At 35.0% G+C, this 68,522-nt stretch overlaps 11 protein-coding genes, 1 non-coding gene and 2 pseudogenes across 12 annotated transcripts; 7 read left to right on the top strand and 7 right to left on the bottom strand.

Annotated features, from left to right (window-relative positions):
* Positions 1-227: 227 nt before the first annotated feature.
* Positions 228-2,717, top strand: LOC18014349 (AT-hook motif nuclear-localized protein 1). The gene is made up of 5 exons (XM_006396735.2): positions 228-1,166; positions 1,677-1,744; positions 1,845-1,976; positions 2,063-2,224; positions 2,314-2,717. The coding sequence occupies exons 1-5, from the start codon at positions 701-703 to the stop codon at positions 2,545-2,547; spliced, it is 1,062 nt and encodes a 353-aa protein (XP_006396798.1). The 5' UTR covers positions 228-700; the 3' UTR covers positions 2,548-2,717.
* An 831-nt stretch (positions 2,718-3,548) lies between these two features.
* Positions 3,549-4,786, bottom strand: LOC18014348 (protein cornichon homolog 5). Its single transcript, XM_006396734.2, has 4 exons — positions 4,532-4,786; positions 4,135-4,316; positions 3,909-4,031; positions 3,549-3,805 (listed from the first exon to the last, which is right to left on the bottom strand). The coding sequence occupies exons 1-4, from the start codon at positions 4,601-4,603 to the stop codon at positions 3,775-3,777; spliced, it is 408 nt and encodes a 135-aa protein (XP_006396797.1). The 5' UTR covers positions 4,604-4,786; the 3' UTR covers positions 3,549-3,774.
* Positions 4,787-5,656: 870 nt separating this feature from the next.
* LOC18014352 (uncharacterized protein At4g22758) lies at positions 5,657-7,308 on the bottom strand. The gene is made up of 3 exons (XM_006396733.2): positions 6,888-7,308; positions 6,357-6,561; positions 5,657-6,224 (listed from the first exon to the last, which is right to left on the bottom strand). The coding sequence occupies exons 1-3, from the start codon at positions 7,236-7,238 to the stop codon at positions 6,031-6,033; spliced, it is 750 nt and encodes a 249-aa protein (XP_006396796.1). The 5' UTR covers positions 7,239-7,308; the 3' UTR covers positions 5,657-6,030.
* A 6,980-nt stretch (positions 7,309-14,288) lies between these two features.
* LOC18014439 (methylsterol monooxygenase 1-1) lies at positions 14,289-16,354 on the top strand. Its single transcript, XM_006396732.2, has 5 exons — positions 14,289-14,752; positions 14,840-15,162; positions 15,666-15,813; positions 15,906-15,938; positions 16,043-16,354. Exons 1-5 carry the CDS (start codon positions 14,417-14,419, stop codon positions 16,097-16,099), a joined length of 897 nt encoding a protein of 298 aa, XP_006396795.1. The 5' UTR covers positions 14,289-14,416; the 3' UTR covers positions 16,100-16,354.
* Positions 16,355-16,506: 152 nt separating this feature from the next.
* TRNAK-CUU lies at positions 16,507-16,579 on the top strand. Its single transcript has one exon. It is a non-coding gene; the product is annotated as a tRNA-Lys (tRNA).
* A 997-nt stretch (positions 16,580-17,576) lies between these two features.
* On the bottom strand, positions 17,577-22,380 carry LOC18014438 (protein transport Sec1b). The gene is made up of 21 exons (XM_006396731.2): positions 22,038-22,380; positions 21,657-21,715; positions 21,475-21,556; positions 21,287-21,365; positions 21,144-21,194; positions 20,952-21,048; positions 20,822-20,854; positions 20,429-20,554; positions 20,147-20,338; positions 19,979-20,062; positions 19,785-19,883; positions 19,620-19,696; positions 19,441-19,537; positions 19,180-19,305; positions 19,003-19,098; positions 18,755-18,877; positions 18,588-18,665; positions 18,299-18,477; positions 18,060-18,150; positions 17,882-17,971; positions 17,577-17,790 (listed from the first exon to the last, which is right to left on the bottom strand). The coding sequence occupies exons 1-21, from the start codon at positions 22,108-22,110 to the stop codon at positions 17,734-17,736; spliced, it is 1,989 nt and encodes a 662-aa protein (XP_006396794.1). The 5' UTR covers positions 22,111-22,380; the 3' UTR covers positions 17,577-17,733.
* A 1,097-nt stretch (positions 22,381-23,477) lies between these two features.
* Positions 23,478-25,114, bottom strand: LOC18014437 (annotated as a pseudogene).
* A 1,147-nt stretch (positions 25,115-26,261) lies between these two features.
* On the top strand, positions 26,262-28,175 carry LOC18014451 (putative transferase At4g12130, mitochondrial). Its single transcript, XM_006396729.2, has 5 exons — positions 26,262-26,746; positions 26,967-27,193; positions 27,298-27,396; positions 27,480-27,638; positions 27,721-28,175. The coding sequence occupies exons 1-5, from the start codon at positions 26,295-26,297 to the stop codon at positions 27,963-27,965; spliced, it is 1,182 nt and encodes a 393-aa protein (XP_006396792.1). The 5' UTR covers positions 26,262-26,294; the 3' UTR covers positions 27,966-28,175.
* A 2,106-nt stretch (positions 28,176-30,281) lies between these two features.
* LOC18014450 (E3 ubiquitin-protein ligase Praja-1) lies at positions 30,282-30,854 on the bottom strand. The gene has a single exon (XM_006396728.1). The coding sequence runs from the start codon at positions 30,852-30,854 to the stop codon at positions 30,282-30,284; it is 573 nt and encodes a 190-aa protein (XP_006396791.1).
* Positions 30,855-31,403: 549 nt separating this feature from the next.
* On the top strand, positions 31,404-39,667 carry LOC112085249 (formin-like protein 14). Its single transcript, XM_024154442.1, has 6 exons — positions 31,404-31,421; positions 31,541-31,609; positions 37,940-38,160; positions 38,253-38,379; positions 38,480-38,563; positions 39,359-39,667. The coding sequence occupies exons 1-6, from the start codon at positions 31,404-31,406 to the stop codon at positions 39,665-39,667; spliced, it is 828 nt and encodes a 275-aa protein (XP_024010210.1).
* Positions 39,668-40,334: 667 nt separating this feature from the next.
* On the bottom strand, positions 40,335-40,694 carry LOC18014449 (putative RING-H2 finger protein ATL37). The gene has a single exon (XM_006396727.1). It carries the CDS (start codon positions 40,692-40,694, stop codon positions 40,335-40,337), a length of 360 nt encoding a protein of 119 aa, XP_006396790.1.
* An 11,263-nt stretch (positions 40,695-51,957) lies between these two features.
* On the bottom strand, positions 51,958-54,084 carry LOC18014408. Its single transcript, XM_006396725.2, has 2 exons — positions 53,734-54,084; positions 51,958-52,530 (listed from the first exon to the last, which is right to left on the bottom strand). The coding sequence occupies exons 1-2, from the start codon at positions 54,082-54,084 to the stop codon at positions 51,958-51,960; spliced, it is 924 nt and encodes a 307-aa protein (XP_006396788.2).
* A 2,786-nt stretch (positions 54,085-56,870) lies between these two features.
* Positions 56,871-60,150, top strand: LOC112085248 (annotated as a pseudogene).
* A 5,815-nt stretch (positions 60,151-65,965) lies between these two features.
* Positions 65,966-68,362, top strand: LOC18014407 (maspardin). Its single transcript, XM_006396724.2, has 8 exons — positions 65,966-66,194; positions 66,504-66,629; positions 66,814-66,912; positions 67,006-67,148; positions 67,248-67,356; positions 67,476-67,583; positions 67,664-67,804; positions 67,945-68,362. The coding sequence occupies exons 1-8, from the start codon at positions 66,123-66,125 to the stop codon at positions 68,323-68,325; spliced, it is 1,179 nt and encodes a 392-aa protein (XP_006396787.1). The 5' UTR covers positions 65,966-66,122; the 3' UTR covers positions 68,326-68,362.
* Positions 68,363-68,522: the final 160 nt, after the last annotated feature.

Raw genomic sequence — 68,522 nt, 5'->3', positions numbered from 1 at the left:
AAAAAAAATTTAAGATAAAACGATATATAATTGTCTTCTTTTTAAACAAATGAATTTTGTATACCCACTTTAGTTTTTGTCAGCTATACTATTTATTATTTTATTACCTTTTTATTATATTAATCCCCTCCATCGGATTCCAGCTAAAAACACGAATATCTATATATTCCAAAAACATTTAATATATAACTCCATTTTGAGTTACTCCTTTTCACCATTATTTTATTATATTCAGTATTTAAATAAAATGGACAAACATGGAAAAAGTTACGTTGGAAATTAGCTGAACGCATGAAATCTTACAATATAAATAAACTCACTATAAAAAAAAATAGAGATACCATTATTTAATGCCAATATTTCCAAAATCAAAAACCTGATTTCGATTTAAAAAAAAAATCTCATAAAAAAAATCAAAATCACATAGCATTAATAAATCTAATTTCCCTCACTTTCTTATCCAACATTTTCCTAAAATTCCAAGCTTTGTTCATAGCAATATATTTTATTTTCTTCTTAAAACAACTCCTTTGTCCTTATATTTTCAGTTTGATTATCTTGTTCTAGATCTTAATAAAATTTCTTTGGTAGTATTTTTTTTTCCAGTTTTTTCCAAAATCTCGCCTTTGTTTATCTTTAATTAAAAGTTAAAACCCAAAATCTGCATGGGTTATTGAAAAATAGTAGGAAAACAAAGCTAATGGTTTTAGATATGGAGTCTACCGGGGAAGTTGTTAAGTCAACCACCGGGAACGGCGGCGGTATCACGGTGGTTGGATCCGACGCGCCGTCAGATTTCCACATAGCTCCGAGATCAGAAAGCTCAAATCCATCTCATAACGCCGTCGCTCCTCCTCCACCACAGTCTCATCACATAAATCAGCTCGGCGAAGTAGCTCCGCCGCCGAAAATTTCAACGGCGACAACGACGGAAGCTATATCCGGCGGAACGATGAAGAAGAAGCGTGGCCGGCCTAGGAAGTACGGACCAGACGGAACAGTTGTGGCGTTATCTCCGAAGCCGATTTCATCAGCGCCGGCGCCGCCGCATCATCCGCCGGCGAGTTCACACGTCATCGATTTCTCCGCCTCTGAAAAACGCGGCAAAGTGAAACCAACGAACTCTTTTAACAGAACAAAATATCATCACCAAGTCGAGAATTTGGGTAAATCTTTCTTTGCTCTGGTTTTTTTTTTTTTTTTTTTGGTTAATTGCTCTGTTTCGAACTTTCGATAAAATTTTAGTATAAAACTGAAAATATATTTTTACAATTTTCGTTGGAATCTAGTTTCGTAGACCAATCTAACTCTCGTGACTAATAATTGTTTATTTTTGGAGGCATTCTGGGTTAATTTTGGGGATTTTATGCATGCTTTTATTTAAGTGGGGTCTCTTAACATATAAACACAACTCCTAGTTTTTGTATCTATGTTTAATTTGTCTATGTGACTACAAATATCTACACTTGTTTAAGGTAAAATAAAGCTTAATTTAGTAACAATTTTAGACATTTGAAATTAGAGATTTCTAATTTCTACTGCGAATATACAACTCGGTTACTAGCAAATGCCATGATTAATTTAGGCTCGGTTACAAAAAAAATGAAAATGAAAAAAGAGAAATAAACACTTACAAAGTTTTGGCTCTTGTTTGTTGTGTTTTGTGTTTTTTGTAGGTGAATGGGTTCCTTGCTCCGTCGGTGGTAACTTCACGCCTCATGTAATCACGGTCAACGCCGGCGAGGTAACCTGATCGGAACTATTTTGTGGTTTCCTTCTTGTTTTTGGTAATAATAATCTTAAACCGAGTTTTGAGTGATATAATATGATTCTGGTTCGATTAGGATGTAACAATGAAGATAATCTCGTTTTCGCAACAAGGACCTCGTGCCATTTGCGTTTTATCAGCAAACGGTGTCATTTCAAGCGTAACGCTTCGTCAGCCCGATTCCTCTGGTGGCACATTGACATACGAAGTATGTAATAATATTTCGCTCTCATCGATCACATTTCTGTTGATGATTTAAGACAAGTCTCTTGATGATTTATAGTGTTTTTTCAGGGTCGGTTTGAGATATTATCATTGACCGGGTCATTCATGCCTAACGATATAGGCGGAACTCGGAGTAGAACCGGAGGAATGAGCGTATCGCTAGCAAGTCCGGATGGACGTGTAGTAGGTGGTGGGGTTGCTGGTTTACTAGTAGCCGCGAGTCCGGTTCAGGTTTAACCATTTTTTAACTAACCAATTTTCTGAATTTCGGGTTCCAAAAGAAACCTAAACCAGAGAGTTACGTGTGTTTGAATCAACAGGTGGTTGTAGGAAGTTTTTTGGCCGGGACTGACCAGCAGGATCAGATACCGAAAAAGAACAAACACGATTTTGTGTTGTCGAGTCCAACCGCTGCGATTCCGATCTCTAGTTCAGCTGATCACCGGACAATCAATTCGGCATTGCCTCTTCCGATCAGTAGTAGTACGTGGCAGACTTCTTTAGCTTCTGATCCAAGAAACAATTCTTCCGATATTAACGTTAATTTAACTTGAAAAAAGCCACTCTTCCTCTGTATTTTCGGTCATTGAGTTTGTTTTGGTTGATCCACATTAGGGTTCTACTATAAACTGGTAGCTTATTATTTAGGGTTTCTAGGGTCTTATGTTGGTTCCCTTGTTGTCGCATGTAGGATTATGTCTAATATCATCTTGTTTATTCGAATTGAATCATCTTGTTTCCTTATAATTTTGTTGAAACCGGTCATCGTTCCGGTTTTATTGGTTAATATTGTAACATACACGTATCGGTTCTCCATTCGGTCTGTAGTTCAACCGGTTTAAATCTCTCTCTAAACCAGAAAAGAAAAACAAGACTACCTAAATCTTAGTGAAAAAACACTATAATTTGTATTTGATAATCCATTTGGATTCGATGTTCGGTTATATATAACTTGTCCCATGAACCAAAACCTGTGTCACTAAACTGAGAACGTAACCGGTACAAAAACATATTGACTTTCATAGCCGAGTTGGCTTGGACAACAGTTTCATGGTAAACAAAAAACATCACTCGATTTTACTTGGAAGAAGGTTCTTGATCTGGCTTCGCTTGTTTCAAGCGACACAAGGTCATAAACTTAGCGTAGGTAGAAGTTTAAGAACCCTAAAATCTAAGGCTCAAGAGTGGCCAAAAATACTTCCCACTTTACCACGAGTCTAGCTTCAATGCGAACAAGAAGATAATGTCGTTTTAGCAACAAGGACCTCGTGCCATTTGCGTATTACTAGCAAACGGTGTCACCTCACGCGTAACGCATTATAATCACACAAGCCATCTTAATCAATCCCAATTTTAATCGTTCAATTCGGGGAAATCTATGATCTTGCACAAAGAAACCAAACGATTTCAAACGACACACTAAACAATACTGAATAAGCTACACATGAATTCAACAACTGGGGCTTAACCTAAATTCTCACACCAAAATTCAAAAAGATTCTTTCATAATCTAGGGCCCCAAAAAAAGCAATGCAATTTCTAACATAAGTTACTGAAGTTAATTTTATTAGATTCAAAAAACTTAAATTATTTATCATCGCCGTTACGATTTGTGTAACGAACTAAAAAGAAATGCCACAACGTAGAAAAAACAACAAAAATCATAAAAATGTAAAACTAGATTACAGATTTGTCGCGTGGTCAACAAAATCCATTACAAATCCGTTCTTAAAATGTATAAAGTTCTTTTTTTGGTGAAGTCCGATATGAATTCTCCAACCTTAGATATCTCCCAGTGCCGAGTGTATCAACCTTAAAACAGAAAGTGTTAGAAATGATAATTAAGATTGAGCTTGGTAAACAAAACATATGAAGATATGAAAATTACTTAGTGATTTAAGATAAAGAGATGTACCAATAAGATGTGATAAAAATGCAGAGAGAGATATGACCAATCTTGTAAAATCGTTTCTTTTGTTCCCATTTATTTGTATTGTGCATCTCTGTCACGTCCGCCAAATGTTCCCTTTTCATGTATCTTTAACCGGAAATAACAGAGAGAAAATATAGATTTAAACCGGTTTCGTTGAAGTTAAATTCGAAAGTCGACCAATATGATGATGAGTGAATATTTTACTTACAGTCTAATGTTGTATAAAAGGTGAGGAAGAGACAAAACCGCCATGAACCAATGTCTAGTTAAGACGTAGTATAAGCAAAGAAGTGCTTGCAAACCAAATTCCGGTAGAACCACCCGGTTTATTTTGGTAGATGAATCATAAGGGTTTATGTGATCAGCCTCTAGATCCGCCAAACATGTCAGCTGCATTAAAAAAAAAAACCATTACTTTGTTTACAAATTTTATATTTCCCTGAGTAAAAAAAGAGAAGTATTAAATGATCCAAACTTCAAACCCAGAAAAACTAAGCAAAAATCCAATAACATTACGAAGAACAAAATATATTACTTGTTTTGTTTAATTTACGAATGAGTTTTAATTATTTTATAAAACCAAACAAAATTATTAGGAGAAGAACCTGATAAATAACGATGATGAGAAGGGTAACGAGGAATAAGAAAGAGAGAATCCAATCGAGTAAATCGCCCATCCTCCGCCGTTTTCCGCCACGCCGTGACGTTCAATTTCCGTCGTCGCCGCCGCCTTGCTCTGTCTCTCTATCGTCGAAACACGGACGACGTTTTGGTCAAAGCTTTGGGAATTGCACGTATAATTCTGATATTAACCACGGAATATATAAGAAATTGTTTTTTATAAAAACTATTAAAATCCCACTGGATCTGGTTGGATAAAGCTACTTATATATGCTTCTGATGCAAATTGATAAATATGATATTTCACATTTAAAGCATATTTTGGATGTTTGACATTAGCCTCAACTCCCAATCCCAATTGATATGGGTTGACTTTAATAATTTTATTTTGTTTACATTCTTTACGATTAAATCGATTTGTAAGCAGGTAACCAGTAACCAATGATCGTGCTGATTACGTGCTTGAGATGCATATTATTAGTCCAAGAACGTTACTACTTCTTTAATTTTTTTCATCCACAAACTAATTTTTCATTTTTTCTATATCATTGGAGTCCATTGCCGTAAAATCGCATATATTAATGTAAATTTGGTAGTTCAAGTTTTTTAAAGAACAATAATAAAGTCATGTGAATGCTACTCAAATTCAAATAACTGCGAGTTTTTTTTTTTTTTTTTGTTACTCTTCCAATGGCTTGATTTCATATAAAATGCATATATTTGTTAGCTTAAATTTATTTTATTTTGGGCGGTGGTCCTACATGAACTGAGTCAACCGACAAAGCTTGGCTTCTTTGAATAGAAGTATCATAAGAATATCCTTTATTAAAAAGGATATCCTTTTCTTAAAATAATGGGATTTTCTTAAAAATCCTTAAAATAATACTGTGCTTATACGTTATAGGTTGGAAAAAAAATGTATATAAGCATAGGGAATTTATTTATTTTATAAGAAGAAGTGAATATGATAGATTGCAGTTAGCCAGTTAGGTAAGATTGGAAATTACCCCAATACCAAACTGAACCGGACCATCAATTAGAATCGAATTATGTCCGTTTTACTTCAGCAGGTTCTTTTAAAATGGCAAAATTCTTAAGTACAATAGAACAAACCAGAGTAATAAACCCAACTAAAAAGATGATCACCATTACACATACAAGTAAATACCCAACCAAAGTTGGGTGGGTCTCCCAAACTAAAGTAACCCAAAACCTAAACTTACATGTTTTTCTGTCAGAAGTCTACTAATGAAACAATATTCTGTTTACAGTTCGAATTTCATATAAAAACGAAGAAACTCGACTCAGAATTGAGCACACTGACAAATATACCTATACTATAGCGTATAGGTATTGTTTGTGATGTAAGTTATTAAGTAAACAAATCTAAACAAAGTAAGTGTATAACTAAATATTCTATCAAATTCGAGCTAGCACAAGTAAATATTATGTGCCGCTCAATGTGTATACCAGTTTTTTATTTTCATTGTACACATACCAAGATGTTCCATATCTTCTTTGTCCTCCTCACGATTCTCCCAATCTTCTGCGCGATAAACGATTCGATCATATTCGACGACTGAATGCTCCTTACCGAAATCCGGTTTTCCGGTTCCCTCTTTCTCATGTAGAAGCTTCTACTGCCTATTTCACCAATTACTTCGGTTTTCTCCAAACCTGTAGATTGGTAAAATCCAAAACCCAAGAGTTAAACTCTGTGCACATAGCCACATTTAACATATATAAGAGACAAATGCCTTGTCTGTTTCTTAACCATTTAACCAGACCAAATTGAGTTGTGGAGCTTACATTGGATGCTGAAGTGAGACTGATGCAGCTCAAAGGCAAGATCTTTATCGAGTTTCGGTGTTCGTCCTTCTTTACGATACTTGTCCACAACCATCTTCATCGTTTCTTCGACATTACAACTCAGTCTAACCAAAGTCTTTACTGGTCCTGGACTTCCTTCTACTGATACACTGATCACAACTTTTGCTGCTTCTCTCTTGTAAACCTGATTTTCAAAATACAAGAAACAAAACCATGGAAATTCAGAATCTTTTTCATCAGATTGCGTGGGTACAAGTTCCAAGACAATGGTCGAAATTCAATGGAATAAATTTAGAAAATAGTGAAACACATGGGTTAATTTGTAAATTTTTAATTTTTTGGGTCGAATACTATACACTTTGAGACCTAAAGGACAGAATAAGTAATTAATCATAATCTCTAAAATAGTGAAATTGATGGGTTAAATTGTAACATTTTAAATATTTGGATCTTATAGTATAAACTTTGGGACAATAAGGACGAAATAAAGTAACATCATTTAATGATTACCTGTTTGTAAATCGGAGAAGACGACGACGACGGCGAAGAGAATCCAGTTAACGACGGAGCTGAAGCAAAAACCTCCAAATGGATCTTGGAGAGGTAGATGATCGGCTCGGGTTCCTCCGCCGGGAGATCAATCACCGGCGTAGAGCAACGTCGATCATCATCATCTTCACAAGCGATGCTTTGGTGGAGATTCGGCTCCGAGAAACTTCGATTGAGTATCTTAGTAGATTTTGAACGAATCTTAGTGAAGATACGACGAGAGACTTGGTGCTTCGCCGTGCGTCTGGTCCTGGAGCTCCGGCCTCGGCTTAAGTCCGATGCCGTGATTCTTCTCCGGTGAAAATCTGACATTTTTTGCAGAGAGAAGAAGAAGAAGTTAAGGATTTAGGGATTCTCTATGCTTTTCCGTTTCTCTATTCTTTTCTTTGCCTTCTTAAATTTTTTTTTTTGCTAATTGCTTTCAAATTATTTTGCAAGAGAAATAAAAAAGTTTTCACAAGCCTGGCTCAATAGTTAGAGCCATAAAAAAACCAACAGTCCATTAACGAAAAAAAGCCCAATTAGAAACCCCAATGTTAAGATTTTACTTCAAAGTTGAAAAAACCCCCAATATTAAAGTTAAAGTCAATTTCATAGCATTTAATTTCAGACCGACCAGAAAAAGAGAGTCATATTTTTTCCCTCTTCTTACGAGAATCAATCTTGAGAAAGGGTTAATATCTACTCCTTAGTTAGTTTTATATTATTTTATTGTAGTGTATTAAAAATATTTGTTTACTATTGTTGTCGTGTTATAAGATTTGTATCATAAATTAACACTGTATGATATAGCTTTTGTCCAGGGTTCACCAAGTTTTAGAAAACAATGTTGATGGCTTACTTGTTGAGAAGTCGCTGGAGAAACTGAGTCTAGAGCAAGTAGTAGCCAAACAACTAAAGATGTGAACTAAGACCATCTTTAACGCGGTCTCTGGGCCGTCTCTTAAGCATTATTTTGAATTAAAAATATTGGTTTGAACCCAAATGAAGTAGAGACGTTTTTTCATTAGAGACGAGAGAAAACGTCTTTTATTCCACGTGTGAAAGTGTGATTGGTCATAAAAATTTGGAGAGAAAATCCATTTGTTTTGTGTTTTATTTTTTTTGGTCGATATTTTTGTTTCTCGAGTCTTCGTCGTTTGATCCGTCAAAGGTGATGTGCTGTTTGTCCGACGCCGTTTCACCGTGATTTGGGGTTCCACCGGCGGCTTCTGAATCCTCTGGCATCGGAGTATCAGAAATCAGTAACGGCGACGAAAAATAGTAATTTCTTCTCTCTCTGCTTCTTCTTCTTCCTCACGAACTCCGCTTGACTCCATTTGTGATGTCTGCATTGAGTTTCTGCATTGCACCATCCAAATTGTATAAGTCTCATAAGTAAGTTTCTAACCCAATTATAATATTAAAATACTAAATAAGAGACCTATGAGGGTTTTTGGGTTGCTGATGCTCTAAGAACACCTCCATCTGAGTTTGGAGTTGTTAATTTTATTTTATTAATATTTTTGTAATTTTAGAACAGTAATAAATATTTATTTTATTAAAAAAAATTTCTGCGGCCAATCAGATGCGAACACATCTCCTATAAACCCCTCAACTCAGGTTGTTAACTAAGAGCATGTACATCAATGAACTCCTAAGAGAGGGGTTCACCAGAATATAATAATATTTTTTTTTGTTTTAGTTTTTCTGTTTTATTTAATTCGAAAATTATAATTTTCGATCAATCAGAATGCTCCATTTCGGGATAATACCGTCTGTTCAGGTTCGTCGGGATGATACTGTTTCTTCAAGATTAAGCTCTTTTGTCTAAAAAACTGTACCATGAACCCCTCTTGATCCCTTAATGTACATGCTCTAAAAAACTGGATGCTAATATTTGGATATTTTTTATTTATTTTTAAATCAAGATACATATGTTTTTGTGCCAATATCTTTCAATAGAGCTCACCAAACCAGTAAAGCGTAAGGTCTCTAGTTTACGCATGTTTAAGTATATATGAGTATGGATGTTGATGTGGCAAATTTTCTGTCGAATAAATAACTAATAATAAATAAATAAAACATGAAAACCAATAAACTAAGAGTCCCATCACACTTGATGCACTCTCATTTCGCGTGCTTTCATATTTCATTGTTTTCTTTTTTTTTTTTTTCTTTTTATGTAACGGTTTTAGATTTTTTTTTTTGTTGAGAAATGACGGTTTTAGATTCTTTACGTGGTAGCATTTTCTTTTGGTTTTTTTTAACTGTAAAATAACAAGAAAATTAATTTTTTACCAGGGGATTATTTTAACGGTTTTAGATTCTTGAACCGTTACAATAATCTCCGCTTAATAAATTACTAATTCTCAAATAAAAAACCAATTTTATTGTTATTAAAATCGTTTATCGCGAAAAGAAAATCATACTCTTTCTGATTCAAAATAGATAATGATTAAGTTTTTTTACAAACATATTAAAAAATTATTGATATTTTTCTCTAAACTAAAACATTATTTATTTTCTGCATAAACATATCTAATTTAAAACAATTTTTTTCTTAAGATCTAAGTTTTTATTGAATAGAAATACCAATTTTTGGCTTTGTTAATTTCTCTTACACTTACTAAACATGTAATTGAAAATACCGGTATAAGGCTTAATGTTACTTATATATTTGATATATATATAAGTATTTAGTATAAAGTTTAAGTGACAAAAATATTAGTATTTAGTAGCCATTATTATTATTATGTTTATGAATTTTCTATAAATTTTATAAAATGACTATCAATATAAAATTATATATACATTTATAATCCGGTCAGAATAGTTTTCTTCCTTTTTATTTAAAATAAAAACTATGCAAACTTAAGACTTTTTTTCTATTTATAATGTCAATCTTTACTTTAACTTTATCTTTGGTTTTTAATCATATATAGTTGAGTGAATTGGGATAAAGGAGTGGTGAAATGGAATAGTGACACGCCAATGATTTGAAAGCGTCGAATCATATCGAGTTCATAGGTCTACCAATATTTGATCTCTGTCAAATCCAAATCATTATATAATAGGTATGTCATATTTGCGGATTTTAACTTGGCTCGCTTTATCTCGAGCACCAACTAGTATTTTTAGCATATATATATTGGGGCATATAAAATATAAGATTTTATAAATGGGAGCACTAACACTAATCTTTAATAAATTACACTAATTTTTTTAAATTTATTGGGGGCAAATGACCCCGACTTAATATATGTGGCTCCGCCACTATATATATTAATATATAGTTATATATATAATATATAAATTCAAAATGGTTTATCTTTATTAATAAAACAAAAAAATAGACGAAAAACGGTTTGGATTGAATAAACATCAAAGTTCAAATTAGTTAACCATCTGTATCAATTTTCAAGAGTGCATATTCTAGCTTCTTATATATATAATTTAAGTTTTGCATTATTAATCAACATGCATTAGTATCATATAACAAAAAATCTATAAATTAGTAATATGATTTTGAACTGAGCCCGGTTTAACATATAACATAACTCGATGAGACATTAATAATTATAATGAAATTTATATAATATATATATATTTTGTTTATACTGTATAGTTCTAACATTATTAATTCTAATAATTCTAATCTATATTTTTTCCTTAAATGGATTTTTTTCTCCATTTCGTTAATATTTAAATAATAAAAAAATTTACTTTGTTTAGCGGAAAGCTATAACAAACTAGAATTTCTTTTTAAATTTTTTTTTCTGGTCTCTAGAAAATTCTTTTAATCAAGAAGGAACTAATAAAACTTTTTTCGTCTACAAGAAATCCTTAAAACCAAAATTATATAACAATGAGTAATCCAAATATTAACATTGGTTTAATTCTTTTCGATAAATAATATTGTCGATTAGCTAAATAAGATTTGATTAAATAATTTTACGTTTGCGGATAATCATTTCCTAGCCGAAACCAATATGGTATCTCCTTCACAAATGAAAAGGACACTATCATTTATTTTTTGTTTAAATCATTTGAAATATAATCAATTACAAATTATGAGAACAAATATATTAACGTTTTTACGAGGAATAATTCTATTGATCGATAAAAATCTATGATGAACGGTCTATCTGCACTATGTTTGTGAAGGAACAATCTATCCTTGACACGCTGGACTACTACGAGTTACTATGCTTGTAGTTGTAATGCACCTTAGAGTGAGAGAGACATATATTAAGTTGAAGTCATTTGCCCCAATGAATTTTTAAAAAATTGGTATAACTTATTAAAATCCATTATTAATGCCTCTACTCATAAAGTCATGAGATAATTACACTTAAAGTCACTTTTATAACTCATATAATAAAAAAAGTAACTTTCAGCTATTGGGTAATTTATTTTACAGTTTACACCTATATAACCTGAAATTGGCCCTTATGGATACGATAAGGTGGATTGGATTTGAAGAAATAGATAACAGATTAAACACAGATTTTAAAAATAATAATTTTTTTTTCTCATTTATTTTATTTTTTGTATTTTTCTGTATTGTAAAAGACATAAAACAATTTTTTCTTTTGTTAGAATGAGTTATAATTTTATTTTCTCATTGTTTTAAGACCCATTATACTATAGTTTATTTATTAAACAATAAAATTTTCAAAAACACATGTATAATTTTTTAACAAAAATCAGAAGTATAGGTAGATATCCACTCAGATAGTATGATGTGGGTGATGTATAATAGATATACAACATTGACATGATTGCGTGGATATGTTTTCGTTGATATATTCGACATGGATATATATTTACATTGTCCATAAGGTGGACGTGGATCATATGGATAGGTTATGAACAATGTAAAATGTATATCTATGTCGAATATATCAATGAAAACATATCCACGCAATCATGTCCATGTTATATATCCACTATGCATCATACATATCATATTTTCTGATTGGATATCTCAATGAAAACATATCCACTCAATCAAATCCATGTTATATGTTCATTATGCATCATCCACATCATATTTTTTGAATGGATATCTGTCTAGACTTCTAATTTTAAAACAAAAATTTATACATGTGTTTTTGAAAAGTTTCTTATTTGATAAATAAACTATAATATAATAGGTCTTAAAACAATGAGAAAATGAAATTATAACTCATTGTAACAAAAAAATTTATTTTATGTTTTTCACAATACAAAAAAATATAAAACAAAAATAAATGGCCAAAAAAATTATTATTTTGGAAATCTGAGTTTAATTTGTTATCCAGTAGTTCACATCCACCTTATCGTATTCACGAGGTATAATTTCGGATTAACAAAAAAATAAGTTATCCAATAGTTATAAATGATTCTTTTGTAAGAATAAAACTAGTAAATGTTTTTCAACGTAAATAACTCTAAAATCATATATATATATATGTCCTTATTCATTTATTTATATTCTCAATGAAAAAAATTCTAACTCCACCATTGGCACTTTAGAAACATTAGTGAACATTTAATCAATCACTAAATGGACTAGACCGAGGAGACTTTCATAAACACCACCGTTTAGTTTAATTTTCAAAAATTTTACAGTAAATAATTGACAATTTGACAGTCGAAGTGGCCTCATTTGACTATTTTTAATTATGAGTAGAGTAAAATTGTAGTTTTGCATGCGTAATAGAGAATCTTTTTAGCCGCAAAGATAAATATGGATTATTACGTTAATCAACACCTTTAGTCCGACTAATGATTTGCTTGGTTGGGTTGAACACTTGAAATTATAAAATTAGCGTGACGAAACAAATAATCATTAAAAGGGAATTTTCATCGAACTTAATAATTAGTTATCTCAATATAACAACAAAGAACAACAAAAAACTTAAGACTTATTAAGTTATTATCATGGATACAATTACAGGCCTGCATGGCTGTTCAAATCTTGTTTTTTAGAATTTGTTTAATTTTGTTTATATCAAGCCACTTTTTTCCCTAAAAAAGAATTACGGATGTTAAAATAGGTGACAAAACTATAATAATTGAAAATACGCCCAACCCTTTTTTCTGTTGGGTTTAATACGTTCAATTATTAAAATCATTTTTGGTATTACTAAAAATATAAATTTCTTTTCTGTAAAATGTATCTGTTAATATATAATTTAAAATAGCCAATTATGAAAAATAATTGGTCAACTGTATCCAACCAAAAATAAAAACCTAAAACACCTCATATTATGGAACAAAGAAGTTTTTTTTTTGTTTTTTTCAAATTTATGTTAAAACCACAAGAGAAATTTAGAACTCTTATAATTTTGTCCAAAAAAGTTAGAACTCTTTCTACAGCTAAAATAGAATATTTAAAAAGATCTCCTCACTTTGTGCCTCTTTGCAAAATGTTATGAAAATAATTTCTTAAATGATTAAAAAACAATGGATAAAAAACTGAACTTATGAACATGTAAATGTTGTTTACCTTGAAAGTCTGTCACTATACGTATACAGTACACTTATATACATAAAAATAAAAATAGATACAATCATACAGATATTGAATCCTGGATGTTTTATTTTTATTCAATAGAAACTTTTTGTTATTGAAGAAATTATATATGTTTTAACTAATACCATCGATATCAATTCTAATATATATCTAAACTCCTCCTCTCTTGTCTCCATATTAATGTAGATTACGCAAGTCCGAATCAGAAACATTGTCAATAATTCTCTTGACTGGCTACAGCTTTAATAATGACTGATATGTATAAACATAGTCAATTATTCTAATGAATGGAGGAAATAGCTGTGTTGAGCTAAAATAACGTAATAACATTTAAAAGTCTCAAATTTATTATATACAGTCGAGGCAAATGAACGACCACTGTTTTAAGTAAAACTGGTTTAATTTTTTTTCGTAATTCTAATTTTGTTTCTTAATATATATAAACTCGCTTTCATTTCGTTTTGTCCTTTTCTTGAGGTACACCTGTTAGGACTCTATACCATCTCCTGATTCCTATGATACATTTAGTAACCTTTTGTACTTTTATGTTCTATCTCAAATCGGTGGCAAATAATTCTTACTTATAAATCTAATAAAGACGGTTATCTACAATTTTTTTTTTTCTTCAATGACAGATATTATTTTGGTTACCTTTTGTTATTATCTACCTCAATAAATATGTTTTATTAGAGAATAACCATATATTTTCATGAGCAAGTATATATTACGGAATTATTAATCTCCCAATGAAATTACAACATGTGGCACAAACAAAAATATTTTAATTTAATTTAATTCTAATCAATTTATATAAATACTGATCACTGGAGCCACGTCTTCAGTCCAAAAACATTCGCCAACAAAAAACAAACACTCTCTTCTCTTCTTCTTCTCTCTCGATCTCTTCTCCTCCCAAATCTTCAGATCTCCGCGTCAGCAAATTCGCCGGAGAAAACGAAGAAAAACCAAAAAAACCACCGTGAAAAACATGATTCCTTACGCCACTGTCGAGGAAGCTTCACTAGCGCTTGGACGAAACCTCACGCGGCTCGAGACCCTGTGGTTCGATTACTCCGCCACAAAGTCCGATTACTATCTCTACTGCCACAACATTCTCTTCCTCTTCCTCGTCTTCTCACTCGCTCCTCTCCCTCTCGTTCTCGTCGAATTGGCTCGATCCGCCTCGGGATGGTTCGATCGGTATAAGATCCAGCCTAAGGCTAATTACTCCTTGTCTGACATGTTCGGGTGCTACAGAGACGTCATGAAGATGTTCATCCTCGTCGTTGGTCCATTACAGCTCGTCTCTTACCCTTCGATTCAGGTAATTTCCCGATTCGGTTCGGTTTGGGTTTTGATTTTGATGATTTTAAGTTAGGAATTGAGGAGAGATCTCTGGAATGTTCCACAGATGATTGGGATTCGATCTGGGTTACCATTACCAACGATTTCAGAGATTCTGCCACAATTGTTAGTCTACTTTTTGATAGAAGACTACACAAACTATTGGGTACACAGATTCTTCCACAGTAAATGGGGATATGAAAAGATTCATCGTGTTCATCACGAGTACACAGCTCCGATTGGGTATGCTGCACCTTACGCACATTGGGCTGAAGTGTTGCTTCTTGGGATCCCAACGTTTTTGGGACCAGCGATAGCTCCTGGTCACATGATAACTTTTTGGTTGTGGATAGCTTTAAGGCAAATTGAGGCTATTGAGACTCACAGTGGGTAAGGGCGTGAGAATCAAATTATAACAAAATCTCTTCCTTTTGTTTTGCCTTTACAGTATTATAACCTTTTTCTTTATTATATGGCTCTGTGACTGAATCATATTGATTTTTGGATTGCTTTTCAAATCTTTCCTTAGTTAGTGTATTTGTATATCATTATATAAAGAGGTCACGCTGTGTGGATTCAATAGTGGCTCACCTTTATACAACTGGGGCTAAGTTAGGTATTAGGTTTTTCTGATAGGTTTTTTTAGGCTTTTTCTAAGCTATTAGAGATTGTTTTGGAACTGGTTAGATTTGATATCTTTATGATAATAAACAGGTAGGCTTCGTTTTTTTATATGATTTTTTTTTTTTTTTGGGTAACACAAAACATCTAAAGCATGAAACAAGTGGGCTAAAGGCTATCCTTAGTCTCTTTGTTTATTTACATTCCTCTGAAATTGACCATAGAAAAAAGTGTTTGTTACTAAAGCATATATTCACTTTGTTTCATTGCAGATATGATTTTCCATGGAGTCCAACAAAATACATCCCTTTCTATGGTGGTGCTGAGTACCACGACTACCATCACTACGTTGGAGGACAAAGCCAAAGCAACTTCGCTTCAGTTTTCACTTATTGTGATTACATATATGGAACTGACAAGGTAAAGGTTCATCAAATTTCAATCAAAATTAACCAGTTTTGTCTAGCTGAAAACATTAACAATATGGTTATCTTTTATTTTTACCTCATCAGGGTTACCGATTCCAAAAGAAGCTTCTTGAGCAGGTAAATTCTCCAACAAATGTGGTTATAAATTTTGTCCTGATCCTAGCATATAGACCTCGAACTGTTTCACTGTGATTTTTCATGTATGCTTCACTCATTGGCAGATAAAGGAGTCGTCCAAGAAGAGCAACCAGCATAGCGGAGGAATAAAATACGATTAATAAAAAACTGGAGAAGTTATTCAACCGGTTCAAAGAAATGCTAAGTTACTTGGAGAAGTTGTAGGCAAAATCTAGTCACCTTCACGGAAAAGATAAGGGGAGTAGTAGTTGATTTTTTTGGGGTGTGTCTTATCTTACGTCGTCAGGAGTTGTTACTAACTACCTTTTAATGTATTTCTTAAGCTCACATGAGAAATGCTGCTTCCGACAATTGTGGGTCATGATATATAGTGTGTCGGGACTGGGGTTTGGCTCTTTTCTCGTATTTTTAAATATATTTCGTTTCGTCTTGAAGAAGAAACAAGATCTCATTAAACCTTTGTTTGTTTTCCTCTCTCTCCCCCTTGTTATTACCGCGTTGGTAACTAGTAAGACTATATTAACTCTTTAACTGTATGTAGCAACAAGCCCGTCTAGCTCAGTTGGTAGAGCGCAAGGCTCTTAACCTTGTGGTCGTGGGTTCGAGCCCCACGGTGGGCGATTTATTTTTCGTTTTCAAAATTTTTCACACACGGAGATTCTAATAAAATAAACAATCCATTAGTTTTTAGTCAAACCAAACAAAAAAAATATATATACAGTAAAACCTCTATAAATTAATACTTAATAAATTAATAATCATTATAAATTAATAAATTTTGCTAGCCAATGTAAAAATCCATCAAATTCGATAAGATAATAAGATAATACTCCCTCTGTTCAGAATTATTTGATGTTTTAGAAGGTTTTTTTTGTTCAGAATTATTTGATGTTTTCACTTTTCAATGCAAAATTTAATAAATTTTTATAGTTTTTGACCTTTTATATTCTGCAGATTATCTTCTTATTGGCTGAATGATATTTAAATGGATTATAAATAATATTTTTAGTATAGAAAAAATAAAAATTAAATGAATCCTTAAACTGTGTGCAAAAACCTTAAACATCAAATAATTCTGAACAGAGGGAGTAATTTTTTTGAAATCCTTATGTAAATTTATGGTCCCAACAAAAACATAAATTAATAATGATATAAATATATGCAAATATATATAAATACAATATTTTAAAATATGACTAATGTGTTTGTTTTTACTTAAATTTGAAATCTCATTGGTTCTTATCTCTCTAATTATTATATCAATAGCTTTTATTGCTCTTTTACTATATACATTCAACATTTATGATGATTTTTTGACGTGATAATTGATTTTTTTACCTTTAAATGTTTTTAAATGTATTGTAATGTTATCTTCAATTTTATCATCAATAATATTAATAGCAGCCATGACAATCCAATATGGTGTTAAAAACTATTTTATTGGGATAGTTATGATTCTTAATCATAATTTATATAATGAGATTTGTTAAAATTTCAAAATATAACATTAATACAAAGAATTTTTAGAAAATTATATGCGGAAAGTAAATTTTCTTTATAAATTAATAATTATTAATTTATAGTTAAATTAATATCACGATAAATTAATAAATTATCATAGTTCCAATTATTAATTTATAGAGGTTTTATGTATTTACATAGGGGAGAAGATCTCACCGTTTTATTTCCAAAACAAAAATCAATACGCACAACACAATAAGTTGTCTAAACCACGACATAGAAACCTCTTCCAAACAAAAACAAAAACAAGAAATTAAATGTCGATATCATCCAGTGAGATCTCCTCTTCTTCGTTTAGTCGTTTCATTTTCTGCATATAAACAAGACCACATTCTTAGTCATTAGACCAGAGACAAAAGTTTTGGGTGTACAAATATCCTAATTGAAAAAAGATTCCATACAGTGAGGAAAGTTTGGGGATCGAGGAAGCTGGACGAGCCTAAGATAACTTCTCTGTCAAGCTTCTCCGTAAGTTTGTGGCAAACCCTCAACTGCAACAATCCAAAATGTATCATCATTAATTAACACAATCTGGTTAGCCAATTGGTTTGTCAGACCGGTCTAAAAGTATTCCAGTACCTCAGATCTCGTTGCTCCTCCTACTATGAAGACGAAAATCCGCTGTCCCTTTCTCTTGAATCCACTCGATGCTCGTCCTAGAACCGAGTCACTGAAACACACAGAGAGATCAAATCTTGGTGTAAATCAAATCAAAGTTTTTGTCATGCAATATATTGAATTTAAGGTTCGGTATAAATTGTCAATAGTTTTTAGAATACACTAGCTCACCAACAAAAATAAAAAAGATTGATATAAACCTGAAATATCCATCTTCAGAGAGATGGCGTCTTGCCCAAGTTGGTGTTCGTCTTGAATGAGGCAATACTGGACTTGCTGATGCAGATTGAGAGCCAGAGTAAAAGGTTGGCTTTGGTTCATTCATACATGGGTAGTCTTGTTTTGGCAAATGACCTTTGTTTAGTTTCTCAACAAGTTCCTGAAAAAATACATTACCCACAAATAAAAAGAGACCAACATGTTACTGATTTCTTTAAGAATACAAACAAGGCTTAAAGTAGAATTTGAAAGTTTCCAAAAGGTAAAGACCTCTATGATTGGATAAAACCGAGACAATTGCCATGTTTGAGTTTCACCAACCCGATCCCTTCTAGCAGCTCGCTTCTTCTGCGCCACACAGATCAAAAGATTCAAGTTATTTACATTGTCAGGAAAACTTCAGTGCAAATAAAACCAAGAATGAGGAAAATACGTACCTTAAGAACATCAAACTTTAAAGGGAAAGCCCCTGTTGTGCTTTTTTTAGACTCCGTATGTACCGGTCCAAGTAATCTCATATTGTTCACAGCTGCTACATCATCGCCCGACAATTTTGCTAGCTGAAGGATTTAATCAAGAAGTAAAAAAACTCAAAAATGATAATTAATTACCAAGGTTCAAGTCCTTTTTTTTCTTTGACATCTCCAAGGTTCAAGTCTTCTTGGAGAGAAATATTGTTTATTACCTCCATCATCTTTCGTCCCTTTTCACCTTCAAACTTCTTAGGGTAAATCGCCGCAACAATCATTATTAACCGCAGCTTGCTTTCGTGGTTTATAACCTGGAAATTTTGATCATTTTCATCAGCACAACAATCTTCTGATGTCTGAAACCTAAAACTAAAAAAAGCAGAGCATCTTACATTGTTGGTGGTCAAGAATTTGATAACGTCTTTTCTTCCAGCATCCCCAAATATAAGGTCCTGCTCGAGCTGCCCGAGTTCTCTTAGACCTTGTTCCATGATAGTTCTATTTATTGTTCTAGCAATCTGCAGTGACATTGACCACATTTCTGTTATAGAAAACAAACGATCTACCTCGTCGCGTCAAAGGTATCAACTTGCAAGATAAGAATACTTAATCAAACTTTCTTCCATGGTTTATGTTATAAGCTTAAAACTGACCTCTACATGAAGAGAAAGCTTGTCAATTTGCTCACTGTACTGAGGCAAAGCGTGAACCATCTTCTGCAAATCTTTTGATGAAAGATCACCAAAGTCTCTGAATACAAAAAGTCAATAAATTAGTCAGAAATGTTCAAGTGGATCACTTGAAACAAGAAAAAGGAAAAACCGGTAGCTACTTTGAACTGTGTTTCAATTGTGCGGCTTTGTTCTTTGACACGAAGTTTGTCATCTTCTCATGCAATCTTTCACTTGCCTAAACACAAAAATAGATGAATTCAACGAAATCCACATTAGCCGCCATGTTGAATCTTAAAAAGAGAAATAGATGAGGTGAGGCATACATCTGCAATGTGAGCATCCCGAAGCTCCAGCCAAATGGGATCTTCTTCATCTAGAAGAACCTCTTTCTTCTCAGGATTATCACCAGTTTTACTCGGAACCTATACACTAAGAAACAAAAGGGAAATTACCATATGCTGTAGTCATGAACTACAACCAACTTTTACAAGATTTGAACGAAAAATCAAAATTTCACCTCGTGTGTGTACTTATTTCCTTCCATAGTAAGCAAATCGTGGCACATCGCATCATATGTCCACTCATGAATGAGAGGTGCGATCTAACAAGCACAAAAAGATTATTGTCTTTTAAGTGGCATATCAAGCGTAACTGAAAAAAAAATTGTCTCAGTGAAGCTCCAAACCTGGTCTATGGATCGATCAAGGATAAGTAGTTCACATGTTTCAGTCTGAGGAAAATCTTCGATTGTCTGTTTGTATCTTGCCAGACAATTCCATACACTAGCAGCAAGCTTTGTAGGAATTAACTCTCGGTATGTTGTCATTGTCGTGGCATCAAGCGCTTTGGCTCCACGGTAGCGCACAAAGGGGTATTCCTGTATACCAGAAGAGGTTAAAGATAAAGATTAACTGTCGTAGGAATTTCATGCCAAACCAACAACAAGCTTTGGATATGTGCCTCGTACCCTTAGTGAGGCCAAAACTGTAGCAATGCGTTTAGCTACCACATTCAAGCATGCATCTGCTCTCTGATGGTTTTCCTCGTCATTATAAAGTTCTTCTAGAGCATTTTCGTTACTCGTAACGAACCCCTGCAAAGACATAATACATAGGAGGAAATAATAAACAGCTTTCAATATAGAAACAAAATTGAACTGTAGTTACAACACATGCATTCTCCTATAGACAAAGAACGTTTGATAATGTCAAGCTACACAATTTGCAGAATTTCTGAAAGACAGTTCTAAGTTGTTATAAAGAGAGTTTGGCTAAACCAATAAGTTAGCAGGTCAAGCATGAAACTCATCATTAGATATCGCCATTGTCAAACTGAAAATCTTGAGGAATAGACAGAATACCTGGCTGTCCATGCTAATGTACTCCAAGTTCATCTGTATATTATTGAGATCAATTAATTTTTACATTTTATAACTATCTTGTGTGATTGCATGTAGATAGGAAGAGTGTGAACAAAAATATAGGAGCAACCTCTTTCAGTGCGCCAATTCTTTTCATTGCTCTCAAATCCTTCCTAATGAGAGTAACTAAGCTTCTCGAAACAGGAGAACTAAAGTAAACGAAAGCCCTAAAGCCACATGAAAGAAAAAAGATTTTATCACTGAGGACAAGAAAGTCTACAGATATATGAAGTTATCAAACAGGAATAAATTGTTCACATACTTCTTGTAAAGTGGTGATTTTCCAGTCATATCTGACAAAAACGCAGCAACACTGAAAAACATATAAAAAGAGCAACAGCTTTAGAAAATCATAAATAGTTAATTGGCGAGAAAGTGATGTCTCAGACGGAAGAATAATTTTACTTTGCTTCGGTGGGTTGAATAAAGTATATGGCTTCCATGGCAGTCATAGGTTGTCTATGTTTAGTTATGACCTCAACCACTGTAAAGTGTAACAAAACATCAAAATAGTTCCCTAATAAACAATGCCAAGAAGATACAAGTAACAAAAATAGTGATCGCTTTGAGTTCTGAACAAAGATAATCCTTACAGGAAATGCCTTCTTGTGTGATCTCAGACATTTTGCAGACAGATGACATTATCTTCACTGTGAACTTGTCCATAACAAGTACCTAATTATACATTTCCAGGTTCAAAGAATCAATGAAATGAGAGGAAAACTAACAAAACCCAAAGAACCAAGATCTAAAAGGTAAATTGGATAGAAATTACCTTCCAAGTTGATCTCGAGCTCCCATTTTTTTCAGTCCTAAGCATTTCATACAGTAATCCTGAAATTAGAAGTGACAAAATGAAAAATATTTCAAACCTTAGAAATTGATCAAACTTTTGATATAATTACCTTAAAATGAAAACCTTCAATTCAATTAGTTTTACAAAACATCCTAAAATCCTGAAACATCTGGTTCATTGAGATCACGTTGACCTAATTCGAAATCCATAAACCCTAAATACGTACACGATTTCACTAATTAATCCGAGGAAACCCTAGAGCCCAAACACCAGAAGCTTCCAAAAGCAAATCCCGTGATAATTTTCAAAATTCAAACACAGAATTGGTAAGAGAAAGAGAGAAAAAAAGAAGAAGCTCACTCTCTCTGGTGATTTGCCTGAAACTCTTGTAATCTCCGCCATTTGAGGACGATCCAGAATCGGAGAACGACATGGCGTGTGAAATCGATATGGTCGACGAAAAAGGGTATTTCGTTTAGATGGAAAATTCTAAGTCGAATCGAATATGATTCGGGGATATAAGAAAAAAAAACTCAAAAACAGATTCACGAAGAAGAAGAAGAAGAAATTGGGAATCGTGGATCGGAGAAAATGAGAATCTAGGGTTTACTTGGTAACGAAGACAACGTTAAAGCAAAGAAACTTGGCGCTTCTAGATTTTCCGTTTTTTCTTCTCTTTTCTGGGTCGGCTTGAGCGAGCGAGCCCATGGATTTTCAAACTTTTGAACGAGTTTTTCTTTGTCAGACGTGTGATGAAGTCAAAAATTAGGGACACTTTTATTGTATTTTTGAGAAAATTGCAAAACAGCTCTCAAGGTAACCAAATTTTGCAAAGTAAACCATCAACTAAAGAAAAGAAACTCTGCAAGACTACAACAGTAATGAATCATCTACTGTAAAACTTCCAATATAGCCCCCCCCCCTAGTTCAACATATTTGTGTATCATAGGTGAGATCATTGGGCAAACTTCGGTTAATTTGAGGGGTTCTTTTTGTAGTTTCACGTAAATTATCCAGCAAATAAATTATTTTAATAGTCATTTTGCTTTTTCTTTTTGTTTTTCATCTCCCAACTTTTACCATCAATTCCCATTTTCTATATTCACATGTTTCTTTAACATTTTCCCTTCGATCGTTTCAAATATTACTTATTAAAAGTATCTCTAAAGAAAAATTAATGAGAAATCAGAATTTACTACTTTTTTCGTGCAATCAAAATCAAAAAATTTCATTCAATTTATCTCAATGATTGTTATAATTTTTTGATCAATCTAACAAATAAAAAAAATATTACTGGATAAGTTTAAGATCATATTTTCTCAAGGCAAAATTTATCAAAAACAATTTACGGAATTAGAACTCACAAAAATTGTCATCACATCAATATCTGTTACATGTACCCACGTCCTAGGAAAAGAGACATGATACATATTTCAAGTGATTTACGACATTAAACACATCTAGACAGAATCGTTAGAATTGAAATATACTATTTTCATCACCACGGTAATCTTAAAATTAATTAAAATATTATGAATTCATATCTCTATGCATGGCCTGAGACACCACCTAATTTACATTGAAAAACACGACATTTACATTGGAACTAATACAATACTCCTTCTGTTTTTAATTGATAGATTTTTGTAGGAATTTTCATAAATGTTGAGAAAAATAGATTAAAATTTGATTATAAAATGCATTATTTTAAGTAATTTACTACATTGAAACAATCCACCACACAAAAAGCAAACTTAATGTCTTATTATTACCAAATATAAACAAATTTCATATATATCATTACACTCCTTTAGCTTGATTCAAAGTTGTCAAGCCTTCAAGAATCAAATCGCTTTCTTGATTCAGGTATCTGCTTCTTAGACCGCTTCCATCGCAAGAAAAACACAATCATGTAAACAATAACAAGGATTATATTACCCTACCAATACTGACGGTAAGTACAATACTGTATCTGGAGATATAATAGACATTGAGACTAAGTAAGAGATATGGAGAGACACCATTATCCATAGAAACGACCACACATATTCTTCTCCAGCTGGTAAGAAGGAAAACGCCATGAGAACCTCTCCTTCGAAAGCCATGCTATTCACGATCCTTAGGACACTGAAATAACGCTGGTTCATCACAATTTTTTTTGGATAATTAGAAGGTTCTGGCCGAATAAACTTGAATCAATTTTTAGTATTATTATCCGTACCAGCTATCACTCGATCTTGTGACCTTTTAGATTACCCCATGGTACTTTTCCAGTCGAGCTATCGACCTCTGGTGGTTATCACAACTTTACCAACACTCTTCTTACTACTATTACAACTTCCCTCAGCATTGCTTTGGTAAACACCTCCTGGTGGTTGAAGAGCTGTCTGACAAGTAGTTGTGATTATCAGCACCGCTATCACTAGAAGCGCACTACGTGATCCATCTGATATTTGATTCCTATACCGAGCTGCGTTTGTGAACAGATACTCATTAAAATAGATCCGCGATCTCAATATTTCTGACAATTTCTTCGACTTTGGTAGAGAGTTTGCGTTTTTGCCTCCTGATAATGGTTTCTTCGATTTCTCTATACCTATGAACATATCTATGATCTTATGAGATTTCTAAAGCGGTTAAACCATTCTTGTTATAGATGTTTCAGTTAACTGCTCGAGATGCTAGCAAAATCTTGATCGCCTTGATTTTATTTTGATATGTTGCTAAGTGCAAAGCTATGTTACCATTGTGATTACGTCTGTTCAAGACTTGCATCTCTAACGATTCAGCATCTATCTGACGCAGTCTCAGCACCCATCCCAAGAGAATTTCGAGTTCTTCATATCTATCTTCCATAACCGCAATATGTAGAGAGGTCTCACCGCTCACCGTTCACGTTCACATCTCTAACGCAACGAGAACGAGGACAAGCCAAAAGGAACTCTGTCATAAATAAGATCGATTTCTCCTCTCTTTACTAACATGTTACCAAAACATGAAACTTTCACACGCTAAATCCACAAAAAAAAAAACCTATCTTAAGTTACATGACATTTGGCCAAGAACTTTGTCTTATGGAAGAATGACAAAGGAACTTAGTAAAAGGGAAATAAAAAAAATTGTGTACCTTCTATTCCTTGAAGACTAACTAGGTCAGGATCAAGTTTGAGTAAAGCAAGAGTTAACCGTGTTTGGCCTTTCTCTATAGCTAGGTGCAATGGACTAAACCCATATGTGTTAAATTTTTTTGGCAAATGGTGGTTTAAGATTTATCAACTCCATCGCAAAAGCAAGATTTCCAGAAGCAGAGGCTACATGAAGAGGAGTGTTTATGATACAACATCAAAGGTTTCAAGAATGTACGGATCCTCATCGATTTGAGCATACAAGTCATCTATGCTTCTGATTTGAGCGGCTATGATCAATCTTGGATCCATTTGAAAAATGTGAATAACTAGTATGCTTAATCGAAATACTTACATTACTTTTTAAAATACATGGATCGTTGAACTTAACGTCTTAACCCATCATTGTTATGTGATGTGAACTTCACCCTTCATTAGTTTAAGGTAAGGGATTTGAATTGATCTAGCTAAGCCATTAGAATATAAAACACTAAAGGAACTCTGAAAGTGACTGATCTAAAAAAAAAGTCTTCTCTTGAGAAACTACATAAGTATTCAAGTATGACTCAATCCATTAAATGATCAATAATCTTGCTGGTTTTTTAGGCTTTGATTGTTTGTTAAGTTTACGTTTGTATTTATAATTTCTTTTTTTTTTCAAACGATTTTATGATTTTCAATCACTCATTTTAGATAAAATTCATAAGTTAATAACGGTAACAAACACGAAAAAGAACTCGTTTGCATATAGTGTTTACGTTTAGATTTAAAGAAGACCTTTTTGATGAAAAACTAAAAATATTTCTATATTAAATTTTGATATTCAAAGAAAAATTATTCACATGTAAGTATATGTATTAACGGAAAATTAGTGTTTAAACAATTAATGCCTTAATCTCTAATATTCTCTACATCCTTTATGTTTAAAACAGGACCTTCCAGGATAATGAAGGCTAATTTCGGACATGGATACCGCGTTACCGACAAAGTTTATTTCCTAACAATTCAAAAGCTAATGAATGTTTATGTCTTTAACCAAAAAAAGCTGATATTGGTATCGTATATATAAGAAAACCCAAAAACTTCTTAAAGATCTATGAAAATGACAAAAGTGTATTTGTCATCGGTTAACTAATATCTTGGAGATGCTGACAAAAAAAAAAAAAAAAACTAATATCTTGGAGATTGAAGTAGTAAAAACTCGTAATAAGCGGCAAGTAACGACCTATTGTTCAGACGTTAAAAAAAAAGAAAACGAGACAGATTGTTCAATTGAGGAAAAGTCTTTTTTTTTTTAATGTCTGGTTCAGTAATTTCATCGAACAGGTAAACCACACAACTTCCGTACTTGACTACACGTGTCAGAACCGGAGATCAATTCCACCGCCACGTGTACTTCACGTGTCTTTGTTTCAGAGCATCTCTCTCCAAGGCAGTGGATTAACCACAGAGGCGAAGAACAATACTACTAACAGAGCCTCCACAAAAGAGAATGCTTCGGTCCAATTTCCGTCGTGAAATCCCCAAATATACCGGGCTTTGTCGCCGGAAGATACATAGCGATCTCGAAGATGCCGGTCCAATGGCATCTAAGCTTAAATCTCGTTCCGTTGTCCGGTTTAGTGGACCGGATACGGTTAAGTTTCTTCAGGGTCTGTTGACCAACGATGTACGGAGGTTCGGTGAATCGGCCGGCGAGAAAAGCGCGACGGTTCCTACGCCGAATATGGCTTCCGTCTCGACGCCGCCTATGTACGCGGCGTTGTTAACTCCTCAGGGAAGGTTTCTGTACGATTTTTTCTTGTATAGCCCGACCCGGCCCGAGGAAAAGCTCAATCGGACTGGTTCCGGACCCGGGTCCGATTCGGAACGTGGTGGGTCTGTTGAGTTGTTCGCAGATGTTGATGTCTCTGTCCTCGATGAATTGCTGGAAACACTAAAAAAGTAAGCTTTTTTTTCTTTCAATTTTTAAAGAAATTTGGTCTTTTTGATCTCAGTCTTAGCCATGTCCTTGGTGATTATGGTTTATTGAGTTTTAGATGATTACAAAATAAGGGATTTAGATGCCATCTGTACTGAATTTACTTGAATTAGTAAAAAAGCTCAGATTTTGTTGAGGAATGAACCATTTTCTTGGTTCTGAATTGCGTGAAAATGTTGATAGATATCGCTTGAGGGCGAAAGTGGATATTGAAAACGTTGCAGAGGAGTTCTCGTGTTGGCAACGTTATGGTAGGAACCTCTCTGGATCTTCATCTGTGGGTTGGGGCGGTGGCGTTGATCGTGCCGGTGAATCTACAGCTAGTGGTAATAAATATGGATGGCAATGGTACAAGGATCCAAGGTTGGATTGTCTCGGTTACAGAAGCATTTTTCCTTCCGATGCAACCCGTAAGAAGACTCTTTTACAGAATAGAAGCTTCATATCTTGAGATTGAGTACTGATTCTAATGGTAAGCTAACGAATATTGCCGGTTTTTGGTTTGTTTGTGCAGCGCCTTTAGTTGAGGCAGATAAAGAAACAGATGAAAGGAATTACCTTTTATGGAGATTAGAGCATGGAGTTGCTGAAGGATCAGCTGAAATCCCTAAAGGTATGATCTCTCTCTTTTTCTCATCGATGTAATCTCTCTTCTTCTCTGTGTATTTGTAATATGTTTTTGTGGGGCTTTCACAGGGGAAGCAATTCCGCTTGAGTATAATTTCGTTGGTCTTAATGCTATAAGCTTTGACAAAGGGTGCTACGTTGGTCAAGAGCTTATAGCTCGTACTCACCATCGAGGTGTCATCCGCAAACGCTTACTCCCTTTACGATTCATTGATAGAAATGGAAAAGGTAAGCTGCGTTTATAAAGAAGTCGAAATTTCGTACATCTTATTGATCAAAGAAACCAACTATACCGGTCTCAATTATGCAGAGTTAAACCAGAAGATTGCGGCTGGAGCAGAAGTGGTTGAATCAGGAACCGGCAAGAAAATGGGGACGGTTTCAACGGCTTTGGGTGGCCGTGGAATGGGAGTGATGAGAGTAGAGGAAGCCTTTAAAGAATCATCTGAATTGACAGTAAAAGGTTCAGAGGATGTGAAAGTTGAGGCGATTAAGCCGACTTGGTGGCCGTCTCAGTGGTTCGAACAGAATCAATCAGGAGTTGCCTCTGCGTAGTAACCTCCGGTAACAAGATTGTTACTTTTGTCAGAGTTTTTTTTTTTTTCAGTTTTTAAAATAAAGTTAATTACTTTCCGGCGAGGAATTAGCCTTTGTTTGTATTCCACTGTTTAACTTATACCAATAAAGGTTGTTTTTTTCGGCGAGTTTTAGGCGCCGTAGAATTTTGTACTAACTGTCTCTTAAGGGAATCTTCCGTTTTTTGTTTTTTTCATTGTAAAGCCGTTAAAGTCTGCATATATATATATAACGAACCTGTGTGCCTCTACGTTTAGTGTTTCTCTATTGTTAGAGTTTTCTCTGCACATAGCGTGGTCGACGAATTTGACTGTGAGACAGAAACTACTTCTAATAGCTTCAGTCTAAAGAAGAAACTAAGAAAAGACTCTCAACTTGCATTCTGAAAGGATTGATCAAATAGAAAAGTTCGATGGAAGAAATGATTACACTTCATGGAAGGAGGGAATAGTAGGAAGCTAGAAACAAATCTGATGGAGCAGTAATTGAAGACAAAGAAACATTCTGCAGTTTTGAGTCCAGGTCTAGAAGAAAACAAATTCTAAAAATCAAGAGGGGATAAAGATCGAGCACATGTGTTGATGGTATCAGAGAAGTGGATTCTTGACACTGGCTGTAACCTTACATCAAGAAGAGACTGGTTCGCTGATTCTGCGTGAGCTAGAAAAGCAAGTGATGGTGAAAATGGAAATGAAATTGTTTTTTCAGAAGTAAAAGGTAGAGGAACTGTGAGTCTGCAATCATCCAATGGTTGTATTGACAAATGTCAGGTAAGATCCCAAGTTCTCCATAAATCTGATTTCAGTGGGCACATTGGAATCATAAGGCTGTTCATATCACTGTGAAAATGTTGTGCTGAAGATTGAACGTGGCTGCAGAATTGTCCTGGAAGGATTAAGATCTGAAAGTCTATATTTTCGTCATTAATGGATCACATTGAAGAAGCCAAAGATGAAACACCCCTCATGGCATAGGACTTGATCAATGAGCATGAAGGGATTAAATCTTCTTGTTAAGAAAGGATATTTAGACAACAATAACGAGGTCTCAAATCTCTAGTTTTGTGAGAATTATCTTCTCGATCAGGATTCAGGACCATAGTTTGGGCGATGGTGGTCACGAAAGCTAGGAGCTAGTGCTGCATAAAACCGCAGGAAATAAAGTTTGTAAGGTATTAGAAACCTAATCTCTAGCTTGAAATTAACGTTAACAGCGAAACGTCTCTGTTCTTAACCTGTTTTGGTGACCAAGTTATTTAACAGAAAAAGAAAGTCGAATACTTTCCGGTGAAAAATTAAGACTTTACGTGTTCTAGATGAGCATCATAAAACAATTGAAGGTATGTACAACTACTTTACGATCTGATGATCAACCAGGAGTGTGAGTCACACATCTCTGCGGCTATACAGTCTTTAGAGACGCAAAGCAGTGATCCTTCCTCTGTATTCTTTCCACTCGTGGAGAAGTGCTGGCTAGGCTTTAGAAAGAAGATGATGTTTGTGTTTTACTTAGCCATTTGTATGACTTGTAATAGAGCTACATTGTGGGACGTGGGCAAAGAGATTTTCCATAAGCAACTCTCCTCTGCCCCCACAAGTTCTAGATAAAGTTATTTCCGGCATATTAGGACTGATCACTGATGACAGATTGGTAAGATATGGAAGCGATGCTTCAGCTACAATACTTTGTTGGATTACAGCATTAGAGAGTGTTTCGAGGGTCTCGAGATGTGTGTACCGGTATGAAAATTCTTGCCCTTTATTCTCTCCCTCTCATTTGATTCTTGTGACTGTGTATATGTTACAGAAAAGTGTATGTGATACTCTGAACAGGACGACTACTCGGAGGAATTGAGGTTTTTACCAGATTAGCATGGAGGGCGATTATTTACTTACTGTTATGGGTTGTGACAAAATTTGGAGAATTTATGTGATATAAGAAGTAATGATGTTATTAAAATTGCAAACCTCTCCTCGAATTGATGGAGGGCGTTTATTTACTTACTGCGATAGGGTTGTGACAAGTGACAAAATTTGGAGATTTATGTGATATAAGAAGTAATGATTGTTATTAAAATTGCAAAACCTCTCCTCGAATTGATTTAATACCCTAAAAAAGAAAACACAAAATTACAGTGAATTCTGGAATTACAAACCCTAACTTCCTCTTCGAAACCCTAATACAACAAAAATACTTGATAAAAAAAAAAGTTTCCTTAAAAATAGAGAGCGTGTGACCCAAGTTCTGGAACCAGTAGATGAAACCCTAATTTTTCAATCCCCTTTGTTCCAAGAATCATCGATCGTACAGCACAGAACGACACAACGGGCAAGTGTTTTTGCGTTGAAGCCACTCAATGAGACAGCGATCGTGGAAGACATGGGAACAAGTCATGCGTGTAGGGACACCAGTTTTTTTGGAATCCGAACATGAGAGCTCGTCGAGACAGATTGAACACGGCTCTGTTTCCATACTCTTCAGTTCCTCTGTATTCATCTTACTCCCTAGTAAAACCATCCTCAATAACTCCTCGCTGTTAACCACGACGGTCTGGTGAGTAATTCTGACGGAGATGATCAAGTAAAAACCGTTACTGCCAAAACCTAACGCTGTTGCAGCCCTTGAGATCTCTCTTTCTAAACTTAAGGATAACAAGTCGTTGTGGTGGCTAAGGAGTTGATCTTGGAGAAGCCCTCGGATGTGGTCGCGACTTAAGCTACGGAGATTGATGAGAACGGGAGGATAAACCGACCGATCGGTATCAGAGATCTCATCGACGTAGATGATGATTTTCTTTTCGTATCCTTCTGCTGGGAAAAGTTTCCTCGCTTGGAGGATGCGAATTTCCACTTGGGGAGGAGTGTTCATGTTTTTGAAACGTAAGATTCCTCGCAAACTTCAGAAGAGATACTCAAGGAAACCTAAAAATCTTAGAGAGAAACAGAGGAGAGAGTGAGAGAGAAAATAATGAAAATCAATCGAGAATGAATTGTGAAGCTTAGGGTTATATATATATATATAAGCGTTGTCAATTGTGATTTTTGTTACGCGCTTTTACCGGTCATATACTCAGATATCGACCATTCCTTTTTTTTTTTTTTTATGTTTTGTGATAAAGTTTCCTTTTTTTTTGATGTTTTGTGATAAAGTTTCCTTTTTCTTGTCAACTAGTAATAAATTTCTTTTTTTTTGTTTAATTGGTTTAAACCCTAAAATTCGTTTTACTTTACTACTTAGTTTTAATAAACTCAAAACACCTCTTATGGGGAAGTAATATATAGTGTTTTATACTTTCAATATTTTTTAGTTCAAAAACAATTATGGGGAAGTAAACCATGAAACTGCGTGCCGGAGATTGAGGTGGTGGAATCAGGAACCGGGGAAAAAAAAATTGAGATGATGTAGCTGGAAGAAGGAATGTGGCTAAAGGCATTTGTAAGATCTATACTGAATGAAATTGGTATCTAATATTCCAAAAGAGTTTGAAAGTCTCACTAACTCAAGGTTTTCGAAGCATGAATTAAGTCTAGTTGATTTTGGGTTGGCTTTAACAGGGGGAAGCAATATCGCTTGAATATAATTTTGTTGGTCTCAATGCGATAAGCTTTGACAAAGGGTGCTATGTTGGTCAAGAGCTGGGTCGGGAAACTGGGACGGGAACGGGGACAGGAAACAGTAAATTAAAAATTTATAGATACGGGTACGGTATATATGTATATAACAAAATAATACACATACATTGGAGCTAAAATTTTTTTCTAATATTTCAAGAGAGTTTTATCATTTCCTAAATCCACAAATACTATACTACTAAGGGAAATAACCACTCTTGATCGTTAATATATACTAGGAAAAATTTCATATTAATATAACCCTTCCCAAATTCCTAGAAACGTTAGAGAAACGTTTCCGAGTGTCTCTAATCAGTACCCGTCCCCGAAACGTTTCGGAGACGTGAGACGTCTACAAACTGTCGTACCCGTGCTTCATTAGTTATAGCTCGTATTCAACACCGAGGTGTCATCCGCAAATGCTTAACTTCTATACGATTCTTAACTTCTTCTTTTGAAATCCTAATACAAGAACAAGAATACATGATAAAAAAAAGTTTCCTTAACAATAGAAACGTGTGACCCAAGTGTACAACCAGTAGATGAAACCCTAATTTCAATCCCCTTTGTTCCAAAATCATCGATCATACAGCACAGTACGACACAACGGCAGAGCCGTGCCTACAATAGGATAAAAAAGGCAATCGCCTTAGGCCACATCTTATATATTAAGTTTAGAGGTTACATTTAACAAGTGCATTATAGTTTCTTTGGTTATTTGTCGGGTACATATGTTTATTTTGTTCAATTTCATCCTCAACACCATAAAAGTATAAAAGTTTTCACCAATTTTTTAAAATATTATTGTACATTTGATTAATGATTTTTTCACTACAAGAAAGAGGGGCTTTTCCGTCGAATTATTTACGACGATTCGTAGTCGTCGTAAATTTACGACGACATTACGTCGTATTTACGACGATTAAAAATTTCGTCGTAAATTCGACGTAAAAAATAACCCTCGTAAAATCGTCGTAATGTTACGACGATATTACGACAAGATTACGACGAATTTTATTTCGTCGTAATCTTGTCGTAATATTTACATCGATAATACGACGAATTGTCCTCTATCTTGTAATTGACGTAAAATCAATGTAAATGTGATGTAAATTTTATTTCGACGTAAATTTGATGTAAAAATGCAATGGTAATATGTTGGTAACCAAACAAAAAATTCTATATATACCCCTTCTTCTCTCATTATTCCATCAACCCAAAAAAACATATAAAGACACAAATTTTTTGAGTCTTTGAATGTTTAAGTAAAACTTTTAGTAGTTGAAATTTCTATCAAATTTCAGAAACAAAAAGTCAAATATTTGTTTTTGAAATGTCTATATACGATCTACGAAAGTGGATGTATACGCCCAAAAATGGTGATGGGTCGTTGACTGAAGACTTCAAAAACGGATTGGAAATATTCATGTACCAAGCCGGCCTTCTGGAAACTGTAATTGAAAGCGGCAAAATGTATTGTCCTTGTGTGAAATGCAAAAATAGGAAACATATTCTTATTGACACTGTCTGGCAGCATTTATTGAATAGAGGGTTCATGCCCCAATACTTTATTTGGTATCAGCATGGAGAGGGATATGGTCAAAGTAGTGGTCAGATGGCTGCACGGAGTACTAGTAATCATCAAGAACATGTGGATTTTGTAGCGTCCAATGATTATCAAAGTAGTCAAGTTCAGGGTGAAGATCATGATAGGATGCATGAAATGATTACTGATGCATTTCATGAAACACATGCTGATACTGTTGAGGAGCCCAATGCAGATGCGAAACGCTTTTATGATATGTTAAACGCAGAAAAGCAGCCTCTGTACGAGGGATGTAGGGAAGGTTTATCAAATTTATCATTGGCAGCTCGGATGATGACAATAAAAACAGATCACAATCTATCTGAAGTTTGCATGAACGATTGGGCAGATCTTATTAAAGAGTATTTGCCAGATGATAATTTGGCTGCTGAAACGTATTATGAAATTCAGAAGCTGGTTTTTAGTCTTGGATTGCCTTCTGAGATGATTGATGTTTGTGTTGATAATTGTATGCTTTTTTGGAGAGATGATGAGAAGCTTGAAGAATGTCGTTTCTGCCAAAAGCCAAGATATAGACCACAAATTGCTGGGCGTAAGAAGATTCCTTACCAACGAATGTGGTATTTTCCTATCACTGATAGGTTAAAAAGACTATATCAATCCGAACGGACAGCTGCGTCGATGAGATGGCATGCAGAACATTCACAAACAGATGGCAAAATGACTCACCCGTCTGACGGGAAATCTTGGAAACATTTTAACACCGTACATCCAGACTTTGCTAGGTCTAAGCGAAATGTTTATCTTGGTCTTTGCACTGACGGGTTTAGTCCATTTGGTATGTCTGGTAGGCAATATTCATTATGGCCTGTGATTCTTACGCCATATAACCTTCCTCCAGATATGTGCATGCAAAGAGAGTTTTTGTTTCTAAGTATATTAGTCCCTGGTCCAAATCACCCGAAGCGGGCCCTTGATGTGTTTTTGCAAGCACTCATACATGAGTTAAACCAGTTGTGGCATGTTGGAGTACGAACATATGATTGTTCGAGTGGTAAAAATTTTACGATGCGAGCGGTGCTTATGTGGACAATAAGCGATTTCCCGGCATACGGAATGCTATCAGGTTGGACAACGCATGGGAGGTTATCATGTCCTTATTGTCTTCATAGGACTGATGCATTTCAGCTTAAACATGGTAGGAAAACCTGTTGGTTTGATTGCCACCGTCGGTTTTTACCACCAAACCATCAATATAGAAGAAATAGGCGTTTGTTTATAAAGAACAAATTGGTTCGTCTCCCTCCACCAGTGTACCTAACTGGAGTAGAGCTTAAAGCGCAAATAGATCATTGGGGTGGACTTGAAACGGTCCCCCTTGGAGGAAATTGGCACACTCCTGCGAATATGCCTGACGGATATGGGGTTCATCATAATTGGCACAAGAAAAGTATATTTTGGGATCTGCCTTACTGGAAAGATCATTTGCTTAGACATAATCTTGATGTTATGCACATTGAGAAGAATTTTTTCGATAACATCATGCATACTGTTTTGAACGTCCAAGGAAGAACCAAAGACAGCGTTAAATCACGGATGGACTTACCCGATATATGTAACAGAATTGAGTTGCATATGGTGAGTAATGGGAAAGCACCTGTTCCTGTATTTCGGTTGGGTGCTGAACAAAAAACAGCTTTGTTTAATTGGGTATCATCAGCCGTGAAATTTCCTGATGGATATGTATCTAATCTGGCTAAATCTGTGGATAAAGGACAAAAGTTTTCAGGGATGAAAAGTCATGATTGTCATGTGTTTATGCAACGGTTACTTCCTTTTGCGTTTGCTGAACTCCTACCGGGACATGTCCATGAGGCACTAGGAGGCATTGGAGCTTTCTTCCGTGATCTAAGTACAAGGACATTATCAGAAGATGTAGTTGCACAACTGTCTACAAATATTCCAATATTGTTGTGCAATTTAGAGAAAATATTCCCACCTGCTTTCTTCAATGTTATGGAACATTTACCTGTACACCTCCCTCATGAAGCAGAGTTGGGAGGACCTGTTCAGTTTAGGTGGATGTATCCGTTTGAACGATTTATGAAGCATTTGAAGGGTAAGGCCAAAAACTTAGCAAAAGTTGAAGGGTCTATCGTGGCGGGAAGTCTGACAGAAGAGACTTCTCATTTCACGTCTTATTACTTTGCTCCAAAGGTTCGTACACGCAAACGGGCTCCAAGACGTTACGACGATGGGGGTGTAGGACAAAGTTACGCAGTAGAAGGTGTGCCTGATATATTCTCACCAATTGGACGTCTAAGTGGGAAACTGAAAGAAACCCGTTGGTCAAACGAACAAGACTACCACAGCGCACATACATATATACTTCTGAATTGAAAGGAATTGGCACCTTACGAGAGGTACATAATTATAACCATGTATGATTAAAATTTGATATATTGAACATGCGAAATGTCATTAACAATGTATTAAAATTTCAGCACTTTCGTCAGTCAAGTCCGAGAATGCATTGACGGTGTTTCAGAAGATGAAATTAACAAGCGAAAAGACCAACATTATGCATTGTGGTTAAAAGGTCAAGTTGAGCATGATGACATGACATATGCAGTATGGTTTCATGAGTTGCTCCTAGGTCCTATTTCGAAGATAACTACTGCAGCTATGTATTTCACACGTGGCTATGTTTTTCATACTTATAGTCATGGCACTCAACGGGCAACTACAAACTATGGAGTTTGTGTACGAGGTGAAGTAGACTTTTATGGAATCATCAAAGAGATAATTGAAGTGGAATACCCCGGATTAGTCAGAATGAAAACTGTTCTATTCAAATGTGATTGGTTTGATCCTACGGTAGGTCGTGGAGTGCGCATGAACAAATTTGGAGTGGTAGATGTAAACGCATCTCGGCAATACAATAAGTTCGAGCCATTTATACTTGCATCTCAAGCAGAACAAGTCACCTTTGTTCCATATCCTCGAGTTCGGAATACGGGAATTTCATGGCTGGCGGTTGTCAAAGTTGCTCCACGGGGTATAATTGATGGTGTAGATCTCCCGCCAATGCAACAAGATGATTGTGTCGACATTACAGAACCGGATGTTGAAGAAAATGTTCTTTTAATTGATCCACGTAATCGACAAGTTGAAGATCTACATGGGGACGAAACTGAAGAAGGTGTTGACGAATTTACGACAAGCAGTGATGATGATGACAATGATGATGAGGACACCGAGGAAAATGTTGATGAAGACTAATTAAATATGTTGACATTAATTAATTGCATGCTTTGAACGTTTCACTGTAACATTTGTCAAATTTAAATTTTTGTTTATATAAGCTTCTTGTTTTCATCTCCTGGGGACCCGGTTAGAAAATTTATCAAGTGATCCACCATACCTCTATAATATGAAGATTGAAAATTTGTTTATGTGTTGACTTGAACATATGTTGACTTTTACGACGAATTTACGACGATTATTAAGAAATCGTCGTAACTTCGTCGTAACATGCAAACCCTAAACCCTATAGGGTTTAGCTTTCCCAACTTACAAAATGGTTTTTGGGTTCATTTTCCTAAGTAAACTGATGTATTATATAAGGGTCTGTAGTGTAAGGTTCAAGAACTTGTAGAAATGTGGTTTTTATTACGACGAATTTACGACGAATGGGAGTAATCGTCGTAAATTCGTCGTAATATACCATCGAGATTACGACGAAATGTAACCCCTAAATCTTAAAATCAATCTTTTATGGGGTTCTGGGGGGATTTTGATGAAGAGAATGAAATGGCTTACCATCTCATAAGGTAAAACAACTTTCTAAACAAAAAAAAAAAAAAATTCTAAAATTGACATATATGTGTTTATCAAGTAATCTTAAGGTGTTATATACATTTACACAAGATGTATGGATTTATCTTACATCTTACTAAAATCTTCATTAAGTTATGTAAACATGTTAGAAAGTTATACACACCACATTTATCATGAATAGACATGCTTGTATGTCCTTATGGATGTTTCAATTTTTGAATTTCATCAGTTTTGTATAGTTTGTCGTTAATTCGTCGTAATATTACGACGAATTTACGACGATATGTGTATACACAGCCGTTTTAATTTTAATGATTTATACGATTCGTCGTAAATTCGTCGTAATGTTACGACGAATTTACGACGAATAACACGGATCGTCGTAAATTCGTCGCAAAGTCCAGATACACCCACGTGTGTTTGTCTTATTCGCTTTGTGTACGGTGGGAACTTTGCGACGAATTTACGACGGATTCGTCGTAAATTCGACGTAATATTTACGTCAAATTTACGACGAATATAAATTCTATATATAGGACCTCACCCCTTCCTCATTTCGTCGCTCATCTCTCCTTCCTCTCTCGCTGTCTCTGCTTCCTCCTTCCCACCTCCTCCTTTCGACGCAAAAAAAAAAAGGTAAATAATTTTTTTTAATTACTTCAAATTATAATAATTTTAAATAGTTTAGAAATTCAAACGGTTTAGGTCGGGAATTAGTTTAGGCTCAGAATTTGTTAGATTTAGGATCAGAATTTGTTAGATTAAAGATCGGAATTTGTTAGATTTAGGATCGACATTGTAATTAATTTGAAAAATAATTTTTTTCCGTTTTGCAGACGATGCCTCGACGGAAGACGCATTACATCAATTTCATGGCGGACGGACATTCTTCCCGGGCGTCTGCCTCGGGAAACACCGGGACCGATGTCCCTTCCTCATCTTCCGGAGCCTCTCAGGTTCCGAATACCGCGGAGCCGTCTCCTCCACCGCCTCCACCACCGCCTCCACCACCGCCTCCTCCACCGGCTCCCGAACCGGTACCCGCCCCGGCTGCCGAACCGGTACCCGTCCCTCCTCATCCGTATGCCCAGTTTACGGTTGAGGATTTACTAGCCTTACCGGGACGGGGGGCTTTACGACGTCTGGTTCCCGGAAAAGCGGAACCAGGCTCTTATTGGTAAGTAAACTTTTTTGTTTTTTATAGTTTTTAAATTAACGCTTTAATTTACTTAAATATTAATGTAATAATTTTTTTTTTTTGTTTCATAGGTTTACTTTGGATAATTGTGTCGGTCGGAGCGTTTCCGACTGCATTAAGAGTCATTTCGTGGAGCCGCACTACAATTGGAGCAAGGTGTCGCAAGAGACGTGCGACACCTGGTACAAGTGCTTCGCGGTAATATTTTTAAATATTATTTATATCATTTTAAATTGTTTTAAATTTAATTAATCTTACTTTTATATTGTTTATCTAATTTTTTTGTTTTCTTTTGCAGCAACGGTGGAATTGGGACATCGGGATCAACGAGACGGTCCGCGATGCTTTCGTGGAAAAGGCGAAGAAACGCCTAGTCAACACCGTTTCCGATTGGAAGCGGAAATGGGAGACCGACGGCGACGACGCAAAGCCGAGCTCCATGTCCACTTGGTGTTGGAACGGGTTGAAGGCGTATTGGGTGGACCCGCATGCCCAAACCACCGCTGCTAAGTGTTCGGCCGTCCGAAACCGGGTCGATCCGGTGACTGGTGAGAAGTTAGTGACCCCGCACACTTCTGGCCAAGTATCTTTTGCGGGAAGACGTCTCATGATGGTAAGTAATTAAATATAATTTATTTCATTATTATTTTAATTTTATTTATTACTATAATTTATTAAATATTTTTGACTAATAATGTTTATTAATTGGTAGGCCGAGGAGAACGGAGGAGAACTACCTCCAATGACGAAGCTCTTCGAGACCACTCACCGGAAGAAGGACGGGAGCTTTGTCGACACTCGGTCCGAGGAGATCTACAATGCCGCTATGCAGCGGATCGCCGAGCGGGAGACCCAGGCCACACCTGACGGTACTATCCACGTACCGTTGACCGTCGCTGAGCAAGACCAGATTTTCGAAGAGGTATGATCTATTTCAATTTTTTAAAAATTTATTATATTTATAATTACTTAATAAATAATTAACGTTTTTATTTTCCATTTGTAGGTCGCTCCGAAGAAGAAGGGCCGAACCTTAGGGATGAGCTCTATTAGAGACTGTCCTGCCGCCACGGCTTCCGGATTCCACCGCCCGCAGGATCCGCAGCTTCGCCAGGAGCTTGCTACGGCCAATGCTGAGATCACCACTCTCAGGCATGAGCAAGTGGCCCAGAAGCAGGAGCTCACCGAGATCCATGATCTCTTCGACATCATTGCGGAAGCGGTTCCGCAGTTGGCCACCGCAATCCGAGCGAGGCAACAGCGAGCACGGAGGGTTTTTGAGACCGGAGCTACTTCCGGTACTGGACCCTCGGACCCGCAGACGCAGGGCGGTCAGACTTCGGCTCCGGTCCCAGCAGTGACGGGCGGTCAGTCTTCGGCTCCGGTAGTGCAGACGGAAAACGTCGGTCCAGCAGCGACGGGCGGCCAAGACGGAGAGCTTCCTCGTGACGTCGATCTCGACCTCGACGATTACGACTTTGTATAGATTAGGTTTTTTTGTAAAAAACAATTTGTAGTAATTTTTTTTTATTTATAAATTATTTTTGAATTTAAATTTCAAATTTTTTCTATTTTTAATTTTTTTATTATTTTAAAAATTCATTAATTAAATTAAAATCGAATTAAATAATTAATTTATTAAAATCGAATTAAATCGAATTAATCGACGTAAATTCGTCGTAAATTTACGTCGATCTAACGTCGAAAAATTTAACGACGAATTTACGACGACTACCTTTACGTCGGATTTACGTCGAATATTTACGACGATTTAACATCGATAATTAAAAATTTATTTTTCCCTTAATTGAAATTCTTCGTCTCCTAATCGTTGTTAAATCGATGTAATTTTACATCGATTTTACGTCGTTCTTATGATGGAGTTATTTCGTTGTACATCCGTTGGAAATTTTACGTCGCATTTACGACGAATTGTTTCCGACGATTTTACGACGATTTTCCGGAGTTGGTAATTTTACGACGATTTTACGACGATTTGGGTTTTACGACGATCGTTTTACGACGAATTGTAATTCGTCGTTAATTCGACGTAAATGTTCTTTTACGTCGAATTTACGTCGATATCTGCCGACGTAAAAGCCAATCTTTCTTGTAGTGTTTATATAACTTCATTAAAGGGCCACATTTGAAATTTAGCCTAAGGCCTCTAAATTCCTAAGCACGGCACTGCACAACGGGCAAGTGTTTTTGCGTTGAAGCCACTCAGAGAGACAGCGAGCGTGGAAGACATGGGAACAGGTCATGCGTGTAGGGACACCATGCTTTTTGGGATTCGAATATGAGAGATTGTCGAGACAGATTGAACACGGCTCCGTTTCCATACTCTTCAGTTCCTCTGTATTCATCTTACTCCCTAGTAAAATAATCCTCGATATTTCATCCTTGTCGATGTTAGGTGGAGGAGAATCATAGTTAACTGCGACGTTCCGGTGAGTAATTGTGACGGGGATGATCAAGGTTAAACGGTCAAAAAATAACTCGGGAATATCCATGTTTGAAAACGAAGATTCCTAGCAAAATTCAGAAGAGTGATTCAGAAATTCTGAGAGAGAAACAGAGGAGAGAGTGAGAGAGAAATTATGGAAAATCAATCGAGAATGGATTGTGAAGCTTAGGGTTATGTAAATGAGATATAGATAAGCGTTGCTAATTGTGATTTTTTTTTTGTTTCGCGCTTTTAGCGGTCATATATCGATCAGTTTCCTTTTTTTAGGTTTTGTTATAAAGTTTCCTTTTTCATATCAACTAGTAAGAAATTTCTTTTTTTTTTTTTGTATGTGATTTAGGTTGAAATAAATATCTTTGGTGTATACACTACAAAAAATGTGGGTATTAATAACGGTCGTTCAACGCTATTTATCACATAACATAGCGTTTTCTTAAACGCTCTGACAGCGCCCGTCATTGTAGGTCAGACACTTTAAATAGCGTTTATAGCGTTTATTGCGTTGCTATTGTTATTGTTTATAATAGCGTGTAATAATTGTTATGATTTGATTGTACGTATACCAATTGTTTTACAAAGATAACAAATATTTTGTGTTATTAAATTATTTTATAATAAAAATAATTATTTTTAATAATAATAATTAATTTTAATTAAATTAAAATATATTTTTGTAATATTATTTTAATAATAATAATTTAAAAAATAATTTCTTATTGAAAATACCATTAAACATTTCCATGTTTACAAATCCAAAATCATCAACATCCAAAATCATCAACAACCAAAACCAAAAATCATCAACATTATCCTATCAATCAACCACTAATAACCCTTCACAATCATCCCTAACATAAACACTATCATCATCAGAATGTTCACCATCGAGATCTTCAACTTCTGGTACAGGCAAAGGCGCAGAACCTAAATCCTCCTTTGTTTCCAACTCATGATAGCCTCTAGGTGGTGCTCTCATAACAACATACCAATTTGAAGAATCATCTTCCCTAGAGTAGAATACCTGTTTCGCCTGAGAAGGTAGAATGAATGGAACTTTCAAATATGCTGCTTGGTTCATATGAAGATTCACAAGAGTGAAGCCATCTTCTTCCTTCACACCATTCCTTAAGTTTGCCCAATTGCATCTAAACAGTGGTACTTTGAACATGTGGTAGTCTATAAGTAGAATCTCCTTTATCACTCCATAATATGTAAGCATATCAGCTACTTGTCTTGTATTTCGTGCACTTGATCTACACATGCTAAATGCTTCATAAGTGACTCCACTGTTTTGTGTCTTCCGCTTAACTGCATCTGTATGAAATCGCTGCCCATTAACGATGAACCCTTTATGTGATAAAGCGACATTTCTAGGTCCAAATGCCAACCATTTTGTCTCCTTGGAATGTCCTTCAGTTGTGTCTGAATGAAACTGATGGAGAAAAAACGCAAATTTCAGAGCAATCAGTTTTCTAACTTAAAAATCTGAACATGAACATCAAGTAATCAAACTGTATATTCAGTAAAAAAAAAAAAAACTGAAGATGATCATCAAGTAAACAAGGTAACAAGATAACAAGCTGTACATTTACTGAAATGGTAATCAAGAAGAATGATGAGGACAACCTTTTTTTTAACCCATTCTGCAAACTGCTCTGTATAGTTTTTCCACAACAAAATTTCATTTTTTGCACATCGAGCATCAGTAGCTTGTAATTCTTCCAAATGCATCCTGATTTACGATAAACAATTATTATGAAAATGAAGTAATCATTTTAAATAGCTGAAAATAAATGGTAACCTCTTACCCAACATATGGTTCCATACAAGCCATGTTCATTAGCACATAGCGATGTGCATTGTCTCTATCTTTATCAGAAAGGGTGACCTCTTTACCCTTCTGCAGAGGCCGGCCTTGAAGCACCATCCTATCATCGTCAATATCTTTATTACGATTAGGTCTTTCTTGAACTGGTACTGAATCTTGAAGGAGCTCTAAACAAAATGCAATGCATTCTTCAGATAAATACCCCTCAGCCATACATGCTTCTGGCTTTGCATGATTCTTAACATAAGCCTTTAGTTTTTTCATGTACCTACAATTCAGTCAAGATATATGAAATATTATACTAACATTAGTTGAGGAAATACATACAGTAGTGAAGTAATTGAGTACATCAAACCTTTCGAAGGGATACATCCAGCGGAAGTGTACTGGTCCTCCTAATCGTGCCTCTTTTGATAGATGTATTGGAAGGTGGAACATGATATCAAACAGGGATGGAGGGAAGAACCGCTCCATTTGACACATTGTTTCCACAAACTCAGTCTCCATTAATAAAAGTTTCTCCGGGTCAATGCTACGCTGGCACAATCTGTTAAAGTAATTGCATAATCTGGTAATGGCAATCCTAGGTCCTCTAGGTAACAACCCTCTTAACGCAGCTGGTAACAAGTTTTGTACTAGGACATGATGATCATGCGACTTCAAACTAGCTATATTAGGAGGGCTAAGTGAAATGCAATTAGCAATATTACCACAATAACCATCAGGACCTCTAAACATAGCTAACCTTTGGCAAAAAATGGTCTTCTCTTTCTTGGATAACCAATAGGCTGCTGGAGGTAAGTATGTTTTCTTTCCCCTAACCTCTGCGTGTAAGTGCTTTCTGATTCCAATATCTTCTAAGTCTTTTCTTGATTTCAAACCATCTTTCGACTTGGCACTTTGCATCAAGGTAGACAATATAGCATCCGAGACATTCTTTTCTACGTGCATCACATCAAGATTGTGACGAACAGGCAATTCCTAAGACAGTACACAATAAACTGTTAGGCATGCATATACGTGTACAACAATCTGAGAATATAGTTTATAGTTACTCTACTTTACCTTCCAGTAAGGTAGTTCAAAGAATATTGATCTCTTCTTCTATCACCATAGATCATTTGATTCTTCACACTCTTCTTCTTCAACCAGCTCATCATCTTCCAAATCTGTTTTTTTTCTTTTTCTTTCCTTATGTAGAGGTCTTTCAAAGTCATTCCTAAACGCCTTTACTGTCTCATATATTTCAGAACCTGTCTGTATCCTATTGGCACTCCCAAATTCAACAGTGTTGTCAAACCAGCCTTTTTTATATCTGTAAGGATGGCCAGGCGGTAGTCTCTTTCTATTTCCCATGTATACATGCTTATGGCTAAAATTAATCCACCTACAAGGAGTATCCTTTCCACAGACGTTGCAAGCTTGTTTCCCCTTCACTTTACATCCAGACAATACTCCCAAGCCTGGATAGTCAGTGATACTCCAAAGCAATATGGCTCTTAGTGTAAAGTTCTCCTTTGCAAATGAGTCGTACACTTCAATACCCTCAGACCACAAATCTTGTAAATCTTCAATCAATGGTGCTAAGTAGACATCTATGTTATTACCAGGAGCTGTTGGACCAGGGATCAGCAAAGTTAACATTATATTGTCAGCCTGCATACACATTGTTGGAGGCGTGTTGTTCACCAACAACACTGGCCATGTGCTGTGATTGGTGTTTTGCAAGGAGAAAAGGTTCATCCCGTCTGTAGAAAGTCCAAGTCTAAGATTCCTTGGTTCTGCAGCAAAGTCTGGCCATTTGTCATTAACTTGTGCCCAAGATATAGAATCAACAGGGTGTCGCATTGTACCATCTTCAGTGCCATTTGTAGAATGCCAACGCATATGCTCAGCCATCCTTGTTGATCTAAACATCCTCCTAAATCTGTCTTTGATTGGAAAATATCGAAGGATCTTCGCTGGAATCCCTATCTTCAGCTCATTACTGTGCTTATCCTTCTCCCATCTAGAAACTTTGCATCTTGGACAGCTTTCTAGCTTTTCAAACTCCTTCATATACAGTATGCAATCATTCTTATAAGCATGAATATTGTCGTAGCCAAAACCGAAGACCTTCAGAAACTTTTTGATTGCGTCTGTACTCCTCGGAAGAACATTGTTTTCAGGTAGCATATCTTGAATTAAAACCAACAGCTGATCAAAGTAGTTCTCAGACAAACCACTCTTAACTTTGATTCTGTAGAGTCCCATGATTGCTGCAACCTTTGTGTATTTGACACAAGTAGAGTACAATGGAGTTTCAGCTTCTCTTAACTTTGTCCTGAATTCAGTTTCGTCTACAGCTTCATTCTCTTCAGTGTCATGCGTCTTACTTGGATTACCTTCACCTATACAAAATGCTGTCTTTAGCAATTCAAAAGCCTCAGTTTCAGATCCAGGAGCAATATCTTCTGTATCATCTCTTTTCTAACCATGAATACTCCAGCAAGAACTCTTATACTTCATATACATACCCCTAATGACTAGATGCTCAACAATCTTATCTAATAACTGATGGCTTAAGTTCTGGCAATCTCTACAGGGGCATAGCATTTCAGACAGATTACCTAATCTTCTTGCCGATGAATTCACGAAATTAGTTGCTCCTTCTGAGTACTCAACAGTATTCCTACATGTTAAATAAAAGTTAGACAAACAAGATAAGGCGAGATTGAGAAATATAAGTGTAAGTGTTAACAAGATCAAACCTTGGCAGAAAAATCCATGCCTTGTCCATATGAAAACGACTGAGATCGAGAAATTTCAGAGATTGTGTTACGAAGAATGTGGGATAAGGCGAGAATGACAGATCGAGAGATTGTGTTGTGAAGAATGTGGGATAAGGCGAGATTGACAGATCAAGAGATTGTGTTGTGAAAGATTGAGTTACTTTTTTTCTCCTCGCCGCCAAAAATATTTCAGACAAATTTTTCGGAAATTCAGCTTTTCCCGGTTAAACTCGTTCATCAGTAAAGAATGGCTCAGATCAGAGATGCAAAAGTGGAGAGAACGGCTCAGATCAGAGATCAGTAAAGAACAGCTCATATCTAACGGTGTAGAAAAGGCCACGTCTGCGATCTGCGTATAATTGATTCATTGACTAATCTATTTATACCAATTTTTATGTTTTAAAATTGGTTTAGAGAATTAAAAAAAATACATATATAATCCAAAAAAAATCAAAATTTATACGAATCAGTATTTAAATTTTGTAATATTTTTTCTACAAAAACCTGTCCAGAGATGTATAGTCAACAATACAGGGCGGCAAACAATAAAAAAGTACGAAATGTGTCACTATTTACAATTTTTGGTTGTTGGTAAATATTAAAATAGTGACAATCGGTGGCCAATACGTTGCTAATTGTTACAAACGAAATTCGTCATAGTTGTGGTGAGAAATTTATAAATATTACCGCACTTTGGATATAATATTTACATTCATAATTCAAAATATATAATACAAACAATATGGGATATATTACTTTAGGATATAGAGTTTACAAAAAATCCTTTAGGGTATAGAACTTTAGGGTATAGAGTTTACTCAAACACTTAGTTGTATATACAAAGAAGTTTTTAAGTATGGTTTAGGTTTTACAGAATCAATTCATATAATCCAAAAATTAATTTTAGGTATAGACTTAGTATGGTTTAGGGTATAGAGTTTACAAAAAATCCTTTAGGGTATAGCACTTTAGGGTATGCTTTAGTGTTTAATAGTCTAGCACTTTAGAGTATGGTTTAGTGTTTAATTTCATATAATTCGAAAATTAATTTCAGTTCATTATTCTTAAATATTTACGTATTAGGGTGTATGTATTTTAAATTAATTTCAGTTCATTATTCTTAAATAATTTAGGGATTATGGTATAGGTATTTTTATACAATGTCAGTTAATTTTGTCATATTTTTTTTTTTTTGGATGAATGTTAAATTTATTCGAACCAGAAAAAAAAAATCGTTTCTACATCAAAGATGCGAGCAAATAAATTCTAGAAATATATTATAAGATATGTAACCCCCTTGTCGCTTAGCTAAGTGTGTAGTCTGAAAGCAAACCACAGTTGCATGCCACCTTCGTATCTTCCATCCCCCAATAGCCTGATTGCGCTTAGCCGGTTTCTCAGTCCTTTATCAATGCTTTTTGCTACTCGCTTCCACTCCACGGGTCGCTGGCCATGTCTCCGATCATTCCGTTCTTTCCACAATGTGTGAATCGTCAGTTGGAAGAGATACCGGATGATAAATCCTGCAACTCTACACTTCTGGGGCCTCGAGATCAGATTAATCAGTATGTGCCAATCCACCGAGAAATCTTGTTTCAGTATACCACTTGCCAAGTTCCTCCAAACTCTTTGCGAGAATGGACAAGAGAAGAACAGATGTGTAACTGTCTCAACCGGTTCTCTGCAAAATACACACTCCGATGAGATGTTCTGATTCCATGCCTGCATCCTATCACCCGTCGATAACCGGTTTCTCACAGCTAGCCAAGCAATGAACCCCAACTTTGGACTATGATGCTTGAACCAGATTCCAGCAAACCAAGGAACTCGCTGCGAGGAGAGCAACTGATCCCTTGTGTTTCTGGTACTAATTTTGTCATATTATTTCCTAAATCTTTTTAAATTCAAAATTTTTAAAAACCCAAACTTAGTAATTTTTTTTTTTCACGACCACACTTATTCATAATATCACATAAGATAACATAAGTACCACAATACATCAAGTTTTAAACTTGGACATGAAACATAACCATAGAAATAAAACATAACCGAACCAGCATCTTAGACTACCAAACCATGTCTTAAGTTCAAATGAACAATATTTTGTCATTTGGCCATGCAACAGTTGAACCTATCGCATCAGAAATGTATGCAATCTCTGAAGTTGGTCTCCAAACCTTTGCAGTACTAATCTTAGCAACTTCAACCCAAACCTTGCTTGCATTTGGACCTAAGGGTACAAAGTGGCACACATCGTTCGGATCCGTTGAAGATACTCTTCCTTCAGCTACCTTGCATCCAGAGCTGTTGCAATCTAAAAGAAAACACTTAGTATGTCCACTTTTGGTGGAACTATTGCTGCCTGGACTCTACAGTTCAAACCAGAAAAATAGAATCAAGTACAAACATCAATACAACAGACAAACAAATAATCAAACTTTATATAAATAGCATACCACTGATTTTGGCTCAGATGCATTTGCCTCAGATGCATTTGGCTCAGATGCATTTGGCTCAGATGCATTTGGTAGGTGTTGCATCTGCAGACATGATTTCAATCTTCAGGACTGGCCATGAGATTTTCTTGTGAATTGCATCACTAAACGTGAACAATTCAGCGGTTGGCCTCCACAAATAAGCATCATTTTTATACACCTTCACAACTTCAATACTAACAGCATTCGGACCTAGAGGTATATTGTTAACCATCTCTTTTGAATTAGATGAGCACATGATTCCTTCACCAATAACCTCCTCTTCTTCATTAGTCCAATCAAATATTTTGCATCTTCGAATCTCATTGTCATCGGTTTGCTAAAATGTAAAAAAGCTAATGATTAGAGATATTGCAAGGAATTACAAACCACACTATTTACTATAATTACCTTTGATACATTGACCGAAGAGTTTGGAGCCTTGTCTAAAATTACTTTGTCTATTGGCCAGGCTATTTTGCATCCCACAGCTTGCTCAATAGATGACATATCTATTGAAGGCCTCCAAAGAGAAGCTCCTGGGGATAATGCAGATTTGACAACAATAGCCACTGCATTGGGACCAATTGGTACACGAACAATTTTGTACATCGGCTCAGCAGAGCAAAATTCGCCAGCACCAATCACATCATCTGTTGAGTCAAACCAATCCAGTATTTCTATTTTCACTCCTTCTTTCATACACCCACTACTCGCAGATGTTTCAGGATCACCATTACTTTTCTGATAGAAGGACAATGAATTATTAAATGTCATAATACTAGTTAACCAACTGACATATGAAAATAGTTACCTTCTTCCCAGCTAAGTCGTGGACCATTCCCTTTAACTCTCTAATCTCACTTTCCATATCAGCAATCTTTGCGTCTCTAGAATGCAGAAACACTAGCTTAGTAGCTGTAATCCCTCTGCCAAACCCCCTTACTCGGTCAGGTTTGTCTTTTTCCAAAACCTTGCTCACCGCATCTTCCCTGATATTTTCAGAAGCTGATGTAGAGTCCATTTGACTATCAAGTGACCGTATTTGTTCCTGATACAAACATATGTGCAGATGTTAACTCAATGATCATAATCCATTAACTGTACACAATATCTCAAATTTAAGAAATCTTACAATAGTATCAGCAAATTGAGACTTCACAGGTCTACCATCACCATGAGTGTGTGTCCCGCAATCCATATCTTACTCCTAGTTACCTTACGTGGGTCATTACTCTTTTTTCTCTATATAAAATACAGACATATGTTAGTACCATTTTTTTATTCTCAAGTAATTAATAATATAGATGTTTGAGTAACTGTTTTACCATATCATCAGCTAATCGAAGCATTCCTTTGCGACTGGTGGTGTGAGGAATCTGATTTCTTCTCAGCTCTTTGTACTTGTCACTTATTACCTACAATACAAATCTGAGTCAGTGTACATCTATAAGATATCACATGTAAACAAGAAAGTAACTTATTAAACATTGCTAACTAACCTTAAAATTAGTGCTACACTTGCTCCTAACCCAAGAGTTCCATATTTGAATGGATGGGATGTTGCTGGGTTTTAAAGCTAATCTATCACCAGCAGTATTCGCAGCTCTTACTTCTGTCACTAGCCTTGAATTACCAGCACTCCACAAACTTCCCAACTGCTTAATAATAACAGCTTTCTGCCACTCTTCATGCACGTTAAACCTCCCCTGCATCAAAATTTGCAGAGGTCAAACATGTTTACAATTTCATATGTAGTTTTCAGAGAAACTAAAATGCAAATTAAATATACCTTAATTTGCTCCCACATTGTGTCTCTTGTCACTGCATCAAGTTTTCTCCAATCAGGAAGTGTAACCGGAACGTGTTCCCTCACAAGAGGACCGAGAAAAGATGATAATGTTACTAAACCAGGCCCAACATGATCACCACAGTCAGTGAATGTAACTTCAACCTTTTCTTGAGGATTTTCAGCCACCTTATGCATCTTAGTTGGTCCTCTTCTCTTTTTTTCTTTCGCTACATCATCAGTGTTACCATTGCTAACTCCATCTTGTTCCATATTGACAGCTTCTTCTTCATTTCCATTATGTTCCTGTCCAGTATTCAAACCATCTTCTGCTTCTTTCTCAGAAACTTCTATCTCAGGAGCTTCATGATTAGACTCTTTCTCTGAAACAGCTTTCTCAGGAATTTCTTTCTTAGAAACTTCATCTCCGGACTCCTCATTATCATCATCTTCCCCATTCGAAGCTGACAAGCTAATAGGTTGCGGTGGAGCATCTTCTACCTCTTCACATGGCACTTTCCTTTTTCTACCACCATTTCTTTTCTTAGTACCAGTTTTTCCTTTCTTTACCTTTAGTGTTGTTGCAGGTGTGGCCTCCAAGCCTTGATTACGTCGACTACGACGGGAACCAACTTGTCCTCCTCCTCTTGTCTTTGCCATATCTGAATAAACGAAATGAAACTCAGATTCAAAAACCCCGAAAATCAAAATCCAACATGATGAAACTCAGATTCAAAACCCCAAAAATCAAAATCCAAGATGCATGTTTCAATCCTTTGCAAATAGATAACAACTCAAACTCAATATGCATTCTAAAAGACCAAAATCGATAAACAATGAAGCTTCAATTCGAGTGAGAACAAACCTTTTTCATTCGATCCACAATGAAGCTTCGATTCGATTCGATGGTATTGAAGCTTCGATTCGATTCGAGTATTAAATCTTCGATTCGATTTGATTCGATTGTCTGAGAAGAGAGAGTGAGAGAAAAAAGACAGAGAGAGAGAGTTACAGATTGTCTGAGAAGAGAGTCACTTGAGAGATGAATAAAAAAAATAAACTTATTTACATTTGGAGATATTTGACAAATACGATAGCGTTTATTTTTTCATCTGCAATGTTAAGGTGCCCGCACTCACCAAATTTAGGCGGCTAAAAGTTTTCATTTTCCCGCGATAGTATTTATAGCGTTTCATAATTATAAACGCTATGAACAAATCCCGTCCCCGTCTACAATAGCATGTTTGTCAATAACGCTATCGTATTATGCTATTAATACCCACATTTGTAGTGATATATATGTTCATTTGTACAATTATTTTTCACTCTTCAATATTGGAAACTAGCAAACAAGTTGTGCGAATTACAAATGATTTGCTCTCGTAAGTGATTATTTTTTTATCCTCTTTTTCAAAAAAAAAAGAAGAAAAAAGCTTGGATGCTTATAAATGGTTTATATGTAACTCTACTTGTTTTTATAAATGGTTTATATGTAACTCTACTTGTTTTTATATCTTACAAGTTGATTAGTTTTACGCTACTTGTTTTTATATAATAAATGTGGTTTAATGTCACTGCAGATTGCTAGAACAATCAATAGAACTATCATGGAACAAGGTCTAAGAGACCTCGGGCAGCTCGAGCAGGACCTTGTATTTGGGGATGCTGGAAGAAATGTTGTTATCAAATTCTTGACCACCAACAATGTAAGATGCCCTGCTTTTTAGTTTAAGTTTCAGACATCAGAAGATTGTTGTGCTGAAGATCATTAGCATTTCCAGGTTTTAAATCGAGAAAGCAAGCTGCGGTTAATGATAATTGGTGCGGCGATTCATCCTAAGAAGTTTGTAGTGAGGAACCTGATAGGCAGAAGCTCTTTGAGACAATTTCGTTTGAAGAACTGCGTAAAGAAATTATTGAGCTAAGGGTATTACCATTTTCGTCTTAAAGATTTTCTTATGTCTGCCTTGTGTATGTTTTTTATGATGTCTTATGGTACTTCATTTCTGTTTTAAAATCTACTTGTCAAGTTCTCCTGGGTCCGAATTTGATTTACCACATAAACCAGACAATATACTGAATAGTAAATCTTTCGTATTGGAATGTGTAATGATGTTATTAAAATTGACATCACATTTCGTATTGGAATGTGAAATTTATTACTAGTTGACAAGTGACAAAATTTGGAGATGTATGTGATATAAGAAGTTGTAATGATCTTATTAAAATTGCAAAACCTCTCCTCGAATTGATGTAATACCCTAAAAAAGAAAACACATAATTACAGTGAATTCTGGAATTACAAACCCTAACTTCCTCTTCGAAACCCTAATACAACAAGAATACTTGATAAAAAAAAAAAGTTTCCTTAAAAATAGAGAGCGTGTGACCCAAGTTCTGGAACCAGTAGATGAAACCCTAAATTTCAATCCCCTTTGTTCCAAGAATCATCGATCGTACAGCACAGACCGACATAACGGGCAAGTGTTTTTGCGTTGAAGCCACTCAATGAGACAGCGATCGTGGAAGACATGGGAACAGGTCATGCGTGTAGGGACACCAGTTTTTTTGGAATTCGAACCCGAGAGCTCGTCGAGACAGATTGAACACGGCTCTGTTTCCATACTCTTCAGTTCCTCTGTATTCATCTTACTCCCTAGTAAAACCATCCTCAATAACTCCTCGCTGTTAACCACGACGGTCTGGTGAGTAATTTTGACGGAGATGGTCAAGTTAAAACCGTTACGGCCAAAACCTAACGCTGTTGCAGCCGTTGATAACCAGTGGTGGTGGCTAACGAGTTGATCTTGGAGAAGCCTTCGGATGTGGCTGCGACTTATATTACAGAGATTGATGAGAACGGGAGGATAAAGCGACCGATCGGTATCAGAGATCTCACCGACGTAGATGATGATTGTCTTTGCGTATCCTTCTGATGGGAAAAGTTTCCTCGCATGGAGGATGCGAAATTCCACTTGAGGAGGAGTGTTCATGTTTTCAAACGTAAGATTCCTAGCAAACTTCAGAAGAGATACTCAAGGAAACCTAAAATCTAAGAGAGAAACAGAGAAGAGTGTGAGAGAGAAAATTATGAAAATCAATCGAGAATGAATTGTGAAGCTTAGGGTTATGTAAATGAGATATATATATATATAGCGTTGTCAATTGTAATTGATTTTTGTTACGCGCTTTTAACGGTCATATATCGACCAATTTCCTTTCTTTTATGTTTTGTTATAAAGTTTCCTTTTTCTTGTCAACTAGTAATATTTTTTTTTTTGTTTAATTGGTTTAAACTCTAAAATTCGTTTTGCTTTACTACTTAGTTTTAATAAACTCAAAACACCTCCGGTCTTAATTATGGGGAAGGAAACCATGAAACTGTGCCCGGAGATTGAGGTGTTGGAATCAGGAACCGGGAAAAAAAAATTGAGATGATGTAGCTGGAAGACGGAATGTGGCTAAAGGCATTTGTAAGACCTATACTGAATGAAATTGGTATCTAATATCCCAAAAGAGTTTGAAAGTCTCACTAACTCAAGGTTTTCGAAGCATGAATTAAGTGTAGTTGATTTGGGTTTGGCTTTAACAGGCGAAGCAATTCCGCTTGAATATAATTTTGTTGGTCTCAATGCGATAAGCTTTGACAAAGGGTGCTATGTTGGTCAAGAGCTTATAGCTCGTACTCAACACCTGTTAAAGCGGAATTGATAGCAATTGAAACAGTAAACCGGGTTCTTACATCTTATGATCAAGAAACTAACTATACCGGTAATTAATTATGAAAAGTTAAACCAAGTCTGTCAGTTTATTGAGTTGGTGGTCTTTGTTGTAGATTAAAGGCAAAAACCTAGTTTGATTTTGGTTTAAGAGTCAAACCAAGTCTAAAGAAGTCTGGTTTTGATTTTGGTTAAGACTTTACGAGTTGTATGTGAACAACATAAAACCATTGAAGGTATGTACAAACTTTGGAGATTTATGTGATAAGAAGTAATGATGTTATTAAAATTTCAAACCTCCTCGAATTGATTTAATACTCTAAGAAAAAAAAAAAATTACAATAAATTCTGGAATTACAAATCTTAACTTCTTCTTTCGAAATCCTAACACAACAACAAGAATACATGATAAGAAAAAAGTTTCCTTAACAATAGAAACGTGTGACTCAAGTTCTGCAACCAGTTGATGAAACCCTAATTTCAATCCCCTTTGTTCCAAAATCATCGATCATACAGCACAGTACGACACAACGGGCAAGTGTTTTTGCGTTGAAGCCACTCAGAGAGACAGCGACCGTGGAAGACATGGGAACAGGTCATGCGTGTAGGAACACCATGTTTTTTGGGATTCGAACATGAGAGCTCGTCGAGACAGATCGAACACGACTCTGTTTCCATTCTCTTCAGTTCCTCTGCATTCATCCTACTCCCTAGTGAAATAATCGTCGATATTTCATCCTCGTCGATGTTCGATGGAGGAAGATCAGAGTTAGCCGCGACGTTCCAGTTAGTAATTGTGGCGGAGATGATCAAGGTAAAAGCCTCATGGCCAAAAATTAGCTCGGGAATATCCATGTTTGAAAACGAAGATTCCTAGCAAAATTCAGAAGAGTGATGCAGAAATTCTGAGAGAGAAACAGAGGAGAGAGTGAGAGAGAAATTATGAAAATCAATCGAGAATGGATTGTGAAGCTTAGGGTTATGTAAATGAGATATATATAAGCGTTGTCAATTGTGATTATTTTTGTTTCGCGCTTTTAACGGTCACATATCGATCAGTTTCCTTTTTATGTTTTGTTATTAAGTTTCCTTTTTTCATATCAACTAGTAAGAAATTTCCTTTTTTCTTTTTTTTGTTGGTATGTGATTTCAGGTTGGAGTAAATATCTTTGGTGTATATATGTTCTTCTGTAGAATTAACATTCACTCTTCAAATTTGGAAACAAGCAAACAAGTTGTGTAAAATCTACTAATGATTTGCTCTCGTAGGTGATTATTTTATTTATCCTCTTTTTCAAAAAAAAATAGAGAAGAAAAAAAAAGCTTGGATGCTTATATAAACCTCTTTAGTTGGGGTATATATATACTTTAGAGTTTAATTTCAGCAAATTTGAGGTCAAATCTGTAACTCGAAACAGTTTTGATTAAGACAGAGGAGATCATGGGGTTACACCGTGGTTAAGCTTTAACCTCAATTTCAGGATTTTTCTAAACCAGATTTTAAAACCCCGGTTTAGTTTTTTCCAACGGTAATTTGTTGAACGTCGAAATTCTCACTGTGTTTGGGAGGGAATATTGAAAATTTAATATTTGAAATGGGCCTTTCCGTTTTGCCTCTTGGGCTAATATTGTAAAATGATATATATATATATAGCTATATATATATATATATATAGATTCAACCAAATTGTAAAATCATTGTTACAAGCCGAAGGAAAAATTAGCCGTTTGATCGAAGAGGAGGAGCTTCGTGTGTGTCTTCTTCTTCTCTATCTCTCTCCGTCAACAGTAGGGCTTTTGAATTCGAATTTTATTTTGGAGGTTTTTGTTGTTGTTGGTGTGCGATTTTGCTAAAGGATATTTAGGCTTTCATCGAATTTGTTGGTGTTTGCTTTAGGTTTTTACCCAATCGCAATTCTGTCGCTAATTTCTTCAATAGGATTTTAGCTTTTTCCCCAATATGATGTCTCTGATTATCGTGTTTCCTGTGAATTCTCATTTTTAGTTATACAATATCAGCGACGGAGTTGATCGCAAACGAAATTACTCGAAATCCTACCAAAAAATTCTCAAGTCAGATGTTCCAGTATGTTCCGTTCAATCCTTTACGTGTGCTTGGTCTTTTGATTTTGCCTATTTACAGTTTGATCTCGTCTCTCTTCTCTGCAGCAACAGATAACCAAAAAAAATTATATGGATTCTTCTCAACCAGTATAGAAATGTATATGCATACATACACACACGCATCTACATATACATACATGCACATCTGCATTCATACATACATGCATATCTGCATTCATACATACTTGCATATCTGCATACATACTTGCACAATTGCTTGCTTCCTTGATTATGTGCTTAACTTCCATATTTTTCTTTGATTTCCTGCTTACTTGCTTCCTGGATCTTTGCTTATTTTGTTTCTTGCTTCATTGACTCATTGTTTCTTTTCTTGCTTGCTTGCTTCCTGGATCTTTGCTTATTTTGTTTCTTGTTTCATTGACTCGTTGTGTATTTTCTTTCCTGCTTCCATGTTTTTCTTTGATTTCCTCCTTGTTTGCTTCCTGGATCTTTGCTTATTTTGTTTCTTGTTTCATTGACTCGCTGTTTATTTTCTTGCTTGCTTCCTGGATCTTTGCTTATTTTGTTTCTTGCTTCATTGACTCATTGTTTGTTTTCTTGCTTGCTTCCATGTTTTTCTTTGATATCCTGCTTGTTTGCTTCCTGGATCTTTGCTTATTTTGTTTCTTGCATCATTTACTCATTGTTCATTTTCTTGCTTGCTTCCGTTTTTTTTATAATTTCCTGCTTACTTGCTTCCTGGATCTTTGCTTATTTTTGTTTACTTTGTTGCTTCCTTATTTTTCTTTTATTTCCTGCTAACTTCCCGCCTTACTAGCTTCTTGCTTCTTTGCTTATTTTCTTTCTTGGTTCCTCGCCTACTGAACGTGTTTAACTTTACTTGCTTCTTTTACATTTTTGCTTGTTCCATATTTTATTTGATTTCTTGTTTGCTTGCTTCCTGCTTCTCTGCTTATTTTGTTACTTGCTTCTTGCGTGCTTCTGTATTTTTCTTTGATTTCCTGCTTATGTTTTTCCTTACTAGCTTCTTGCTTCTTTGCAAATTTTCTTACTTGCTTCCTCGCCTACTGAACTTGTTCAACTTTTTGTACTTCTTTACTCAAAGCTAACTCTCTAGCTTAATTTCTGTAGATAGTTTCTTACTTACCGTTTCGAAATAGTACATGAGAAGATGTCACCTTCATGTCAAAGAAGAAAGCCGCGCAATTGAAACACAGTACAAAGTAAATACCGGTTTTTCTTTTCTCTTGTTTAAAGTGATCCACTAGAACATTTGTTGTTAATTTATTGACTTCTTGTATGCAGAGACTTTGGCGATCTATAATCAAAAGATTTGCACAAGATGGTTCACGCTTTGCCTCAGTTAAGGGAAAGAGCTCTCTCTTCATGTAGAGGTCAGTTTTATGCTTATAACATAAACCATGGAAAAAAGTTTGATTAAATATACTTATCTTACAAGTTGATTAGTTTGACGCTACAAGGTAGATCCTTTGTTTTTATAAAATAAATATGGTTTAATGTCACTGCAGAGTGCTAGAACAATTAATAGAACTATCATGGAAAAAGGTCTAAGATACCTCGGGAAGCTCGAGCAGGACCTTGTATTTGGGGATGCTGAAAGAAAAGATGTTATCAAATTCTTGACCACCAACAATGTAAGATGCTCTGCTTTTTAGTTTAAGTTTCAGACATCAGAAGATTGTTGTGCTGAAGATCATTAGCATTTCCAGGTTAGAAATCGAGAAAGCAAGCTGCGCTTAATGATGATTGGTGAGGCGATTTACCCCAAGAAGTTTGAAGTGAAAAGGGACGAAAGATGATGGAGGTAATTAACAATATTTCTCTCTAAAAAGGCTTGAACCGTGGTAACTAAAAATCATTTTTGAGCTTTTCTACTTCTTGATGTAGTAGCTGTGAACGAGTTGAGATTGCTTGGACCGGTACCAAATGAGCCTTAAAAAAAGCACAACAGGATCTTTCTCAGTCTCAAGCTAGATGTTCTTAAGGTACGTATCTTCCTCAGGCTTGTTTTTATATAGAAAAAGTATGACAATGTAATATCTTGAATCTTTTGATCCGTGTGGCTCAGAAGAAGCGAGCTGCTAGCAGAGATCGGGTTGGTGAAACTCAAACATGGCAATCGTCTCGTTTTTATCCAATATGAAATGCTCAGGCCTGGAAAAAATGGGAGCTCGAGATCAACTTGGAAGGTAATTTCTATCCAATTACCTTTTAGATCCTGGTTTTGTCAATTTTCCTTTCATTCCATTGATTCTCGGAACCAGGAAATGTATGATTAGGTACTTGTTATGGACAAGTTCACAGTGAAGACAATGTCTTCTGTCTGCAAAATGTCCGAGATCACACAAGAAGGCATTTTTTTTGTAAGGATTATCTTGCTCAGAACTTGAAGCGATCAAAATTTTATCTTCTATGGAAATATTTTGAGGTTTGGTTTCATTTCCCAGTGGTTGACGTCATAACTAAACATAGACAACCTGTGACCTCCGTGGAGGCAATATACTTTATTCAACCGACCCAGTCAGAGTAAAAAATTCTTCCATCTGAGATAGTTGACATCAGTTTCTCGCCAATTATCTTATATGGCTATCTAAAGCTGTTCCTCATTTTATATTTTTTTCCAGTGTTGCTGCGTTTTTGTCAGATATGACTGGAAAATCACCACTTTAGAAGAAGTATGTGAAAAATTCCTTCATATTTTATAACTTCATATATCTATGGGTTGTCTTATTCGAAATAATTATTTTCTTACATGTGGCTTTAGGGCTTTCGTTTTCTTTAGTTCTCCTGTTTTTAGAAGCTTAGTTACTCTCACTAGGAAGGACCTGAGAGCAATGAAACGAATTGGCGCACTGAAAGAGGTTGCTTCTATATGCCACTCTATATTTTCGTTCACACTTTCCTTATCAACATGCAGTCACACAGGATAGTTATAAATGTAAAATTTGATTGGTTTCAATAATATGCAGATGAACTTGGATTACATTAGCATGGACAGCCAGGTATCATCCCCGTTTAAAATCTTGATTGATTTGTGTCTATTCCTCAAGATTTGCATAGTTTGACAATGGTGATATCTAATGATGAGTTTGATGCTTGACCTATCAACTTATTGGTTTCTATCTTCGAAGCTAAACTCTCTTTTTAATAACAACTTAGAACTGCCTTCAGAAAGTCTGCAAATTGTATAACTTGACATGATCAAACGATCTTTGTCTATAGGACAATGCCTGTGTTTTAACTACTATTTCATTTTGTTTCTATATTGAAATCTGTTTGTTTTGTCTATAGGAAAATGCTCTAGAAGAAATTTATATCAGAGAGCAGATGCATGCTTGAAGTGGTAGCTAAACGCATTGCTACAGTTTTGGCCTCATTAAGGGTACGAGGCACATATCCAAACCTTGTTTTTGGTTTGGCATGAAATTCCTACGACAGTTAATCTTTATCTTTAACCTCTTCTAGTATACAGGAATATCCCTTTGTGCGCTACCGTGGAGCCAAAGCGCTTGATGTCACGACAATGACAACATACCATAGACCAGGTCTAGAGCTTCACTGAGACAATTTTCTTTCAGTTACGCTTGATATGCCACTTAAAAGAGAATAACCTTTTTGTGTTCGTTAGATCGCACCTCTCTCATTCATGAGTGGACATATGATGTGATGTGCCACGATTTGCTTACTATGGAAAGGAAATAAGTACACACACGAGGTGAAATTTTGATTTTTCGTTCAAATCTTGTTAAAAGTTGGTTGTAGTTCATCACTACAGCATATGGTAATTTCCCTTTTATTTCTTAGTGTATATATTCCGAGTAAAATTGGTGATAATCCTGAGAAGAAAGAGGTTCTTGTAGATGAAGAAGATCTCATTTGGCTGGAGTTTCGTGATGCTCACAATGCAGATGTATTTCTCACCTTATCTATATCACTTTATAAGATTCAACATGGCTGCTATGTGGATTTCGTTGAAATAAGCTATTTTTGTGTGTTCAGGCCAGTAAAAGATTGCATGAGAAGATGACAAACTTCGTGTCAAAGAACAAAGCCGCACAATTAAAACACAGTTCAAAGTAGTTACCTGTTTTTCTTTTATCTTGTTTGAAGTGATCCACCAGAACATTTCTGATTAATTTATTGACTTTTTGTATTCAGAGACTTTGGTGATCTTTCATCAAAAGATTTGCAGAAGATGGTTCACGCTTTGCCTCAGTACAGTGAGCAAATTGATAAGCTTTCTCTTCATCTAGAGGTCAGTTTTAAGCTTATAACATAAACCATGGAAGAAAGTTTGATGTAGTATTCCTATCTTGCAAGTTGGTTACTTTGACGCGACGAGGTAGATCGTTTAATTTGTATAAAATAAATGTGGTTAATGTCACTGCAGATTGTTAGAACAATTAATAGAACTATTATGGATTAAGGTCTAAGAGAACTTGGGCAGCTCGAGCAGGACCTTGTATTTGGGGATGCTGGAAGAAAGACGTTATCAAATTCTTGACCACCAACAATGTAAGATTCTCTGCTTTTTTTAGTTTTGACTAAGTTTCAGACATTAGAAGATTGTTGTGCTGATGAAAATGATCAAAATTTCCAGGTTATAAACCACGAAAGCAAGCTGCGGTTAGTAATGATTGTTGCGGCGATTTTACCCCAAGAAGTTTGAAGTGAAAAGGGACAAAAGATGATGGAGGTAATTAACAATATTTCTCTCCAAAAAGGCTTGAACCTTGGTAACTTATAATCATTTTCGAGCTTTTCTATTTCTTGATTCAATCCTACATCTAACAAAATTGTCAGGCGATGCTGTAGTAGCTGTGAACAATTTGAGACTGCTTGGACCGGTACCAACGGAGTCTTAAAAAAGCACAACAGGATCTTTCCCTCTAAAGGTACGTATGTTTCTCATTCTTGTTTTATATAGAAAAACTATGACATTGTAACATCTTGAATCTTTTGATCCGTGTGGCTCAGGTATGTGAAACTCAAACATGGCAATTATCTCGTTTCTATCCAATCGTAGAGGTCTTTACCTTTTGGAAACTTTCAAATTCTACTTTACGCATTGTATGTATATTTTAAAGAATCGATGACACGTTTGTGGATAATGTATTTTCAGGAACTTAACAAGACTACCCTTGCATGAATGAACCAAAGCCAACCTTTTACTCTGGCTCTCAATCTCCATCAGTGAGTCCGGTATTGCCTCATTCAAGATGAACACCTTTGCCACAAACTTACAGGAAAGTGGAAATTTCTGGGAAAACTTGCATCTCTGAATAACAGACGCAGGGCTACGCCTCCACAAATCACCTGAGTAAGTTGTCATTTTATTCATCTCAAAACAATCTCTACATCTCTTATACATTGGACTATTCGTTTTCTCATAATGTGAATATTGATGGGTCCTCTTATTAGCGGAAATGTTAAAAATATTTCAAAGGGACTGATGAATCCCTTGTATGCAGCTTTGGATCTTACAGAGAAAAGCCAAGCACCGAAGCAAGAAACCAGTTCGTGGAATGAGGCCTTCATTGCATTTGCATTCATTAATGCATTCATCATTCATTAATTCATTCATGCATTCATTAATGCATTCATCTATGCATACATACACACTCATGAATATTATCTTCTATACAGGCATACGCACTCATGCATATTTTCTTCTTTACATGCATACACAATCATGCATATTCTTCTTTGATTATTTGCTTATTTGTTCATTGCTTCCTTCATCGATTCTTTGCTTACATGCTTGTCCTGTTTATTTGCTTCCTTCTTTGCTTCTTTTGTTTATTTCTTTGCTTTTTTTTTTTTGCTTCTTTGTTTCCTTGATTGCTTCTTTACATGCTTTACTAGCTTGCTTCTATGATTTTTCTGTTAAGTGCATTGCTTGCTTCTCTGATTTCTCTGTTTAGTACATTGCTTGCTTCTTTGCTTTTTGATTCTCTGTATTGTGCATTGGTTGCCTTTGCTTCTTTGATATCTCTGTTTTAATTCATTCATTTCTCTGTTTTACATCACTGATTCGTTCTTTAACTAGCATGATTTTTCAATATACCATCGTTCAATACATTTAAAATATATATTTATGACTTTAATTTACTTCATTTTTGGTCGACCACATTTATTTTTACTTCATATAATGCGATTATTAGCATTATTATCTGCTAGTCTTCTTTACTTTTTTTTGTTAGTTAAGACAAGATTATTATTAAAATATTTTAGCAGCCGAGAGTTGAGAGATTCGTGTAGGATATAATAAATATGTATGTATCTCTCTCAACACAATGATGTACGAAAAATTGTTTATATATATTTTAATAAATAAGATTTCAATCAAGTTAAACACTGAAGAAATTAGAAAAGAAGTTTAAAATTGGAAATTTAATATGAAAAAGCCAATGTTTTCAGACCCAGATCGGATTGGGCGATTTGACCGGTTGAACTATGACCCAGCAAAGTTTTTGGTTTGATTTTTGTTAAAATCTCGGATGCTATTAAATCGCTTAAACCTACAAAAACTTGTTCAAACTTGATGAACCGGTAAAAAAATTAAAACAAATTATAAAAATGATCTATTATTTTGATGATATTTTTTTCTTAAAAAAATATAGTTTTGAAAAGCAAAATTAAAACAAATTGTAGATAACATAGAATAACAGAAAATAAAGAAAATGAGGCGGCAACAAAATCAAGAGATATTGGCTAAGGTTTTCTATATTATTATTTTTTGAATTATTTTTGGATTTTATGAGATAATTGACATATACTTTTGTTTTAACTAGTTCATTAATCATGTGTTTGAAATCTTAAGTTTATAAAATTTTGAAGGACTATTAATAGATTAATTAATTTAGTTAATTTTAGAAAAATGTGAATATTGAACAAAATCTTAGGTACATCTTTTGGGCATTTTCTTACTTCTAAATCAACAATTCTGAATCTTCTTTAGATATTTTGATTGTTTACACTTTAAACGATTGTTATGTACACCAACCTTGTGACCAAAATAAAGCCCAAAAAAGCAAAAACATTAAATAATCTTTATAAATGATGAACATATATCATTATTTGTTGAACTTCAATTATTGCACCAAACAAGTCAAAGAGTCGCAAACAACAATACAAGAGACAAAGAGAGAACGAACTCATTTGGGATCAACAACAATAATGAAAGATTCTCCAAGCTTAAGCTCAACACCCATAAGACTGCTATCTTCACCACGCTGTTGAAAACCACTATCTCAATGGCACCAAATGCATTCTTCAAAAACGACACAACTTCTTCAATATGTGCATGTCCGACGTTGTATTTGGTAGCATACGTATTAGTATGATCCATCATGGCTACAGATGTTAAACGGGTTTTTGAACCCAGCTCGGACCTGCTCAAAGTAAACCCTATTTTAATGCCAAAGAATCTAGATGCACTTATTTCTTTCATCAACAAGTATTAAATCAGGGATATAAGACATCAAACGGCGAGATGAAAGTTTAAAGAAGAAGCCATCAACTAAAAGAAGAAATGGACGCGAGAACGGATTAAAAGCAGAAGCCATCAAATGATTAGCACATTGATAAACCCATCAAGATTAGCAAAAAAAAAAATTCAAATCGAACACATACAGGAGATCTTGTTGTTGATAAAAAAAAAAAAAGAGACCTTGTTCTGGAAAAGCTTGTGAGGTCGAATGGAGGTGCTGCCCACTGCTCTGGATCTGCTTAGATAAACGATTAAAGTGTAAATAAACGATTATAGTAGAAGGTAGTCAGTAGAGTGTCACGATGGGCTTTGCTTGGATACACGATTATCTTTATACTTGACCGAGATATGGGCTGATGTAGTCCTCTCCTCTTTCGGTACAAGGACTTGACGGCCAATACTTGTATACAAACCGAAAATCAGATTAATAATTTCGGTTTACAGTTTGGTTAAAAAACTACCAATTGATATCCATAGTGGTATCGGGTTAGGAAACCACTTCGGAGTTTTACACGTTGAAAATTCTCTCTCTGAGTACATATGATATACTTATTTTGCAACAACAATATTTTGCAATAACAATATTTTGCAACAATATATATAGTGTAAAGTGTGTGTGTTAATAGATGGGGAAGAAGAGAAGTGGGTGGAGATATGGGAAAACATGCTTATTTATACTTCAATCGTGTGAATTGTCAAATGGTACCGATAAGTGCTTGTACAATTTTGTTGTGCTCAAACATACACAAACTATAGAAAATTTGAATTCAATTTTTTTTTTGCAGAAAAATACTCAATACTTATTTCCCATCAGTTAATTTCGACAAATTGATAACGGTGCCAACACATTATTATATATACTACATGCGGGTATTTTGCTTCAACTATTTCAAATTTATATATTTTTGTATTTTCTTAAAATTATATAATCATCATATTTGTTATATATTAGTATATTATTATAAATCAATCAATTTAATATATAATATCATTAAATAATTAAGAATTTATATAAAATACCATCAATATTTTAATTAATTATAACATAAATTTTTTATTTAATATTTACATAAATGTTATTTGATAATCAATTAATAAAAAAAACTTTTCATTTTCTTTGAGTAGTTTAAAACTTAATATTAAAATTTATTAATTAATTTTGTTAAAAAATTATTAAATTTAAATTAAAAAGTATGACACATGTCATTCCCATATTAACTCTTAAATGCTGATGTGACATTTATATAGAGAGAGCTGACAATCTTTTATATATAAGATGTTTTTAGTAGTAATAACAGTTTGTTTTTCTTTATTTTATTGAATGGTTTATGACTTTCTCATCCTTACACATTAGTAAGTTTTATAATATCAAGTTTTCTAGTTAAAATTTAACTGTTTAAAAAAAATAGAATGAAAAGAAATAAAAAATAAAAAATATAATTATAAATGTTAAAAAATATAATTAGTATGATCATTATACTTAGTGTATATTTTATTTAAAATTTTATTGAAAAAAATAAAAATTATACAGAAAAAGATATATGATAATTAATATGATTTGATGACATAAATTTTATAAAAACTCATTTTTTTTTAACACAGTAGAAAAATGTAACAAAAATGATGAAATTTATTAAAAAAAATAATAATAAATATACTTAGTTAACCCGTAATTGACCTGGATTAGTCCAGGTTGACCCACTGATCTGCTAACCCGAAATTTTTAATTACAAATCCGGGTTTAAAAACATTGGAAAAAGCCTAAAATTGGAAGTTCTGAATTTTAGTTCGAGTAGTTTAGTCCTCCACTACTAAAACAAATCGTAAATGGATCAGGATTTTTGACGAAATTTTAAAATATTCTGCGACAATTTGTTTTTTTTTTTGTATACATACATTATTTGAAATATCCTAGGAATAACCAATCGTATCAACCATGTGAAATTGGTGAGTCATGATGACCATTACATATGTTGTAAATGATAATAGATAATTACACTGAAATACACTTTTATAACTCAAATAACAAAAAAAATAACTTTCAGCTATTGGGTAACTTATTTTATTGTTTAGCAGATTAAATTCAGATTTTTAAAATAATTATTATTTTTTCTCATCTGTTTTGTTTTTTATTTTTCTGTATTATGAAAAACATAAAACAATTTTTTTTATTAGAATAAGTTATAATTTTATTTTCTCATTATTTTAAGACCCATTATACTATAGTTTATTTATCAAACAAGAAATTTTTCAAAAACACATGTATAAATTTTTTTTAAAAATCAGAAGTGTAGATAGATATCCACTCCAATAATATGACGTGGATGATGTATAATGGATATACAACATGGACATGATTAGGTGGATATGTGTTCATTGATATATTCGACATGGATATACATTTTACATTGTCCATAAGGTGGACATGGATCATATGGATAGGTTATAAACAATGTAAAATATATATCTATGTTAAATATATCAATGAAAACATATCCACGCAATCATGTCCATGTTATATATCCATTATGCATCATCCACATCATATTTTCTGAGCGGATACCTCAATTAAAACATATCTATGCAATCAAGTCCATGTTATATGTCCATTATGCATCATCCACATTATATTTTCTAAGTGGATATCTGTCTAGATTTCTGATTTTTTTTAAAAAAATTTATACATATGTTTTTGAAATTTTTTTGTTTGATAAATAAACTATAGTATAATAGATCTTAAAACAATGAGAAAATAAAATTATAACTCATTTTAACAAAAAAAATATTTTATGTCTTTTACAATACAGAAAAATACAAAACAAAATAGATGAGAAAAAATAATTACTGTTTTTGAAATCTGGGTTTAATCGACTATTCATTAGTTCGCATCCACTTTATTGTATTTACGAGTGGCAAATTTGGATTAACAAAAAAAAAGTTACCCAATAACTATAAGTGTTTTTTTGGTAAGAATGAAACTTAGAAATTGTTTTTGAATGTAAATAACTCAAATGATAATGACAGATACAATGACCGAGTGACGGCACAACCACGGCGTGAACGTTGACGGGTGGTTTATAACTTTATATCAGAAACTCTGTTATCTCGCCGTTAAATATTTCTATCAAGAATTAGAGCAAAAAAAAAAGAAATCAAAAACAAAAAAATTGCGCAGTTGTTCGGGAGACGAAAGGAAATAGCGAAGGAAAAAGAAAAAAATATTAAAGACATAAATCAATTATTTTTGATAGATTGATCGATTCGTGTCTCGTATGTTGAAAATCTCCGATCGGCCATGAAAGGCGTCTCCTCGGCGCCCGGAGATTACGTCTACTTCAAATCTCAGGTTCCTCTTCACAAGATTCCCGTAAGTTTCTTCTTCTTCTTCTTCTTTCTCTTGGTCTCTTTCTCTTTGACTTTCGATTAATTTCAATTCTGCATTTGTTTCCGCTGTTGAATCAGGTTTTATATTCAAGCTCGGGTCGTTTTGATGTTCATTTTCGATTGATTAGATATGGGGTTTTAATTGGCTGACGCTAGTTTTAGGAGAATTCTTTGTGTGAGTAGATAGGTTTATGCAGCTGAAATTTCACATAATTTGGGTTTCAATTTTTGCTTAATCCATATGCTTAGGTTCATGAATGCATTTGGCTTTATGTGCAATCTTTAACTGCAGATTGGGACAAAGCAATGGCGTTACTATGACTATGGTCCAAAGACTGTTCCTCCACTCATATGTATTCCTGGAATCGCAGGAACTGCAGATGTTTACTATAAACAGATTATGTCACTCTCTATGAAAGTATGTCAAATTCAACGTTTATCTGCAAACAATCTTTTTTTCTTTTCTTCTTATCACATGTGGCTTTAAGCACTTGTTAGGCTATGGTAACTAAGATGCTTCTGTGTTGCTGTGCCCTTGGAGGCTGATTATATATCTCTCAAAATGTTGAACTTGTTTTCTTGAATGCTGTTTAAATCTGCAGGGTTATCGGGTAATTTCAGTTGACATTCCACGGGTTTGGAATTATCATGAATGGATTCAAGCATTTGAGAAATTCTTGGACACCATTGATGTTCATCATGTAAGATCTCTTTAAGTTACACAACAACATCTTTGATTCTAAATGTTTGAAGTTATAGCATTGCAAGTGATTGCTCTTGACCATTATTAACAGGTGCATCTCTATGGTACCTCCCTTGGAGGCTTCTTAGCACAACTCTTTGCTCATCACCGTCCAAGACGGGTTAAATCATTGGTTCTATCAAATACATATTTGGATACTCGAACTTTTTCTGCTGCAATGCCATGGGCTCCTTTGTATGTCTTTCTTATATAATTTTCCTTGTTTACATTTTTCTTGCTTGTGCCTAAGGATTTGTACTGACTCTATACACTTTTTTGGGATGCACTGTGCAGTGTTAGTTGGACTCCTTCTTTTTTGTTGAAACGATACGTTTTAACAGGAATACGTGACGGACCTCACGAACCCTTTATTGCTGACTCTGTCGACTTTGCTGTTTCTCAGGTGGTTTCCTCGATTATTTGTCTCCTTCAATATTTTCTTGAGCAGATCTGAATAACATTTGACAAAGGATTTGGAGATGAACTTACTATCCACGGTTCCTTTGGTTTGCTCTGATATAGGTTGAGACATTGTCAAAAGATGATTTGGCTTCCCGGTTAACTTTAACAGTGGATACTGCTTCCGTGGGATCTCTACTACTCTCCAATACATTCATCACTATAATGGATGTAGGTTTTGACTAACTCTAATTTTGTAAATGCAAGTAAGTTTTCATCGTCTAACGATGCTGTTTTGTCCTCTGAATTAGACGAATGATTACTGCGCAATTCCACAACTTCTTAAGGATGAACTTACAGAGAGGTATCCCGAAGCAAGGAGAGCTTACTTAAAGACTGGAGGAGATTTCCCATTCCTATCACGGCCTGATGAAGTCAATTTGCATCTTCAGGTATATACACACTCAGCATCTACAACCCCAATTACTTATGCGTTTACCCGTTTTATGAAAGAAATTGCTTGGTACAGGAACATTATTTTGTTGCATATAAACATTGCATCTATATGATTAATCTCACTCTATGTGTGTAGCTACACCTAAGGCGGGTAGGAGTAGAACCACGGCCTGAAGTGGTAAAAACCATATCAAAAGATGGCGCAGATGGCACAGACAGTAGTAGCCAGAGCAAGAAGAAAACTGATGAGGAAAAAGAAGACCGTCGCAACAATATGCCTCAAGGCCCTGGAAATTCATCTTCGGATCAGTCACCGACGCTTCCAGAAAGTTCCGGGAGCTCCAATGATCCGCCTCTACCCACAGACACTGTTCTGTTGCAGAGTACATCAAAGGACAACCTCATTTTAGTGCAAATGATCAATGGTGAAGTTTATCAGTCCTTTGTGCTTTTTACGTTGTGTTACTGTACATTGGTTTTGGTTCACGGTGGTTTCATCTCCAGACAATTGGTTTAGTGTTTTTAATTTATATATTACCTCTTTTGCTGTTAAATCTTCATTAACTAATTTTTTCTTGGGTTTTTTTTATTTGTTTTGGTTTCTCTTGTACTTTTGTTTAAGTTCGACAGACAAAGCAAAAGTTATTTTCTTCTTTGTATGTTTAAGTTATTATTGGGAGATAACGTGTGTTGGGTTTGTTGGGATTAAACCAT

The sequence above is a fragment of the Eutrema salsugineum genome, unplaced genomic scaffold (assembly GCF_000478725.1).
Source record: "Eutrema salsugineum unplaced genomic scaffold, Eutsalg1_0 scaffold_3, whole genome shotgun sequence".
Taxonomy (NCBI): Eukaryota; Viridiplantae; Streptophyta; class Magnoliopsida; order Brassicales; family Brassicaceae; genus Eutrema; species Eutrema salsugineum.
The sequence above is the reverse complement of the archived record's forward strand: the minus strand, read 5'-3'. Positions and strand labels throughout refer to the sequence as shown.

Excerpts from the sequence above, each read along its gene's own strand:
- LOC18014450 (XM_006396728.1), bottom strand. The coding sequence starts at position 30,854 with ATGAACACTCCTCCCCAAGTGGAAATTCGCATCCTCCAAGCGAGGAAA.
- LOC18014439 (XM_006396732.2), top strand. The coding sequence starts at position 14,417 with ATGATTCCTTACGCCACTGTCGAGGAAGCTTCACTAGCGCTTGGACGA. Across the intron at positions 14,753-14,839 it reads TCTCTTACCCTTCGATTCAG|ATGATTGGGATTCGATCTGG; the intron begins GTAATTTCCCGA and ends AATGTTCCACAG. Across the intron at positions 15,939-16,042 it reads AAAAGAAGCTTCTTGAGCAG|ATAAAGGAGTCGTCCAAGAA; the intron begins GTAAATTCTCCA and ends ACTCATTGGCAG.
- LOC18014451 (XM_006396729.2), top strand. The coding sequence starts at position 26,295 with ATGCTTCGGTCCAATTTCCGTCGTGAAATCCCCAAATATACCGGGCTT. Across the intron at positions 26,747-26,966 it reads TTGCTGGAAACACTAAAAAA|ATATCGCTTGAGGGCGAAAG; the intron begins GTAAGCTTTTTT and ends AAATGTTGATAG. Across the intron at positions 27,397-27,479 it reads ATCAGCTGAAATCCCTAAAG|GGGAAGCAATTCCGCTTGAG; the intron begins GTATGATCTCTC and ends GGGCTTTCACAG.
- LOC18014438 (XM_006396731.2), bottom strand. The coding sequence starts at position 22,110 with ATGTCGTTCTCCGATTCTGGATCGTCCTCAAATGGCGGAGATTACAAG. Across the intron at positions 21,716-22,037 it reads CAGGCAAATCACCAGAGAGA|GATTACTGTATGAAATGCTT; the intron begins GTGAGCTTCTTC and ends TTCTAATTTCAG. Across the intron at positions 20,339-20,428 it reads CAGTTTTGGCCTCACTAAGG|GAATACCCCTTTGTGCGCTA; the intron begins GTACGAGGCACA and ends TCTGGTATACAG.
- LOC112085249 (XM_024154442.1), top strand. Across the intron at positions 38,161-38,252 it reads GCGGAACCAGGCTCTTATTG|GTTTACTTTGGATAATTGTG; the intron begins GTAAGTAAACTT and ends TTTGTTTCATAG. Across the intron at positions 38,564-39,358 it reads AGAAACGCCTAGTCAACACC|GAGCTCACCGAGATCCATGA; the intron begins GTTTCCGATTGG and ends GCCCAGAAGCAG.
- LOC18014449 (XM_006396727.1), bottom strand. The coding sequence starts at position 40,694 with ATGGATATTCCCGAGTTATTTTTTGACCGTTTAACCTTGATCATCCCC.
- LOC18014408 (XM_006396725.2), bottom strand. The coding sequence starts at position 54,084 with ATGGATATTCCCGAGCTAATTTTTGGCCATGAGGCTTTTACCTTGATC. Across the intron at positions 52,531-53,733 it reads GTACTGTGCTGTATGATCGA|TTTGCTAGGAATCTTACGTT; the intron begins TGATTTTGGAAC and ends TCTCTTCTGAAG.
- LOC18014407 (XM_006396724.2), top strand. The coding sequence starts at position 66,123 with ATGAAAGGCGTCTCCTCGGCGCCCGGAGATTACGTCTACTTCAAATCT. Across the intron at positions 67,149-67,247 it reads GCAATGCCATGGGCTCCTTT|TGTTAGTTGGACTCCTTCTT; the intron begins GTATGTCTTTCT and ends TGCACTGTGCAG. Across the intron at positions 67,584-67,663 it reads CATTCATCACTATAATGGAT|ACGAATGATTACTGCGCAAT; the intron begins GTAGGTTTTGAC and ends CCTCTGAATTAG.
- LOC18014352 (XM_006396733.2), bottom strand. The coding sequence starts at position 7,238 with ATGTCAGATTTTCACCGGAGAAGAATCACGGCATCGGACTTAAGCCGA. Across the intron at positions 6,562-6,887 it reads CTTCTCCGATTTACAAACAG|GTTTACAAGAGAGAAGCAGC; the intron begins GTAATCATTAAA and ends TTTGAAAATCAG. Across the intron at positions 6,225-6,356 it reads GTCTCACTTCAGCATCCAAT|GTTTGGAGAAAACCGAAGTA; the intron begins GTAAGCTCCACA and ends ACCAATCTACAG.
- LOC18014348 (XM_006396734.2), bottom strand. The coding sequence starts at position 4,603 with ATGGGCGATTTACTCGATTGGATTCTCTCTTTCTTATTCCTCGTTACC. Across the intron at positions 4,032-4,134 it reads CTTTTATACAACATTAGACT|ATACATGAAAAGGGAACATT; the intron begins GTAAGTAAAATA and ends TTCCGGTTAAAG. Across the intron at positions 3,806-3,908 it reads ATTTTTATCACATCTTATTG|GTTGATACACTCGGCACTGG; the intron begins GTACATCTCTTT and ends TTCTGTTTTAAG.
- LOC18014349 (XM_006396735.2), top strand. The coding sequence starts at position 701 with ATGGTTTTAGATATGGAGTCTACCGGGGAAGTTGTTAAGTCAACCACC. Across the intron at positions 1,167-1,676 it reads TCACCAAGTCGAGAATTTGG|GTGAATGGGTTCCTTGCTCC; the intron begins GTAAATCTTTCT and ends TGTTTTTTGTAG. Across the intron at positions 1,745-1,844 it reads TCACGGTCAACGCCGGCGAG|GATGTAACAATGAAGATAAT; the intron begins GTAACCTGATCG and ends TGGTTCGATTAG.